We start from the raw sequence: 60,948 nt of genomic DNA on the forward strand, positions 1-60,948 counted from the left end.
AAATAATTGTATAAATATGTTTACAATCATGTAAATTATGTTTTGCCATTCACAGTCTTTGTCTCTACGGGGTTCGCCATTGTTGACTGACGTCGGTCGGTAGTGATGTGCCCTACTGTGCCGAGGCGCCGATGCGTGTGCCGAGTAAACCGGAAACAAATCTGCAAAGCGCGCATCGAGGCATGTGTTGATTACGCTTGTGGCCACGCCCGAAGCCTCGGAACGCGCGTTGCTACGTCCGAAGCCTCGCCAGACGGGCTTCCTACGTCATCGCCAACACATAGTTTCGCGGGTGATTCGAAATAAAATGGCGCACCGAGACGACAATGAGCTCACAGGTGACACTGACACACCCAACTCGCATCTTCAAACCTCAATTCAATCGGATTCGTTTTGCAATGGACGCACCCGCAACGAAAAAGAAGAGAACATCCCCTGTCTGGGATCATTTTGAGCAGATCTATCCTAAAAAGGTACAAATTATAATAACCAGTGTGAATATATATTGTAAATTATTGTGACAACCTCGTTTTAATGTCTTTCTTCTACTTGCTGATATTTCAAAAGGTGAAGTGTAAACTTTGTTCTAAAGAACTTACCAAGAGAACACCCTTTAGCCCCAATAAAGCACAAGAGGCTGAGAGGAGGCTCACAGCTGAATGTGCGACAGTGATCTGGCACAGGGCATCTTCCTCCTCCTCCTCCTCCTCCTCCTCCTCCTCCTCCAACCCATCATCTTCATCAACACAACCGGACACATCAGAAGCTTCCCAGCCTGTGGAGCAAGGTAATATTCGATACATTCTAATGGTGTTAATTAAGCAATAGGAAATGAGCAGCAGTGCATTATTGTGGGATAAGGCATTCTTTTGCTCCCACCGATGGGCAGCCAGAACTGCCTGTTGGCTGTTTGTTGTGTCTTAGGTGACAAACTGTGGCGGCGAGTGGACCACACAGTCATGCAGAGGAGGGCCCAGAGTGAGACCGCAGATGCGACTGTGGAGGTCCACCAACATAAGCAGGATGTCAAACCCCCTGGACTACTGGGAGCTGCACAAACATGTCTACCCAAACCTCTACAAACTAGCAATAACCTTTCTCTGTACCCCGGCCTCATCCGTCCGTCCCTTGCGAAAGACTATTTTCAAAAGCAGGAGAAATCCTATCTAAAATAATAAACCGTTTAAATCCCAAAACTTTGGAAATGCTAGTTTTCCTCAATAAAAATGAATGAAAGGTGTGTCTTGTTTCTTGTTTATATGTCAATGTCTAAAATAAAGCAATCATTCTTTCAATTACCACACGCACATTCATTCACATCACAACTCCCTGCCCTTTTGACCCCATCAAATCCATGGTATCATTTTAATCACTGTCTGTCATGACATTTATTTTCCACATGAAGGCGCAATAGAACAAATGAAGCCTCATGATGCTTCGGCCCAGGAGCGAACCAGTTGGATGGAAGGCCTCATTGCTTCATGATGCTTCAGTTTACCATCACTACCGGTCGGTGAAATTGGAGTCCTTTTTTTTTTCAACTTCGCAACTCGGATTTCCGAGTTCAAAGAGGCATTCCCGTGCATACTTCCTGCTATGAAGTCGGAGAAGTACGACTTATTACTACCTTCCTCGAATGCAGCATCAGGTAGCAATCAATTACAGCTCAGCTTCAGAAAACAGGTGAGCCATGTTTGGTCGTTACTCAGCAACTGTGATGTCATTTTCAGTCGACAGCAAGTGGCAAAATGGCTGCCCACTGAGATGGGTAAAAACGAGTGAATTTTGCTGGATAACTCATATTCCACAAACACAATATTAATCAGGAGATCGTGTTTAGATTAGTGGGGCTGCATAGAAAATTATTGTTAGGAACCACATTCTCATTCACTCACTTCCATGTCACTCAACAAGCCTTCGAAAGGCACACACATTCAACATCATAGATAATACTGCTCTGTAGAAGTCTGCACCTCACATGTACGTACAGTTCTAGTCTGTATGTTAGAATTAGAGTATATGCATGATGCTTTTAAAATATATATATTGAATAAGAATAGATACTCAGTCGCTACTTTGGTGATTTAATTGCAGGGGTGGTCTGGAATGTAACCATCAATCAAATTACCAAATCGGTTTCCTTGACCGATGAAGTTGCAGCTACACTGACTTTGCTTCAGTAATGAAAAGTTGGCAAAACCTTCATTAAAAAAAAAAAAAAAAACTAAATAATTCAGTGACTTAAAGTGATATGATATTGGTTGGCTCAAAGGACCTCAAAACCAGTGAAATATAAAATTAAAAAAAACTTTTTTTCGTGTTCCAATCAAAACAACCAAAGAATACTGTACTTACTGTACATCATTAATGTGCACATTCCTTTAGTGAAGTATGTTCTCTCCTAACAAGAATCTTCAGCACGTTAGGATAATGAGCCTCTTCTTGGTAAAGACACACCCTTGTATGTTTTAGGTGTGCCAAGATAAAGATAGAATAGGTCAACAATGCATGCAATAGATCCTCCATTCATGTGGGTTATGATGTTCGCAAATCTGACTGAGATTGAGACAGTTTACTAACAAAGTGTCAAAACAGTATTACACGTTGACATTTCAGTATTGAGTTTGAGACCTTGCTCACCCATTAGGCAAAATGGGAAAATACTAAGCGCAATGTGGCCACCAGGGAGCGCCACAAACTCACGAAAGAGAAGAATACACTTTCAATAAAGTTATATTTAAACTACCGGAAGTTCTGTTGCCTCGTAGAAAGGCAAATACGGCAAAAAAAATTGTATAGCAGTGTTGTTCTCTGTCATCCATTCTCTAAATGACTCCGATAAGGACAGAAAGTCAGCTCGTCTGCACCACTTAATTGAGAGACATCATTACGGCTCACGGGCCACATTCGGTCGGTCCAGTCTCTGTACCTCAGGCCTATGAAACAGACGTGCTAACCACCATTTCATTGTGGCATTATGACTGTTTTTGTTTGTAAATTTTATTTCCAAGTCGTTACATAAACTATGTCTACACAAGTAGCAAAACAACATAAAATGTCATCTAAATTTCGAAAAACACAATTTTTTGTATGTGATCAACAAAAATAGTTCAAAACACGATAAACTGATGATTTGCTTTAATTTTCAAAAACATGGCATTTAGTTTTATAGATCAACAAACTCACTGATTTGTTACTTGTAACTTGCTCAGCTCAGATTCCTTCAAACAACAGCAATAGCAATGATTCATTGAGGAAAACTTTAGTGAGTGTTCCGCAACTGCGGAGTGCAACATGCCAAATATTTCTCCCTTGAATCAGCTGTGAAATATTTTGGATATTTGAAATTAACCTTGACACATCTGCTGTAATAATTTATTTTGCATACTTAACATTTATTTTACATGACTGGTTTTACTTCCCATTGTTTTTCTGACTCAATACACACATTTCCTAATGGTCTCTCTCTTTTTGACCCTGTAGTTGTTTCTGTTTGTGCCTCATTGTTACAAGTGCTGTCAAAATGCAAAACAGGAACAGGGCGGGGAAGGATATACAGGCACACCACAGCTGGCTCTCCCCGAACGTCTCCACCAATGTATCCTTCCGCTTGACATAGTCCCAGAAGAGAGCCTCCAGTTGAAAAAGTGTGCACAGGGATAAAAACAGGTGAAAAATCTGGTGACCTTGGCCCAGAAAATCACAGCGGCCTGGGAAGAAGCGCTCAGGTATAGGGCAGGAGAAGAAGACAGCGCTCAAAAGGAAAGAAGCGACCTGGAGGGCGTGGAAGGGCAGTGAGGGCTCCTCCACCCAGGCTGCAGTCAAAAGCCGGTGAATCACAGGACTGATGTCCAGCAGATACGCTAGGGTGCAAGGGATCAGCTGACAGATTTTACGACCTACGGGATACGGACGCCGATATCTGGATTTGGCGAAACAGCTGCTTGCACAGGAAAGCCAGCCCAAGAAAGCAGCGCCGGGCAGGAACATAGAGCCAAAACAGCTGTCTCTCCATGCTGGCTCAGACACATAAAAATAATGTCCAAGGGAACATCCATATTGATAAATAGCCACACCCACATAATCCATGAAGAAGAAGAAATAGTGTGCATGCTCAGAGTGAGACTGAAAAAGATGGGCTGCTGCACTAAAGAACAAATACGTAAGTGAAGACACAAAGAAGAGGCATAAAGGCAAAGAGGCTGCCGTAAAGGTGTACCCCATGGCTCCTATTTTAGCCCACCAGCAACGTAGGAGCACAAGAGCCGCCAACAAGTGAGTCCACACGTTGAGGGATTCGTTGTGTCTCTGGAAGAGGCTGAAGAGGTAACAGCGCCACTTCTGATGGACAGGACGATATCCTGACAAGATGTAGGGTTCCCGAAACAAGCTGGGGACTTGAGAGGAAACGACAGTGGGGCTGGGCAGCGGCAGGGAGGAGGACGCCAGGTCGGAAAGTCGGGGGAGTTGGCCGATGTGCTTTGCGCTCGCGATGAAGGTGCTGAGTCGCTGTAGAAAGTCTCCTGACATCGCTGGGTCTTGTGTATGGAAGACACTGAACTGGACAATGTAGATGACACTGAAAAAAAGATATATACAAAATAGACGTCATGCACCTTTTCCACTGTATGATACCTAATCAACCCAGCGTAACTAACTATTGGTGATTTTCTAAAAGATGTAACCAAGATAAGTGTTCTAGAAAATGGATGGCAAAGTAATTCCATGATCATTAGGCTGAAATCACTCACACTTGCTTTCACTTAAGCCCAAAACAATATTAACTAGGATCCATTTTTTGTTTCACAAAGAACTTATTCATGTGATTAAATGGCAAAGAAATGTTGGCCAGCGCTCAGCCCACAGCACGTGACATTCCTAAACCCAGACCAACAAAAACATTTGTTTTCTTATTCCAACAATTACCTAAGGGAGGCACACTCAAGGTGAGTGCAATTTAAGTTAAATTCCTTCACATTTCTCTACTGGAAAAAAAGATAAGCAGTTAAACTTGTGCATATCACGTACTGTATATGTCGGTAGGGCCTGCGCCGAGGAACAGTCAAAACAAACCTACACCCATGTCGGAGAACAACTGCAATTCCCCCTTTAATTGTTGGCTATTCAAACATTTTACATGGATTAGTTTAAACTCTTTATATTTGAATTGAGTTTCATAGTAACAAAAGTTGAGCGGCTGAAAAAGTTAACTATGCAACAAGAAGTGAATATTATTCACTGAATAATATGAAGGTATTCAAAACAAGTTGAAACCCTTGATTTTTGCTAAACAGATGAGCCGAGCGCACCAGTGTGTGTCGATGGAACCCGTTGTCCTCCTGGAGCAGCACGTCCCTGCAATGAAAGGCACAAGCATAAACTATACTTGCTCGCCTCCCACAGAAGCTCCACAGCCTGAGAAGAACATGACGACATGTAGGTTTTATTCGGATAACGACACACTAGCGGACCTGGAAGTTTGTGGGCGGTGTTAAATAGAAACGCCCCAAAGTCATACTACATCCTCTGACAAAACATTATTAGTCTCCGTTCATGTTTTAGTCAAATCCATACCAGTGTTTGTGTCAAATGCATTCTTAATTCTAGTATAGTGACATCTAATGTACTTTTCCGTACAAAACATGAAGATGCCTTCACAGAAACATTAATGCGCTGTTTTGAACACTGCCAGAGAGTTATTCATATTATGCTATTAATGTTTGTCAGTTAAGTTCTACACAACTCCACTCAAAAGACGCAATTATAAACAAATATGTTAGATGATGTGACTGCATAAAATAAACTAATAATTACCAATAAGCCCCGCAAGGGCGAAAGTGCCCTCCAACCATTCATAAAAAAAAAGCCATATAAAGAAGGAACATTTAATTAAGTAAAAAAAAATCTCTCACTGCTTTGGAATGGAGATTAATAGTGATATATCTGAAAAGTGTGTGCATTATTATCTTCGCAAACCTCGTACAGTGACAAGACTTTAATATAACAAACTTGATATGTAGCACCACTTCTCTCACAAAGTATGAAAATGGGGAAAATATGTAGGTCGCCATCTACCGGACAACAGTAAAATGATCTCGTGGAGAGTCTCTTCCTGCTTTCTTTTCGCGGGAGTTCATTTAGGGGTTGGGTCATGTGCACATACAAAGTGCTGTCATTGGACAGCTGTAATGATCACGTGTAAACCGCGGAACTGTATTGGCCAATTGGGTGTTACGTTTTTCTTGCGCAAGGACGCCGTGGCGCGAAAAGTCTTCATTGTGCGGACAGACTACACAAGTCTGCACATCCGTCTGAACTGTGGAACATTCATATTCGTTTTTTTGGCCCTAAATACATACAAACTCTTGCATTATGGCTACCGATGTTGTAGATGACCGCTTGATGAGGGAGGCGCAGAGGGATTATCTGGATTTCCTGGATGATGATGTAAGTACTTTCATTATAACGACGTTAGTTATTGTGTTCCCTAATGAACACATGCGGTGCCGACCCAAAGAAATTACTTTTTGCCGTATTAATGCATCCCTGACACTACCGCACTACACATATTTCGGGACAGTCTAAAGCGCTTAACGTAAGTGTGGAAAACGGTTTAACGTTGCTTAATGTAAAAAAACCTCGATCGTCAACAAAAGTTATGGGGACGTCTCTAAAATATAATATAATATCAATATCAAAACGATCGCTGCAATATCTTGGTTTATGTGGACGTTAAGCATTGTCCACATCACCGTTTTTAGACATTAAACAATGTTAAGCTGTTTTATAGTAAGTATTTAAGACTGTCCTTATATTTCCATATTTAAACTGTCTATTTATAATTTGTGATGAAATTGAAATATGCATATTCTTTGTATTCCAGCAAGACCGGGGCATCTACCAGAGCAAAGTCCGTGACATGATCAGCGAGAATAAGTCTCGTCTCATTGTCAACATTAACGACCTGAGGAGACACAACGATGCACGGGCTGCAAAGTGAGCAAACATGACAAACAACAGCATCACAAAATGTGGCATCACTAAAGCTGTCAGTTGTTGTGTTTCTGACTGATTTATAGGTTGACGTGTGTCACTTACAAACCAGTTGGGATACCATCTTTTCATGTTAGACCCCAGGGGTCAGCAACATTTACTGTCAAAACAGCCATTTTACACCAAATAAATAACCAAAACATTTGAACATTTTGATTAACAAGTTAGTTTAATGTAGTGAAGGCCCAAGAGCTGCTGAAAGCTGCACCAGAACAGAACAATATGCAGCATCCAATAAGTACACGTTCATTTTCTTCTACCTTTCCTCTTCCCTTTTTGGATTTGTTTTTGTAATTTTTCAGACTTTGTTTTTAATACTATTTTAGATTTTTCTGCCTTTCTTTAAAATTTCTGACATTTTTGGACATATTATGGTTATTTTCTGCCTCTCTTACTTTTTTTTGACATTGTACAGCAAATTTTGCCCCCCATACTATCTATTTTCTGACTTTTTGGGGGGCAATTTTGTGGACATTTTATGGTAATTTTTTTAGATTTCTTCTTTTCGACATTTAAAAAAACAAAAACTTTTTGAACATTTTCTTTCTTGCCTTTTCTTAAATCAAATTTCTGACCTTTGGCGTTTTTGTGGACTTTTTATGGTAATTTTCTGATTTTCATCTTCCCTTTTGGACATTTTTAAGTAATTTTAAAAACCTTTTCCTATCCACCTTTTGCCTCTTTCTGATAACTAAAACAAATGGACTCTGACATTTTTTGAATATTTAATTATTACTTTATAAAATCAAAAAAAAAAAATTGTATTAGTTTCTACTGTTTTTTTGTTTTTTTTTTAAGATCCACAGGAGCCAAAGGATAGGGACCAAAGAGCCAAAGGTTGCAGACCCCTGTTTAGACCATGACATTGTTCAATGCGCAATGCCCTGTCAGATGGGATTTAGTCTAGATGCTTCATCTTAGTTCGCATTTATTAAAATGAAATGAATTTGCCTCAGATGTAATTAAAGCGTCCCAATATTTTTGCTCTGATGGCAGCATGCTGAGTGTTTCCCGCTGCCTTCCAGGTTGATGAACAACGCATTTGAAGAGCTGATTGCCTTTCAGCTGGCCCTGAAGGACCTGGTGGCCTCTGTGGACGCCACCTATGCCAAACAGTACGAGGAGTTCAACATCGGCCTGGAAGGAAGCTTTGGCTCCAAGCACATCACCCCCAGGACACTCACATCGAGGCTGCTGGGCAGTATGGTCTGTGTGGAAGGCATCATCACCAAGTGTGGGTTTCTTTGTTATATCTTGTTAGCATTAGGGCCTGACCGATTGATCGGCCGATTATTGGCCTTAAAACATTGGCCAAAACAATCCGCCAAATGGGCCTAATGGCCGATTATTTTCCTCTTAAAACGTTATCGAAGAAAACAGTAGTTTACGACGCTGTGAAAGTACCCCGAATGCACCGTTTTGCCTGCGTAGCATTAGCAACTAGCAAGTGTGTAGCGTATGTTATTCTGTCGTCCCTAAGCGTCCTTTAAGCTGTTTAATGACACCTTAGTTGGACTCAACTGTAAAATTAAACACAAAACGTTAAGAATTACATCCATTGTATATTTAAATACAAAACATGCTTCGTTTTAAAAACATCGCTAGCTTAGCGCTAATGCTAAAAGCGAAGGAAGGCTCCCATTCAAATTCAAACAGGAAGTTAGCATCGACTTCGGGAGTGTTTTTGTTTTAACAAATATCCACACACAAATGCTGTGGGAACACATACCCAAAGGTGAGATAAAACTACACAAAGGAACAAATTCTTCCCAATGTGTAAACTAGTTATTTTTTAATAGAACTCAATAGCAACTTTCTTCTGCACTCACTTTAAGTGTGTACATCATGGATGCATGGCACCACACTGCCCCCAAGAGGCCAAAACGCACAGGAACAGTCAGTATTTGTTCTTATATTTTTTTCCAGTTGCTATTATTTTAGTTTATTCTATTCTTATTTCACTTTCTTATTGTTTTATTTTGTCACTGTCCTTTCAAATTATATTTAAAGTTGATATTGCAAGGATTCAAATACTTTCTTTTCTCAAAATTTAGGGATGCAAACATCCCAAAAATGTATATTGGTCGGGCCCAAGTTGGCATACCACGCAAATAGTTTTTTCTTAGGTTAATGCTGCCTTGCTTTGCCGTAGGTTCTCTTGTGCGCCCCAAAGTGGTTCGCAGCGTCCACTACTGCCCTGCCACCAACAAGACCATGGAGCGCAAGTACACAGATATGACCTCCTTGGATGCGTTCCCTTCTAATGCCGTCTACCCCACCAAGGTATCTAAGCGCATGCTAGCATTAGCGGGACACGCACATACCGATCATCAATCCTTCCTAACAGGACGAGGAGAACAATCCTCTGGAAACAGAGTTCGGTCTGTCCGTCTACAAGGACCACCAGACAATCACGGTGCAGGAGATGCCGGAGAATGCCCCCGCGGGCCAGTTGCCTCGCTCTGTGGACATCATTCTGGACAATGACCTTGTGGACGTGGTCAAACCGGGAGACAGAGTGCAGGTCATCGGAACGTACCGCTGCCTGCCTGGAAAGAAGGGAGGCTTCACTTCAGGAACGTTCAGGTGAAATCTGGCTTCATATTCTTTGCTGTGGACACATTTCTTATTTGAAAACATTTGCATGGACAAAGACGTTTAATTTACACAAATATTTTATTTCTAGGGGTGTCAAAATGAGTGCATTCATATTGAGTTAATTTAAAGTTTCTTTTTTTAACGCCCGATTAAAGTAGCACTAAGTAACTTTTCAACCTTCATAAAATATTTTCATAACTCTTCTGATGAAACATTGACTTCAAACTGGTTGAATTGTACCTTTGCCATGGCCTGAGGGCGTCTGTATCATTTTTACTGGCACGAAGCAACTTTGAGGAGGATGGTAGGATCACTGCCACACAAAAAACTGCAAATGTGCTGACGGTTTTGTGGCATGCGTCAAAAGCTACCCCAGATGAAAGGAAAGTCAAGGATTAACATTGGCCTGGATTTCATTCGCTGGCGTGAGCTAAAGAACAACGCAATGTGCTTGTCCTCATTGGAAATGTGGTTTTCCTTAAGACATAACAATACAGCTTTTGTCCAAATGGCGTCACTATTATCAACGTAAACTGAAAGTTCATTAGTGTTGCTTTAATGTGAAAGCACGAAGCATCATCAGTGTCTTTTTAACTTAAAATTACTTTTATCAAATACTATGAAATTACTTTATCAATGAATCAAACGATACAGCCATATTTGTATTAGGTTAACATGTTTTTTCACTTTTATATTAACAAGAATATGAAAAACAAAGAAAACATTTCGAACAGATATAAAATGTGCAATTAATTTGTGATTAATCATGAGTTAATTATTGAAGTCATGCGATTAACTCATTCATTCCCAGCCATTTTCACTTAAGGCAACCCCCTTCGCTTTTTGACTGATTTTAAAAGGTCCACAGAATATTGTGTTCTATTGCTAGAAAACATGGAACCTACCAAAAGAAAGATTAGAGGCTCTTCTTTCATCAGGAAAAAAGTACATTTGTATCTGTTTTAGGGTGACCAACTGCTAATAAGTCCGAGGGGACAAGGGGTATGTTTCTGAGGGACAATGTGGGACACTCCTCAGCGATTTGGCGGCCCCTCCCCCTGGGCAGACTCTCTGATGGTGGTTTACCCATTTCTAGCACATATGTCAGGGCTAGTGACTAACATTTTTTCTTAGGAGCGCAACAGCCCCTAACTCAAAAATTTAGGAGCACAGGAAGAAAATTTAGGGGTGCACACGTAAATTGACTTGCAAAGTAAATATTCCCATTTTACAGCATTTTCATTATATTACTAATAAATACTACAATGTTTTTGATTCATATTTTTGGTATAAGTGTCCACACATCATACACCATAAATATACATTTACATCTTACTAAAAATGTCAAGTTAATGTTTAGACCAGAAGTGCAAGTATTATCAAAAAAAAATTCACAAGCTGCACATGTTTGTGGGTATCAACAAAATTATTTGCAGTGTTGATTTCACAATAAGCATTTTTATACTGTACAACTGATATGGCTATGATTCATACTAAAATCATTAAAACGAACAGCAATTAGCATTAGAATATAGCTTAAGTTTGATTATTATTCACAAACCTGTTGAAACCACTGGCAAAAAAAGCTTGTTGCAACATGGCCCTGGCTGATTTTATACACCTGCTGGCTGTTTTTTGTAATAACTACCATTGCTTTAAGTGATCTCTTCATGTCAGAAGCTGTAGCAAAGCCTTCTATATAAGACGTTTTTGGCAGTGCAGGACAAAGCGTTAAAAACATTTTGATACCTTTTTGGGTTTGAATGAGTTAATTACGATTTAAAAAAATTACTGACTAACACTAACAGTGTTTTCTCAATTATTTTCGTCCCAGGACCATCATGATCGCCTGTCATGTCAAACAGATGAGCAAGGAAGCATCCGCGGTCTTCACAGCCGATGACATCAGCAAAATTCGAAACTTCTCCCGCAGTCGCTCTATCGTAAGTCTGTCGCTGTCAGGTCTGTCCTGCAGTTCATAATGACTTGATTTGTATTAAGTTTTATAACGTGGTGACGATTTTTCAACAAGCAAAACCATTTCCAATCTTGTGTTGAGATGCTCTTGATAGTGGTCCAATCTTGTTTCTTTCTGCCTTCATCTAGAACGCTTTTGATCAGCTGTCTCGCTCACTGGCCCCCAGCATCCACGGCCACGAGTACATCAAGAAGGCAATTCTCTGCATGTTGCTTGGTGGTGTGGAGAAGGTGCTGGAAAACGGCTCGCGACTCAGAGGAGACATCAACATCCTGCTCATTGGTACGAGAACTAACCTTGCTTAACTGGAGTATAGGCGTACCTTTTTTGTGGGCGGGTCTGGTTTGATTGTTAAACTGGGGAGGAAACCCACCCCCAAATCTCACTACGATGGCCAGCAGATGGCGGCATTTCTTGGATGAGCTCAATGTGTGTCACATGAATGTTTAAGCTCTTAAAACATGATAGACCCCCTTTGAAATATGACTGTTTCTAGCTGCTTGAACAAAGTGTTTGTCACATTAAGTCTAATACATTTAAATTTAGAAGTAGATGCGATGGTGTAATGAACGTACATACACATGCGTGGTACGCAAGCGTACACTACTAAATACAACTGCTGCTATAAATAGCGTGCAGGTAGTTTGTCAAGTGTAAACAAAACAATTGTAATGTTGCTGAATAATATTTTCAACATGATTTCCATCATTGATTGATCAGTGATGTGCTTTGCAAAATTAAGGTGTACTCTATGAATATGACAGATTTAAAAGATATGAGAAGGCATCAATGCGCTTGCTACACATCGACAGCAATGCAGACCTAATCCAATGAGTTCCCCAGAATTATGCCTTGAAAATGATTCCAATTTCTTTCAACTTGAGCTCACTATCATAGTATAGCTATCATGCTTTTTTTTTCGAAACTCATCAGGTTAGATTGTCAACAGGTTATGTCATGGATCTTGATGTGCCGTAGAGCTGTACAGCTGTTGTAAAACCAGCAAAACCGAAAAAGATTTAAAATCCAAAAAGCGTGTAGTATAAAAAGAATAAATTGAACAAAACTGATATTATGTCTTTTAAATCTGCAGATTTTTGCCTATAGTTTTTATTTTTTTTAAAGCGCATGAACACATTCTATCATAAAACAAAGATAATGACATACAAACCCCATCCACACAAAAACTGGCCCATTTTTGCCCATTTTTGACTTTTTCTAAAAGTTAAACAAATACTTAAGTGCTAAGTATTGTAAAACCGTCTAATGTTGTGCCTGTAATTCATATCTTTATTGTGTTAATGACACAAAAATATATTTTATTTAAATTTATTGGACAATTAAATGGTTATGCGAATTGTATTACGTCAATAATCCACATTGTTTAGATCAGTGGTGGGCAAACTCGGTCCTCAAGGGCCGGCGTCCTGCAGGTTTTGGAGGTTTCCCTGCTGCAACACAGCTGATTCCAATCAACAGGATCGTTACCAAGCTTATGCAGAGCTTGCTAATGAGCTGATCATATATCAGCTGTGTTGGAGAAGGGAAACATCCAAGACCTGCAGGACTCCGGCCCTCGAGGACCGAATGTGCCCACCCCTGGTTTAGATGCTAATAATGACAGTAAACAAACAATGCTGTTACATTGGTTTTTTTAGGCTCTCGTTATCATGTTTTTTTCTCAAATTTTGTTTATATTATTTCATTAATTATTGTTAACGATAATAACCTTAGTGTGTGCCCCGCTTTAGTTGTAGAATTTGCTTGATTTTAAAAAGCTCAAAGAAGAACTCAAGTCAAAAATGGAACAAGACTGTACGGGAAGAGCAGACATAAAGGAGCAAGAGAATACTGTGTTTAGGCTAGTGAATATATGATTAGATTTGTTTCCCCCCTTAGTGCGTCTTTAACTCTTTAAAACCCCAAAACTTATAAATTCGTTTTAAAAAGTTTTTTTTTAATGTTTTTTTTATGCTAGTGCATACAGAAGGCTTTGATGCAGCTTCTGACCTGAAGACGTCACTTAAAGCAACAACAAACAAACAAAACGGCCAGCAGGTAGCAGCAGAGTATCTCATTCACTGCCATTGACAGCTATAGACGTAAAAAATTCATTTGAACTATTTCTATTAGTTTAGTTTTTTCTATTTTTTGTTAACAAGTGTATGAAAACCTAGATTTTTTTTGTACATTTAGAACAGATATAAAATTTGTGATTAATTGTGAGTTAACTAGTGAATGCGAATAATTACGATTACAAATTGTAATCGCCTGTTAGCCCAAATTTTTTATTAATCTTTTCTTTTTCTTTTCGTTTTTAAATTTTTAATAATTTTTTTATTTTTTAAAGAAGATTATTAAAAATTAGAGGCGTCAGGCGAGTACTATTTATAATCATAATTAATCGCAGGACTTCACTAGTTAACTCACGATTAATCACAAATTTTATATCTGTTCTAATACAATATTTAAAAAAACCACTAGGTTTTCATACTCTTGTTAACAAAAGTGGTATATATATTTTTTTATAATTGAAATAGTTAAAATGACTTTTTGACGTCTATAACCGTCAAGGGCAGTGAATGAGGTATAAGAGATCAGCCAGATCTGTTTTTCACCAGTGTTTTCAACAGGTTTGTGAATAATAATGAAACTTGGCTATATTCTAATGCTAATTGCTGCAAAACTTTTTCTTTGCTGATGAAAGAAGAGACTCTAATCTTTCTTTTGGTAGGTTCCATGTTTTTTTTGGCAATAGAACACAATATTCTGTAGGCCTTGCAAAATCTGTCAAAATCCAGTAAAACAGCCGGGAGCGAAGGGGGTTGCTTCAGTGAAAATGGCTGGGAGTGAATGAGTTAAGTAGGAGTAAAAGTATTGTTGTGTATTGACCTCTTTCAGGTGACCCTTCGGTTGCCAAGTCTCAGCTTCTGCGTTACGTTCTCCACACCGCACCCAGAGCCATCCCCACCACCGGACGGGGCTCCTCTGGGGTGGGCTTGACCGCCGCCGTCACCACTGACCAGGAAACCGGTAGGAAATAATACATCAGCTGATTTCCTTCTCATCCAATCGGATTGATTAATCTTTCCAATCCGCCTCAAGGGGAGCGGCGTCTGGAGGCCGGCGCCATGGTGCTGGCTGACCGCGGCGTGGTGTGCATCGACGAGTTTGACAAAATGTCCGACATGGACCGCACCGCCATCCACGAGGTGATGGAGCAGGGTCGAGTCACCATCGCCAAAGCCGGCATCCACGCTCGCCTGAACGCCCGCTGCTCGGTTCTGGCAGCCGCCAACCCCGTCTACGGAAGGGTGAGTTTCACAGGTGTGAAACGCGCGTATTGGGAATTGTGCTAACACGTTAAAAAAAAAAAAGTATTACAAAATGCATTTAGTTCACAAAGAATACGACTTTTTCAAAAGTTTTTTCCGGGGAAAAAAATATGACAAAAGTAAGTTTATTTCTAACAAAAACTAGAACGGAATACATTTATTTAGCAAAAAACAACAACTTTTTAATGATTTTTTTTCACTAGAACTAGACAAAGTGGGAATGCTGAAAAGCTGAATGCTAAGATTTGAATGCATGTGCTTATAAAGTAAATTAAACGATAAATTACTAAAGTACTAAAATGTAAGGTTTGAACCCAGGTACTCCGCGGTGGAAGGTAATTGCTCTAACCTCTGAGCCAATGTGACTTGTTTGAAATCATGGCTAATGGTGTCATCTGATGCTGAACGCAAGCATGCATTTAATCATTTCAATGAAATTATAATGCATTTTGTGATATGGTAGTCAGTTGGTATACATGTATATCACTTAGCATAATGGCTATGGATATATTTGCAATGTGCAGTCAAAGGTGGGATTCGAACCCGCAACCTGCTGGTTATTGGACAATGCACTTTACCAACTGCTCCACTGAGCAGTATCAGACAGGTGGTAATGATGATCAGACGATAAATACCCCGGGAGGTGTGAGTTTTTGTTGAAAGTTGAAATTTGAACGGTGTAAATCGGAAATATTATGTGGGAGTTGTTACACGGCAAAAAAGTTTGAAACTTTGAAATTAAAATTGATAGAAAGTTGTTTTTTTTATCTTACATTTTACCTATTATTTTCTGTCTTTTTAAAATGAACAAAAACACCACATTTATTTATTTTTTAAAAATTATTAAAAAACGATTTTCACCCCAAAAATATTTTTAGGTATATGTTGTTTCCCTTCAATACAATTTCGTCATGTTAAGATTAACTTTTTGGGCCGTATAAAAACAATTTACAAGGAGAGTTTTGAGTAACTGATTATTTTCAATTTTTTTTTAAAATAATAATTAAAGCTACGCACGGGTTGAGGAACAAACAGCCACTCTACCACCTGAGCCATGCAGCTCCTGCAGTGTGCCAGTTTATAAATGTTTTTTTAGGCAGAATGCTCGTACCTCCAAGAGACCAGTTTTTGGTCTCATTTAGGATACAATAGTAATGCAGTGTAGTGGCAAACAGCAAGAGTGTCATCAGGTGGTTGAGTGGCTGGCTCTCAGGCTGAATATCATGAGTTTGTTTCTCAATGCTTCAGTTACATTTGAATTGTTTGTTGTTGTTTTTTATTTTAAATTTATCTCGCGTCGCCACCTGATCTCACTGTGCCTCTTTTGCGGTGGTAGTACGACCAGTACAAAACCCCCATGGAGAACATCGGGCTGCAGGACTCTTTGCTGTCACGTTTCGACCTCCTCTTCATCGTGCTGGATCAGATGGACCCGGAGCAGGATCGGGAGATCTCGGACCACGTCCTCCGGATGCACCGCTACCGCGACCCCCGCGAGCAGGAGGGCGTAGGTACTGCAGTTCGCGTTGATGCAGAAGTGGCTTCATTTGAGATGTCGCTTATTTATTTCTGTCCATTTTTTAGCAATGGCTCTAGGTGGCTCCGTAGACGTCCTGGCCACAGACGACCCGGATGTTGTGGCGCAGGAGCACGAAGAGCTGCAGGTCTACGAGAAACACAACAACCTGCTGCATGGAAACAAGAAAAAGAGGTAGACTCATTTGCCATCATATTGATAAAAACAAATAAAGCATTACGGGACTCTTAAGAGCAGTTTTAGTAAGTGGAGCATCAGGCGATTAAAATTTGTAAACGTAATTATTCGCATGACTTAACTAGTTAACTCATGATTAATCACAAATGTTATATCTGTTCTAAATGTACAAAAAAATCTAGGTTTTCATACTCTTGTTAACAAAATTGGAAAAAAATTAACTAATAGGAATAGTTCAAATGAATTCTATAGCTGTCAATGGCTGTGAATGAGTTAATATGCGAATCCGCGGGTGCCAAACTGCAAATATGCAACTTTCATTTTAAGTTGTGATATCACCATTCACCACTAGATGGCAGTTATGTCTTAGTTACCCCTCACACCAGGTCTCCAACGTGAGTAGGCCTAATGTTTTTTGGGGGACAAATTTGAAAAAATATGCAATGCAAAACATAGCACCTCAATAATATTACAATTTTGAGTGAGTTCATTTTTGTAGGTAAAATGCACAAAATGAGTTCTTGCACTTAATGTTGGATTCTTGTTCAGCAGTTTTGTGCCATCCTTGAATTGTATTTTTTTACGAAAGATTCCTTTGCATTAGAAAAATAAAACCACTATGTAGTTATTTTGTTGTTTGCTTCAAACACTTTCTTGTTTGGTTAGCATTAAAACAAAATATTATAACAAAAGGAAGTACCGGTATATTGGCGCACATTTTGTACGTATTTTGGTAAATGGCATTGTTTTGTCATACATCTGGTTAGGAAGTGGGTGGTCCTATGTGGCTCCATAGTAGCACTGATGAAAAATTGTTGCCCGTCCCTGCTCTATCACTTCATTATAATTTTTTTTTTTCTTGTGGAACCCAAGTGTGTTGAACAACATTTACAATACATCACTGAGGTATTAAATCACAAGAAATGGATTAATCAAAGAAGTTGCTCTAAAATAATACCTAAACTGCTCACAGCCCTGCCACCATGCGACCTAAGCCCCAACCATATAAGAGCCCACCACAGATTTTAATTCCTTATTGTTAATAAAACAAACAAACAGATTTAACCTTTTTTTGGCATTAATATTCACATTTGCATCAAGTCCTTGCATAGCTTTATATGACCGATTGTTTCAGGGAGAAGATCGTGAGCAAGGAATTCATGAGGAAGTACATCCACATCGCCAAGGGGGTGACGCCGGTGCTGACGGAGGAGGCGGCCAATCACATCGCAGAAGAGTACTCGAGGCTGAGGAGCCAGGAGCAGCTCGGCACCGCTATTGCCAGGGTGAGCAATTAATTTCAACATTACAATGTGTTAATCTCCACAATAGTTCATGGACGTATTTCGTTTTAGGTTTTGCCTAAAAAAACAAAACGATTCTAATAAAAATCGCTATTCTCATTTAGCACGATTCAGAATCGATTTTAAATGTCCCAAAATCAATTTGATCTAAATTATTTTATACTGTCGTGCCTTTGTGTGTGCCTTTATTGGAGCACTGTTCATGTTGTTCATAATTTGGCCACTTAAGGGCAGTGTGGTTCCGCGTGTTCTAATGCACTGTTAAGTTGTAGCCACATTAGAGAGTAGAAGAAAAAAGTCACAATCAAATTATGCCAATAAAAGTTGTTGTTTTTGCAGCGTAGAAAGAGCACATGTCTGTGAGTAACGTTAAGATGCTTCTCTGTATACATTCCTGAAGCGTTGGCTATGAATAGCCGCTCTTTTGAGTGATAAAAGTGCTGCGAGTAGCGCGCTAATTAGCGTTAGCGAGTCAACGGCACTTTCCATTGTGCATTAGCCTTGAGCTAGCTACATTTGTCACCGCTTTAATCGCCCACTCTGAATGGTCATTGAGAATGGAACAGGGTGAAACGGATACCAGCATTGGACTCTTTTTGAGGGAGTGTTCGCTGTCTGCTAAACTGTAATCAGCTTGCTCAGAGAAGGCAGAATATACTGTAAAAGCGATAAAATTTGTAGCTAGTTACATAGAGTAGCAGTTGTGGTCCACACAGTTTTTGTGGGAAAAAAGCACTTTCCTTACAATTCAAAATTTAACTAGACAAAGTGCAATTTCTGCAGAAATTGCGTGGGAAAGCTGAATGCTAATAGCTGAATGCTAAGCTGAATGCTTATGACGTAAATAAATTTAATAAATGATAAATGAATAAAACAACACTTGCTTACAGCATCCTTCCAATAAATGAAAAAAAGACAGTTTATTGTCTCCATTTGTCATTCTGTCTTGCAAACCAGACTGGAGTAGATCATGATGATTCTTTGGATATCTATAAATTAAAGCAGAAATCATTGTCAATCAAAACATTTTGATTCAGAAATCGATTCTGAACCGAATCGCAGACCCAAAAACCGGAATCGAATCGTGAGACAGTGAAAGATTTCCACCCCTAATGTTAACCGTCCCGTCTGCGTCCGTCCCAGACATCCCCAGTGACGGCCCGAACGCTGGAGACAATGATCCGTCTGTCCACGGCTCACGCCAAGGCCCGCATGAGCAAAGTGGTGGAGATGGAAGACTCGGAGGTTGCGGTTGAGCTCGTCCAGTTCGCCTACTTTAAGAAGGTGAGCGCGCTGAGCAAGTTGGAATGTCTGAGCAGCAGGTGACAAACGTGATCTCATGAAGGTTCTTGAGAAAGAAAAGAAGCGTTCCAAAAAGGGACATGCGTCTGACTCGGATGTGGAGGAAGAGGAGGGATCCACTCAGCAGACACCGAGATCTCAGAGAAAGAGGTGGACGTCGATTCCAGGCTTTTCGCCACACAATCTGTTTGTAGCCCCTAACAATACCGTATGTGTCCTGTAGGGTGCGCCGTGGGTCTCAGGGCAGTGAGCCCTACAGTCCATACGACTTCAGTGAAGAGCAGGATGTTCCTGAAAGTAAGAACTCGATCACAATTGAATGCTTTTGATTCATTAAGTATATTTTCAGTGGTTACTTTATTTTGCTTCTTGTGTGTCTATAACCGTTGCTTCAAAATCACAACAAATTACATAAACAACTGCCAGGGTTTTAATAGGTTTGGATTTGTCATTATAGTTTTTATTCTGTCTGTTTTTTGTTATCAATTAAGTTGGTTTTAATTAGTGTATATAGAGCGGAAGAAAGGCTTTATTTTTGTTTTGATGTTTTTGACAGGTGCAAATCCACCCTGCCACACTTTGGCTTTAGCCCCAGGTGCTAGCTAGCTCCCTAGCTAGCTCCCATGGTGCTTGTTTATATTTTAGGGAGCTAAAGCCAAATTGTGGCAGGGTTTTCTGGACCTGGATTTACCAACTCTGTTTTTTAATATTAGTTTGTTTATATATATGTGTATATTAGGGATGTTCGGGATGTTACCTATACCAAATTCTGATGCTGCTACTACTTTTGTTACATAACATTTCTCAAAAAATTATGACAGATAATTTTATATGTTTCAAAATAAACAGTACATTTTGTAGAGTACATTTTACTCTCGAAAGAGTATTTGGTCTTACTCTAAACAGTGTCAAATTTACACTTGGAAGAGATTAAAATAGTTTGTATACTAGAGAATGTTTTTTTTTTATTATAAACTAATACAATTTACTTAAAACATTTCCTTCTAAAATTTACTTAAAATTTCTGAGTGGAAAAACTTTACTTAGTTTTTGTCATGGGGTAGGCCAATGCTCTTGTACACAGTATAAATCCTTTGAGTAAAATTTACTCTGAATATTTTACTCTCTCCCAAGTGTAAATTTTACTCTGTGTAGGGTGGGACTAAATAGACTCTTTTAGAGTAAAATTTACTCAACAAAATTTGCTGTGATTTGTATATATCCCTATATAGCATTTTTCTTTAAATCCGCTTTGGCCTTGAAATAAGGCCCAGCATGGGCCAGATATGATATTTGGGTAATAGAGTAAATTAAGTCATTGACTCCCAGCCATTTTCACTGAAGCAACCCCCTTTGCTCCCGGCTTGTTTTACTGGATTTTGACTGATTTTGCAGGGCCCACAGAATATTGTGTTCTATTGCTATAAAAACATGGACTACCTACCAAAAGAAAGATTAGAGTCTCTTCTTTCATCAGGAAAAAAAAGTAGATTTCTATCTGTTTCCGTTTTGCAGCAATTAGCATTAGAATGCAATTAATTCTGTTCTTGCTGAATTAGTCTCTTGTATCTGCATGTCAACATTGCAAAACCGACAACATAAACTCAACGCCGGTGATGACATTTTCATCCTTTGCCGTGATTGGCCGAAACAAAAGTTAGGTAGATGATTCTGCTTCGTCCAATCAGCTCGAAGTGTTGTACAGCATGCCCCGCCTTTCCCCAGCAAATCAACGCGGAGCAGTCCCAGACTGATATTGTGGAGAAGCACAAATCAATCTGGCTATTGCCAGGCTACATGTCAGAAGCTTCATCAAAGCCTTCTGTATGCTCTTTCATAAAAAACGTATAAAGACGTTTTGGGAGTGAAGGACAAAGTATTAAAAAACATATTTACACGTTTAACGGCACATCACAAATGAAATTGCCAACTTTCTTCTTCGAACATTAATACCAAAATTAATACATGAAATAAACCGTAAAAGCTCATGTATGAAATTGACAAAGATGACGACAAAGGACGTTCTCTATAATTAACGTTAGTTTTATAAATGTAAAATGTAGTATTAGTAGTTATTTTCTTTTTTCTTTTTTAAACATCCTCTTGTTTTTATTTAATTTATGAAAATAGTTTTCAGTTGTAATTCAAGTTACTTCATTAGTTGAAAATCCTTTAATACCTCTGACGGCGTCAAACCTGAGCTTTTATTATCTCCTCTGATTCATTTGTTAACATACATTTTTATTTAACTACACAGTTTTCTTTCCTTGTAAATCTCTCACTGTCATTGTGCTCTTCAGTTCAGGCCACCTCTGTGAAAAAAACAAAGGCCAAGCAAGTGGAGGAGGAACGAATGGATGCCACCTCACAGGCTGACGCCTCTGAGCTCTCTACTGAAAGGTGAATGCCTTCCACATGTGGGAAAATAACATTTCATTTCAAAAGAATGGGTCATTAAATAACTTTCGCTTTTCTCCCGCTAGGCTGAAGGAGTTCAAATCCTCGCTATTCGCCGTGTTCCAGTCCGCTCACGCTCAGTCGGTGAATATGCAGGCGCTGTTGGACGGCGTCAACAAAGAGCGTCAGGCGCGCTTCACCGAGGCGGAGGTCCGCACCGCTTTGACTCGTATGCAGGACGACAACCAGGTCATGGTGGCGGATGACATCATCTTCCTCATCTGAGAGCAGCCGAATCTGTCAATTCTGTTCTGTGGACTTCAAAAGAATATACGTTTATGGGTTTTCCCCACCTCTTCCTTTCATACTTTCCATTGTAACAAATGGTTGCAATTGTGAAAATGTATGTAATGCATCTAGTAAACTGTTTGGTTAATATTGGTTAGAGTAAACTTTCATACATTATATGCAGTCAAACATACTATTATTCCCCCTTTGATTTCTGTAAATAGTGGAAGCAATTTGAAGACGGGGGGGAAAAAATTGTGAAAAAAATAAAATACTTTAGCACAGCATAATTGTTTTGTTTTGTTTTGCATTGAAATGCCATTCCAATTGTATTTATTGTTCTTCATAAATGTTTGAATATGAATCAAGTTTTTAAACCGCTTAATCAGTTTTCCATATCACTTAATCATCATTAGGGCTGCGAGCTGAAGGCTATCGCAGCCGTCTTCAGGCAAGAGGTAGGTTACAGGGGTGTTCCTGCAGCCTTTACGCAGATCCTTAGTCTTTAAAAGCATTCAATTCATGATTCTGTAAAAGTAGGGACAAGCAAGTACCGATACCAAATATATCTGGCCAATACTTCAAGGTAGCGGTACACACGATAGTAACTGATACCCAGAGATGGGAAATAACGAAGTACAAACACTTTGTTACTGTAACTTTAGTAGTTTTTTTTAAAGTTTTTTTAGTAGTAGTTACTTTTATCCGTTACATTTTAAAAACAGTATCTGTACTTTACTCTATACATTTTCAAGACAGAGGGCCGTTACTCGTTACTTTTGTTTAACGTGCACCACATCGATTAAAAGGCGCAAAAAACTTTATTACATAGGAAAACTTATTGAATTGCTTTCCGTTGTGAAATCAGGCAGTACATCGAGTCCATTAAGTTTTCTCGTAGTCAAAAGGCTATCAAGACCAACAAATTAATGTCAACATTTCAGTATTTTCTGTAAACTTATCCCCCCTGGTTTGTTATTGTTTTCTTTTATGTATAGTCAATTGTTTCAGTCGTTGGTTTGTCATTTTTAAGAATGGCTATTGTAAGTTTTGCAATAAAAAAAAAAAAACAGGTTAATGTTCATAGCTCGGCCAACCATACGAAGCGTTACGCACGCCGTACCCCCCCCCCCCCCATTATACTCATGAAATAGAGGGCTCAAAATGTCTTGTATTTAATGATACGTTTGGCGTTATAGGGTTTTAAGTAGGGAATAAAATACAATAAATGAACTCAAGATAAATTAATACATATAAGTTGGTAAGTAAATAAGTTTATTTAAAAAAAATAATAAATGAACACAAAATACAGCAGGCACATAAAACACTAAAACAATGCTGACTCTTAGCTAGTCAAAAGCTAAAAGTTGTTTTAAAAGTGGATATTTAAAACAATGGAATGGTTTTCATTTATTATTTTATATAATTTATTTCCTATAGTTTTACCCTCTCAAGATAAAAAATAAATAAATCTAACAAGTACTGTATGCTGTGCTCTCCCGTTATCAGTGATTGTTATTCTGATATCAAAATGCATGGTATATTCATCATGTGTTCATTCGTGCGCAACAGTATTAATAGCGTCCAAAAGAGTGTTAGCATATTGACCTTCCTTCACACAACACCTACAAAGTTAGAGCTCGGTTACAACTTACTTGTGGCCCTGATCAATCTGCAAAAGAGAATGTACTTGTTCTCGAGTTTAGAAAGCCACAGATGACTCATATAGTGCAAAAAAAAGAACTTTGCGTGTCAATTTTAGATTACATTTTTACTTTCATCTGAAGTTGAGCAACAACATCAGATAAAAACACACCAGTTTCTTATTTTGTACAACATGCATTTGGGAATGCTGGGAATAATTCATTTACTGATATATTACCGATACATCTCTGTTATTACTCAGGTGTGGTTAATTGTTTAATATTAGTGGGGAACTTAAAGTTTTTGAGAATCTTGTGATTCATAAATAAAATGTACTTCACATTTTCTAGCCTTGCTGAAATATGCCTGTTTTTATGGGATGAGATGGTACGTTTTATGTTTTACTATTAAAAATATAGCTATAGTCTATAGCTGTCAATGGCAGTGAATGAGTTAATTCATATTTCACAAACACGATATTAATCAGAATGTCATGCTTAGACCACATAGAGCATCTCATTACAATTAGATTTGTGGTTGAATTCCCCTTTAGAGATATTTAATATTTTTCTGTCCTCCACTTTGAATGAGGCTTTTCTGGCCATGCAAGGTCCTCGGGCCATTCTTACAACAATGCTGTATAAACAAGTGATCTTGAACTTAGTAAGTCAAACAGTACTTTGGGAAATGAAGGTCATTAAGAATCATTCTCTGGACCCTGTGAACAGCTGCACTTTTAATAAATGGGAACAGAAGAGCAAGGGTGAGGCGTTCTGCGCCATACTGGTACTCTAGTGAAACAGAAACACTGGCTAACAAAAATCTGGTAAAAAGTCACACATTTTTTTTTTTTGACGACATATTTATCGTTATGTGAAAAACGCTTGATCCAAAATCTCACTTCCCTGCATCTGTTACCTTTAACATTTTAATAGTGATGACTCAGCACCTCGATAAAAAGCCTTGCCGCGTGTCACGGTGCAGGTGCTCCATTTTACAGCTTCCTCTGTCCGGAGATGCACACTGATAATATGTCACTTTTTTTTTTGTATTTGAACTAGATTTGCTGATTCATGACCACAACAACCACAACAGTGATGTGATGGAGGAGGAACAAACAAACAAAGTTTAATCTGCTGTTTATCGAGTGGCTTTAAAATGAAAAAAAAGAAACGAGCCAATCAGACCAGAACATTATTGTCGAAGAAACAACAAGAGAGCTTTGCTGTGAAGTTGGACGTCACCATCATGTTTGCGGTGAGTTGAGCTTTTTTGTTTTCTGTTATCTCCTAATATTTTCATCAGTATTGTTATGATGCCTCAACTGAGAAATAAGAGAGTTTATTTATCTTTTTTTTTTTTTAAGTTAAGAGTTGTCTTGTTGCTGGGCCTGGTTACTGCGTTGCACGCCACCAGCGGCAGCCCCATGGACAAAGTCCGGGTGCGCCGTAGAGGTGGACTTAAGAGAAGGACAGTGAGGCTGGTGGTGGAGAATTGGATGCATGGATCAGGCGATCTGATGGTCAGCAGTTCTGTCCCAAATATTGCCAACATGTCTCTGTCACCCTGGACTTACAAGTGAGCAAGACACATTTACTCAATGTAAATAATGAATCAAATGGAAAAGTATGCGAGTGTCATCTGTACTCATACAATGTTATGTACATATTTGAAAAGAAGTGGAAAATACTGTAACCTAAATAGTTGTTTAAAAAAAATAATGAAATAAAAATATATTATTTTAAACTAAAGTAATTCAACCTTCTTCTTCTTAATTTATATTATTAGTATTACTTTGTATATCACTAGCATGTGATGTAACACTGAAAACTTCTAGACAATAATAATTTATATAACTAAATAAAACATTTTTTTCAAAATGTGAACTGTGAAAGGTGTCTATGACTATATAAGTAGTATAATAGAAAATTACAAACATCTTTAATCTAATCACAATTGTCCGTCTGTCTGTCTGTCTATCTATCCATCCATCCATCTATTTATCTTGCTAACTAACTAGCTACTGTAGCTAGCAAGCTAAATCTCTCTCTCTCTCTCTCTCTCTCTCTCTCTCTCTCTCTCTCTCTCTCTCTCTCTCTCTCTCTCTCTCTCTCTCTCTCTCTCTCTCTCTCCATCCATCCATTCATCTATCTATCTTTCTACTAGCTAGCTAGCTAGCAGCTATACTAGCCTCAATACCATGATCTAGCTAGCTAGTGAACTTGAAATGAAAAGGGTGAGCAGCTTCATCTACTGTTATCTGTCAGTATATTGTAATGTCATGTAAATGTAATTTATCCAGTTTACCAGTTGTGCGTCATGGTTATCGAACTGACCACAACCTTTTCTCCAGGGAGTCCTGTGTGGAATCTCGTCTCCCTCGGGTCCTCTCCAGTGCAAACTGCCTGACTTCTGCTTGTCTCAGCCACGAGAGTGGTCAGGTGGATGCGACCTTGGAGGTCAAACCTATCAAGTACCAGGTCCTGGTTCTGCGCAGGTGGGTAACAACTGTATGGGTGCGGTACGGGAGATATTGGCAATTCCAAGGCAGCTTACGTCTCAAGTCAAAAATGATGGTCAACTCGGTGAAAAGAAGCTCTTCGCTTTTTGAGAATCATTGAACTTTCGATCATTGTAATTTGATTTGTGAGGGTTATTTTGTTTTCAAAATGTGATGACGTGTCATTTGACTACGACAACAATCTGCCTGGTTTAGCAATACAATGATTTTCAACGAGCGCAGAGCTTTCCTTTGACCGAGTTCCTTTGACTTGTGGCGTAAGCTCAGAATTGTCAATAGAATTGCACACGCAACTGGACTTGCAAACTGCTATGTAAAACTGCTTATTTGGAGTCTTGCCATACAAAGTAATAGTGATTGCTTTTGGCTCTATCCCATTGTAGAGTCACAAACCAAAAGCCAAATAGCAACTTGAGGACGAAGAAGAAGAGGTTCAGACTGGAAACAGAGACAATCACAGTGGGCTGTACATGCATAAGGCGGACTGTTTGACTTCTCATACAGTAATGCTTGTCACTTTTATTGTTACCGTAGTCATTTTTCTGCGCTTGCTACTTCATGCATGAGTTGTTTTGTGCACTCTTGTGATGCCAAGCCTTTACAATCTTTAGTAATGTTAGAAAATATTACATTTGACCTCTTAAATAGTAAGAAATTACTCTCACCTGGTGCTGTCTATTAAAATATTATGAAATGTAATTCCGTTGTATGTGCCTTTTGTTTCCCCTACAGTTGTACAGTACCAGCAATCGTCATCAAAACGGGCATTTGTCGGTACTTGACTCATTTAAGTGACGATTACTGTGACGGATGAAAAACCACTTCCGTCAATACTTAGTTCGTCATTTTTTTTTTTAATAAAAAAGGGATACTTGACTGAAATACCCATTTGCAGCAATAAAAAGTTAATATTTTGCCTAGAATTAATTTGATAACATCATTATCTTTTCAGTGTACAATTCATACCTTTAAAAGCACATTTTGCCACTTGCTGTCAACTGAAAATGACATCACAGGTGCTCAGAGTTCAGGTAACGATCAATCACGGCTCACCTGTCTTCTGCAAACTGAGCCATGATTGCTTGTGACTGCAAGGGCAGATAACTGGTCACATTAATAGGTATTGGTACTACTTGACGGACGCCGATATCAGTATTAGCTGCCCTCTTGTGGCTGCATTACAATTAGGAACGAGAAATTAGACGAATGGAAGATTGCCCTTAATTTAATGCAATTTCACGTAAAAAATGCTATTTTGGCATACACTGTACAAGTCTTTCTTTAAAATGATCTGTCATTGTTTTGGGGGAAAATTTTATGTATCAAAAGTAGTAGTGGTATCTGTACTTTGTATCTGTGACTACTTAAGAGTAGAGTACTTGTACTGGTATCGGTCTAAACAAAAATACTTGTAATATTACTTATTTTTCTTCAACTTTCTTCATGTATCAGTTGAATATTTTTTCTGGTATAAATCCAATTTTATTTTTCTCATAAAATTATGGCTTTATTCTTAACATTTTTATTAATCCAAAAATATGACAAAATTCTTGTATTTATTTATTTTAGTTTTTTTTTTTATAAAAACTTTATTCTTGGAATATATTCCCCCCCCATAAAAATGCACTGATATTGTTTTAATGTAAAAAATGTTTTACTCTTGTGCAAATATGATTTTATTCTAACATTATTATTAGTATTTTTTTTTGTAAAAAAGAAAAGAAAGACCAACATTTTATTTCTTTTAAAAATAGGACTTGAGCATGTTCATCAATATTGTACATAAAAGGAAATAATGACACCCAAACCATATGAGCATTCAGTCGAGCTGTTTTTTTTATACTGACCATGCCAAATGGATACACTCAAATCAATACATTTTTCCAAATTACTGTGCAAACATTTTCAGCGTTTCAAGAAAAGCCGCACGACTCAACAACTCAAGCAAATGACATCAATCTTTTCTATTCTTTTTTTTTTTTGTATCGTTCACAATCCAACAGAGCACAGTGACACATGCCAAAGATGAATTCCAGCACAAATCTGTCCTTCAAAACACAAACTCTTTTCCTACAAATCATCATATACGTACGTTTCTTTTGCCTGCCATGTATGTATGTGTGCTTCGGAGTTGTGCTTGATAAAATAAGAGTGCAATTCGTGCTGTGAATATAAGAGACTAATTAACAACTACACTACATTGAATGAGCTAAAAGACCCTGAAAATTGCAAAATACAGCAGTTTAAAGTCCCCCGACGCAACTTCTGCTCTAGATGTCCCTAAAGAGTGTGATATATCCCAAATGGAGTCATTTTCACATTTCAATCCCTGGTAAGAATGCTTTTAATGTATATACAGAAGGCGCAAAAGCTGAATGTGTGTGCTCGCTAATTTTATTTACCCTGCTATGCACTAAATAGGCAGTTAGCCTCAAGCATGGGTAATTATTGGAGTTTGCTGTACGAAAAAACGAAATTAAGCGGAGCAGTTATAAAAAGCAAGAACAATTTTAGTAATACTTACTTGTAACTCTTATTCAGTTTTTTTTTAAGTATATTTATTTTTCATAATTTTAAGAAAAGATAGACCCGTAAGATGGCCTTCTCTGGGTCTACTGTAATGTTAGGAAAAAATGCTTTGATGCCTAAAAAACAAAAAAACTTGTGTATCATATTTGATTTCTTAAAAAAAAATGCAAACACAGTTAGTAAAAGTATGAATGTCGCTTCCGTCCTCTATTCAGTGCATGAAATGCCCCATCTAACATTGCCTTGGGAAAAAAAATCATTTGTTCAACATCGAGTTACTGAAGCTTTTTGTACAGCTCGTTCTGACCTACATCAATATGAAAGTCTTCTCTCTTTTTTTGAGTCGCTTTATGAGTCCCCCCCTCCCCCACCCCACCTGGATCGCTTTGCACTCCTGATTTTAAAAATCAAACACAAACCATCTCTATCTGCTCTTTACGGGCCTCTCCCTCCTCTCGACGCTCTCTCTTTCCAGTCGTCTATCGGCAGGCCTCCTCCTTCAGCTCCTTGTTCTTCCTCACCTCCTCCGCATGTTTGTCCTGCCGAGCAAACGGAATTAACATTGGCGGCAGCCGTTTTTTTTTTTTTTTTAACTAATTAGATTTCAGGGCCTTAAGCCCTTTTCACACTGCATTTAGCAGGAAGCAGGATGCCCTTCGTGGAACCCATTCATTGTGTATGTGGTCGGGGCAGAGAACACGGAATGTTGCAGAAGGACTTTTTCTCAAATTGGAAAATGTTCTATTCAAGAGTGGCGGCATTTTATTTAAGTAACGGCGTGATTAAACAATTCAAGTTCCCACCGATTATTTTTTCTCTGCTGCTGGTGTCCTCCTCCTTCTTCTTAAAGTGGACATCAACCTTAAACATTTCTTGACAATAATATGTTATATGTGACCTGACTAGTGTAAACATGACATTCTATTTAATATTACATTTGTGGAAAATAAGTAATAGAGAAAATTCCAGCCGTTGTTATCCATCTCAGGGGGCGGCCATTTTGTCACTTGCTGTCGACCGAAGATAACATCTCAGTTGCTCAGGGCTCAGGCAACAACCAATCACAGCGCACCTGTTTTCTGAAGCTGCGCTGTGAGTGGTTGTCACCTGACCTCAACAAAATGTCACCTGGCAAAATGGCCGACCCCTGAAATTTGGAAAGCTGGATTTTGCTATTTAACTCATAACCCACTAACACAATATTAACCAGAATACCATATTTAGACTAGTGGCGCTGCAGAGAATATATTTTTTGGGGGGGTTGACTTATTAAATTAAGACTTTCTTTTGCAACAATCAAAGCTACATCTTGTCCAGGTGTGGTCTAAAAACCAGTTTTTACTTCCTGGTTCCTGGCTCCTACTTCAGCATTTCCAAATAAGAGTGGCACTGGCAACCGATCATTTCACATTGCTGCACGACTCTTTGTCACTGAGTGAGTGCAGTGTGAAAAGGGCTTTAGAATGATGTGTTGGTATATTCTGTCTTTTGACTGGTTGAGCAAAAAACACTTTTATGGAGAAGGAGGAATGTCGGACATGATCTCCCTGGGCACATTTTAAAAATGTGCTTACTATTAAGGTAAATGTTCTTTACACAAATGTTAAATGTTCAACCAGTGGTGTCATCAGTACCTTCTCCTGCAGCCTCTCCAGCATGGCGGCCAACAAAGCATCCCTGTTCTCCTTGTTTGCCTCCATCTTCTGCTCCAGCTTCTCCTTGGCGTTCTTGATGAAGTTGTTGTTCTCCTCAAAGGCTTTCTGGATCACCTCACGCTCGTGCTCCCTCTTCTCTGCCAGGTGCTTCAGCAGCTCCGCCTCCTGGCCCTGCAGCCACGTAAACAACTATTGAGATGCAGTCAACAGGCCATGTCACAAAATGATTTTTGTCCTGATTCGGCTATAGCCCAGCTGACTTTGGGGCGAGAGCCAATCACAGGGCAGCGGACATAACTTTATAAAGTGCACTAAAAACAATTCACACTACATTTTTGGTGACATTCATGAGGACCATAACACTACCACCAGTGATTGTCAAACTTTTTACACCAAGTACCTCATCCTCAATTTTTTTATTATTTTTATTATTATTATTATTATTATTTTATTTTTTTTAAGCTTAAAATTTCTGCTAGGGATGGGCCAGTACCAAACCGGTATCGGGTTCTTGTGACGCCGGCCCATACTAGTATGATGGGAATGAAGCTGTACAACCACATATTTGATCGGGATTTTTTTGGGGCCACTGAATTATTTGTTTCATTGTATTCCTTTTATTGTGTGTTCTATACAAAATATGTATTTCATGAACACATTAGAAAAAGTAATAGAAACTGCCATTAGTTTCATGCAATTTTTAGGAAAAAAAAATCTATTTTGTAGTTTATGTTGGTATCAGTAAGCACTCAAGAGTTGTGTACTCGAATTGGAATTAGTCTGGAAAAAAGAGCTATCGAAGATCCCTAATTTCGACAATGACACTGCACTTATGAATATAGGAATATAAAATGTACTTAAATAATTATTGGATTACAACCTGCTGCAAATAAAAGTATATTAAAAATGTGTAGTTTATTTGAGAGCTGTCAAAATTAATCGATGAATCGACAGGTCAACGATTATCAAATGAATCGACAACTATTTTAATAATCGAGTAATAGTTTGTAGCCATTTTTTTAACTGTCCAAAACCTCTGATTTCAGCATTTCAACAGTAATTGTTCACTGATTTCTGTAGTCTTTATTGGAAGAAAACTGATTATCTTGTGTGTTTAATCAAAATAAGACATTTGCAAACATATGTTTTACTTTGGAAAACAATGACCAAATTGGTAACATAGTACAACATCAATCCACCTTTAAAAATATATATATATTTTTTAAATCACTATACGAAGTACGAAATAACCACCAATCACTGGTTAATAAATAGTAATCAGGGCAAAAATGCTTTTGTAATACACTTAAATTCAAAATTTAAATGAATCAGATTAGTCGATTAATCCATTGTGTAATCGATAGATTAATCGATTCTAAAAATATTCGATAGTGACAGCACTGGTTTATTTTCAGTCATTCAGAACATTTGTTTCTATTATATAAGGAGGTGGCTGTTGTCATTAATGGGTTGGGGCAGGCACTTGATTTATGGAACTCGTTTCAGTTGATCAAATTTTAGTGTGAGGTTTCTTGATTTAAGTTTGTAATTTTGTGCTCAAGCTTTAAGGATTCTGTTTCACGTCTCTTTCTTTTTTGTTTTGTTTAATACCCTATTGTGTCAAGCAGTGACCCCGTTCCCTTGTGTTTTGCACAGTAGTCTCTTTGGAAATTAATCATCTGTGATATTGTTACTTGCCCTTGTTTTTTTTAATTATTATTATTGTTTTTAGCTCTTGCATTTTGATTAATGTGGAGGGGGGGTTAAATTGTAAGATTATTTATTTGAATGCTGTTGGTGGCTGGTACACTTTGCCTGAGACCAGCTGGATGCTTAGCAAAACAGTACTAAGCAGAAATGAATGTCCCTCCTGCCGTATAAAATAAATAAATAAATGGGACAGACTGTAATTTATCTCACCTCATCTTCCCCTCCCCTTTCCTCCAGGTTCAATTTGCTCATTGAAATGAGCAACCATGTGCACCTGTGTGTGATTGTGTGACTGCCCTTTTTTATGTGTCTTTTCATCATTCCTTTCTCCGCTTTCCTCCCTTTCTTCCCATCCGCCTGAGCAGACCCTCCCTATTTCCTCTTATCTGTTTCCAACCGTTTCCCTTTATAAATCCGTCAACACACAAAGGCTGGTTCAATGCCAAGGTTACACTGTTTGGGTTTGTCCATCTAGCTTTGTTGAAGAGGTCGTCACAGACAAGTTTGTTGTCATATAGCTGTAGACTTCTTTCGCTATTAAGTCATTGGGATTTACTATATTTTTCAAATTATAAAGTGATCTTAAATCAACAGTGCGACCATAAATCCGGTGTGTCTTTTGCAGGCTTGGGGAATCCAGGTCCGTAAAGAACAAACCCTGAAACAGTTCGGCTTTAGCCACAGGCGGAAACATATGGAGTACCAAAACGGCCAAATGACTAAATAAATAAATGACTAAAAGTGAAAAAAATAAATATATATATATATACATACACACACACACACACACGCACGCACGCACACCCCCCCCCACACACACACACACATTTGTATTACATTTTTGAACTAGATTTTTAATATCTGTTTTTGTTTTCACTTTTAGTCATTTATTTATGAATTCATTTATTTAGTCATTTATTTATTTTGAATTTGGGCAGTTTTGGTCCTCCATAGAAACAAGCTTTTTAACCTGCCAGTTAAGTAGAAGCACCTGTTCCTCAATCCTGATTTTATGTATTACCAGTATGTAATTCTAGTTGTGCTTACTGACCTTTAACTGATTTTATGTGGTACACAGTGCTCAAAATTCTCTCAAAATAATTTACATAATATGTATTAAATCTACACAGGGCAAAGACAGGATGCCAACTTTTCAGTTAAATTCTAATTCCTTCCTATTCATTTGTCATTTTATCGCATTTATTTGTTAGCATCCCTATGTTTTTTTCATACAGGAATTATGCTGCATTCGAGGAAAGTGGGAAGTCGGTCTTTTCCTTTTTTTCTTGGTCTTTTCCGACTTCAAACCAGGAAGTGTGTACGGGAACACCGACTTAAAATCGGAAATCACACTTGCAAAGTCGGTCAAAAAAAGGACCTCGACTGACTTCAAGGTGACATCACTCTACAATGGTGACCGCTTTGGAAACACAGACCGTAAATGGTAAAATGGTACAATTTACTCGAGTATAAAACTAGATAGCTTTCTTCATTCATAAGTATTCGACATAACTTCACGTAACACAAGGTACGTGACAGTATGCCGCCATCTCCCTGCATGAAATTATTATTAATTATGAAATGCTTATGAAATAAGATAAATACATAAATGAAGCAAAATTGCAAGAAGGCACGTTTGCTGGAGGTCAAAATGTGTTTTGAGGACCAAAACAAAAAACAATTTATCACTATCCGCCATTTTACTTTCGCCGTGAACGATTTCAGGTCGGAACTGGGAAAAGCCAAATAAGTCAGACTCCCGACCTTCCTCGAATGCAGCATTAGATCTACTTCCTGTTTCTATGAATAATGGGAAAAGTAGTCCTACTAGCGCAAACGTGAGCTTTGCGTTTCTGGCGCCGCGTTTCCACTGTTACAAAGTAGGACAATATCACTGTCATCTGCGGAACCGAGAGGTAAACGACACAGCCAGATTCTAATAGCTGCCGGGCACGGGACCGTGCAAAAAAATGCTTGGACAATAGTAAGTGCTTGTTTACAACTGTTGAACTGTCAATCAAGCTAGCGTTTAGCATTAGCCGATGTAAAAACACAATCACCGACTGGTCAGACTGACTAACGATTACATTTACTCAACAATAATCTAAAGAGCCTGGATTGGTCAGATGGTCATCACCAAAATATATTTGCCGTCATTAATTTTAAGAGCCAACATATCAAATCAGAATTTAAAAACCTAACGGTAGAAATGATAAAAGAAACGAGTGAAAAGCAACCTGAGCTCAGGCCTCCAATTTTCCTTCCCCACCTTTCGTCTGTCCTCGGCGGCCTCTAGCTTCTTCTGGATCTCCTCTAGGGATGGGTCTCTACGTTGCGGCATGGATGTATTGAGGTCCGGTAACCCGTCAAACGATGGCGGCTTCAGGATGACCTCGAAGGCCTGACCCGATGCCCTCTTGTTTAGCTCTTTGACCTCCACGTCCTTAATGGCACTCCATCCCAGATCCACTGCGTCTAAGACGTAGAGATTAATAACGGTTACTTTATGTCATATTTAATTTGAGATGATGTCAAAGAGATTTGTTTTACCTTCTGCCTTATACGTGGCCTTTTCCAAATTCTGTGGCCTAAAGCAGGCGCAAAACAGAGACACCAGGGGGAGCTCTTTCACTTTTTCTTTGTAGGCTGGATAGACAGAAACAAGCGCAGTTTAAAATTACAAGGAGTCCACGAGTTACGTCCCACGCAACCTACGTCATTTCTACCTTACGGCGCCCGTGCCTCGTCCGTAGCACCTTCTTCTTGTTAATTTCCCACAGTAACGCCGTTTTAAAGTTATTTATTTATTTGTGTTGTTGTTGTTACCTCCAGCAACGGACGTCTATCAGCATGTCGGCTCGCCATCAGGCAATCAGCTCTGCCGTCCGTCAGCAATTAATGTCTGTGCTTATAAATTAAATATTTGTTCTGGGTCGAGCAAATATGTTTTTTTTAAATTACCGTATAAAGTATTTTGATGTAAATATCTACTTTAAATGGGGTAATCCAACTTAAGTCGAAATTTGGGTTACATTGCCAGCGTAGGAACTTGAGGACACAGGATGGATGGTAATGATAAAATTACACTTATTTACCTGCGAGAGTCATCTTCCCAATGCTTATGTTGCTCTCCAAGGATGTCGCAGATCCCTTTCAGTCTGCAGAAAAATATATTATGACATTACTAACTAGAGATTAAATTATTATTATATATATTTTTTTAAAGAACAAACAGGAGAGGAATGTTGCAAGTGCCTCAAGTCCCATTAACGGCTTCATCTGAGCAATAAGAGAAAGTGAAAGACAAAGGACAAGTGCAGGGAGAAAAGGGAGATTCTTCAGACGGTTTAATTAAAGACAGAGAGAAGGCAACCGAAGAAGTGACACTGAATAATGAATTGCAAATACACGCGCAGGCACGCAGACTCCTAATTATTGCCTAGCTAGAAAGAGAGATTCCCCCCCCCCTCCCCTCCCCTTTCAGGGAAATGTTGAATAATCAGCATCTGGGTACTTCTCAGAGAATGACGAGAATTTAGATATTTCTATCCTGGCAGTGATACAAACGATGAGCATCTCACAAAAATAAATGATACTTTTGACCTTTTGTATGTAACACAAAATTTAGCAACTTACTACATGCTAAAAAGTCTTTTAAACTTTCTGCAATCAGCACTGGTTTAAAAAATGTTGTAGTTGCTATTTCCTTGAAATACAGTAAATGATACACATACAAGTGTGAAAACAAGTGATTGCAAGTGTCGTAAAAAAAATAAAAAAATGTTTATTTATTTATCTAATAGTGTTGACAATAAGGTAGCACGTTAGTCAAGTGGTTAGCATTCTGTCTCACAGTTCTGAGTCATTTCATGGTGAAATATGCTTTTTTGCCTAAGTGATGATGTGTATTAATATTTTCAATGCGTACAGCTGATTTAATTATATTGCACTGGACATGCATACACATTCGTACCATCTGCTGCTCTGCTACAACCTTCTGTGGTGAACTCCCTTTTTTGCTCTTTGCCATCATTGGCACACTTTTGTGATGCATCACAAAAAAACAACATAAAAAGCCAAAGAAAAAGCAAGACCGAGCTGAATAATAATACACAACATATTCTTTATGCCATACACGATGTCTTAAGTAACATAATTATGAAGTTATAACTCATTATTATTATTAGTGGTATTATTAATTATTATGTAGAAGGGTAACTGTTTTGTGAGTTTGGTCATGTGACGTTCACAGGGTGAGGTGTGATTGGTCATGACCTGAAACCTGAACAAGTGTGATGTTATTTTTAGTCGACAACAAGTGGCAAAATGGCCACCTACTGAGATGGATAAAACGGGTGGAGTTTGCTCCCTTATTAATATTCCACATGCACCATATTTATTAGGATTGGTATTTATTTAAAAAAAAGTATATAAAAAATGTATATATATATATATATATATAAAAAAAAAGGGATTTATTTTTTATTTTTTTACGGATATCGTGGGCAAAAGGCGGGCTACACCCTGGACAATCTAATTGAATACATGTAAAAGGCGAGTTTTGTTTATTTTATTTTATATAACAGTTGGATCCTCTAATAAAATAGACACATCATGTTCTCATATCTTGAGTTAATCATAATACTGTAATGAGGGATTTTCATGCATGGCAAGCAATAACAACTGGAAAAAATAATATTTGTTATGTATTTCAAGATAGTCTTAGAGAGTGGTGTCCAAAATATTGCCCAAGGGCCATTTACGGCACCACCATCCAGTTTTAGCGGCCCGCGGCATATGCTAAAAAATAACATTTGGTATGACCCGCAATGCTATTCTTAATAAATGTTAGTACTACTAGTAAACTATTCTATAATGCAAATATACAAATACATTTACAGCCAATAAAATAGAGGTGTCCAAAACATGGCCCGAGGGCCATCCATTTTTACTGGCCCGCGGCATACGCTAAAAAATTACTTTTGATATGTCCTGCAGTGCTATTTTTTTAAATGGTAGTACTACTATTAAACTATTCTATAATGCAAATATACAAATCAATTTACAGCCAATAAGGCAGGGATGTCCAAAATATGTCCCGGCGGCCATTTACATTTCCTGCCATCCATTTTTACCGGCCTGCGGCATACGCTAAAAAATTACTTTTGATATGTCCTGCAGTGCTATTTTTTTTAATGGTAGTACTACTATTAAACTATTGTATAATGCAAATATACAAATCCATTTACAGCCAATAAGACAGGGATGTCCAAAATATTGCCCGGGGGCCATTTACAGCTCCTGCCATCCATTTTTAGTGGCCCGCGACATATGCAAAAAAATAACTTTTGATATGGCCCACAATGCTATTTAAAAAAAAATGGTAGTACTACTATTAAACTATTCTATAATGCAAATATACAAATACATTTACAGATGCTAAAACATTTCTTTTTATATGGCTCACAATGCTATAAAAAAAAAAGAAATGGCAGTACTACTACTACACTATTATATAATGCAAATATACAAATACATTTACAGCCAAAATAGTAACAGAAGTTCTCTTCATCACACTGTGGAAAATAAAGATAATTTAGTTTCAGAAACAAAAATTGTTTCCTCCACTTTTCCCTAAGTGGCGGGTGCTGATTTGTGAGCAACGTATCACAATAATGTGATCCTCGTTTCTGGTCAGTTTACTACAGATTGCTCTTGTTTCCGTTCTGAATGTGGGGATCAGATTCATCTACTAGCTAAAGATTCTGTTTAATAGGGAACAGTAATTCAATATCGATAAGTTCTCAAGTGCACATAGCCCAATGATGATAAACCTTTATGAAACTACTGCCCATAACACTCAGGGGACAATTTATAGCCAGTGCAGCCTTTTTTTTAATTTATTGCATAATTCATCCGTTGCTATTTAAATATACACCCACCACTGATGATTACATTATTTAAAAGCACAGTAAAATCAGATGAATATGAAGTTTGAACAGCCTTTCCCATACAAACACCCTTTTTGCTGAATACACATTCATCACATAACTCTTTAACCCCCCAAATCAGAAACAAAGCCGCATTCTAACATATGGATTATCAATAATAAATGACACACGTTGTGGGCACACGCTCGTTAGATGGAACAAGAATTCTCCACACCCACACCCCGACTCAATCGCTCTGATAAAATCACACATTTCACTCATTGTATCAAATCTCTTCAATAAACGACCTTAATGGAAATGGGGATGTAATCATTTATGATGTAAGATGTGAGACTCACCCCCCCACTGGTCGACTCTTCTTGCTGATGCTGGAGTAGCGACTTTGGTTAACCCCGTCTGGCAGCACAGATTCAGGCACCGGGCAACAGCATCAGCAACAGCATCACTGCTGCCACCATGACATCACCTTAGAGAAGTCTCATTGGCCAGACACTCTGCCAGCATCCAGGGCTCGCGGCCAATAGAAGCCGGGAATAAGGATGCAGGGGGGAGGGCACTCGGCTCTTTGTGTCGTCATGCATGGTGGGTGGCACAATCAGTGTTTTATCGTCTAGCGCAGGGGTGTGTGCATTTTTTTTTAGGGCTGCATGGATGCAGGAGTCGGAAAATGTCGAGGCATGGATGCGTGTTTGTGCGTGTGTCAGTGAGGAGTCCACGAAAGACACACACAGGATGCTCAATTATTTAACTCGTAACTGTAAACACAGAGGTGAGTTGATGGCGTTTGCAGGGGGAAACACATACTTACTGCTGTATTAAAACAACACAACAAAAGGACAGTGTATTTAAGTTGGGCAGCAATAAAAGTCTAGCTAGTGCAAAAAGAAAAGAAAAACCATACTGTAAACACTGACATTTTGCAGGTTGCAGAAATATTGCACAGTGTAAACATCCAAGTGAACAGCATTACAAAAGAAAAATATTGCAGATGTGGTTGTGGTGCGCTACTCACGGAACTTTTATCACTATAAACAACGGCTATTCATACAAAACGCTTCAGGAATGCATACAGAGAAGCATTTTAACATTACTCACCGGCATATGCTCTTCCTACGCTGAAAAAACAACTTTTATTGGCATAACTGGACCGTGACTTTTTCCTTCTACTATCTTTTTTATTTTTTATTTTACTCTTTCTGGAGAGCTCAGTATTGTTCATTCGGTAATTTTACCGATTTGACATGTCATCATCATTGCTCTCTTTTATTTATTTATTTATTTATTTTTATTTTGTATGTGGGTGAGTATGTGCATGTGCGTGTGTGTGTGTGTGCATGTGTGCGTGCGTGACTGTGTATTCATTAGTTCACCTAAAACCTATTAAAAATCCCATACGGTTCACCTAAACCGAATACTTCAGAATCCAGCTAGAGTCATGAGGTTGTCAGGAGACCTCAGGAAGGATCAAAGAAATGAAAGGAAAGTGAAATCCAGCACCGACCAGACACCACCCACCACCCACCGGGCCACCAACCACAGTCCTTCACCAACCCCAGAAACATCTCAATTCCAACAAATTAGGGAGACCTCAAGAGACCAAAGGAAAGACTGAGGAAAGGAAGGAAGGACAGACGAAGCAGAGTGAGATCCACAAACACAAGCCTCCACCGATTCAACGACCAGAGGAAGAAGCAGATTGCGTCTGAGTTTTGATAGATGCTGGTGTGGTGGATCTGGCATGCATGAAAATCTCCACCAAAGAGGGGAGCCGTCGACCCCTGCCAGGACAGAGCAAGCGCAACACCTCAGGGCCCCCCAGGCCACGGCAGCGCCAAGGGACAATCCCCGGGCCCCGCAGGGGCCACCGGCCGGAGAGCAAACCCAGGAGCCAGGAGCGCCTCCCACCCCAACATGGCCCGCGCCCCCAACCCAACGCAGCAGGACAGGGCACGGCAGGCCCGCCAGGCACCCCCACCGGTCCACAGCCCCCGCTCCCCCCACGACCCCCCCATCCACCCCAACCCAGCCCCAGCCGCCCCCCATTTTGTCCCGTGAAGAAGGACAAGAAAGAAGACATCAAAATGACAGATGTGCTCAATTTTTGTTGTCTATTCGCAGTGGGAAATCACTCTTCCTTGTTCAATTATTACGAGGTCATATTATTTATGTTTCTGATAAAGCTTTCCCAGTCGCCTACACACTGATTCATGATTCATTGAAATACTGCAATATTCCTATTGAATATGAATCAGCTATATGACATCAGGATAGTAATTGTAAAAAAAAAAAAAAAAAAGCAAACAAAAAAATCAATAATGAGGATGCAGGGAAGGAAGCAAGGGGCAGTCACGCCCTTTGATGTTGTATTCAGCTCACAAGCGACATGATGTCACCACACCGTGCGCACACACACACGCACACACACACACACACACGATAAAAGAGGGCGAGAGAGAGAGAGAAAGAGAGAAGCACCAGGTCACATTAGGGCGTGTCCTGTCGTCGCCTCCCTTCTCCCCTCTCCCCCGCTTCCCTTCTTCTCGCCAGTCGCCGCCACTGATGGGAAGTGCACGTGTGACATTGGCCACTGTGCATGTCCGGGAAATGAGCTCACCACCAATAAGACAGAGTGAGAAGGGAGAGTCGGATTGAGGGAGGGAGGAAAGAAGATCAAAAGGATTGTCTCAGAGATTCGTGCTGAGCTGAGATGAGAGAGAAAGGAGGGAACACCCAGAAGACAAAAGATGCTCCGGGGAGAGGAAGCCCTCACAAGTAAAAACATTTTTTTAATAAAATAAAAAGCCCTGCAAGGAGATGAATTGTGAAATGATGAAGAAAAAAAAGCTAAGCTGAAGACTTGAGGAGCAAATTGCTGAAAAATAAAAGTGAATATCTATCTACCCGCACACACTTCTGCTGGCTTTTAAATTTGGAAACACACTTACAATAGCGAAAGTCCTAATCTAAAGTCTGACATCATCTCAAAATGAGATCTCAGGATGAGATCATCCCAGTCAACTATACAAGCGTTACTTCATCTGCGCAGTTAAGTGTGGGCTTGTTTTTCTTGTGCTGTTTGTTGTGTGAATCTGCTTTTGCTCATTTTTAGCACAAGTTTCATGTTAAGGTTATGACAATATAAAACGTTTTAGTAAATGTGATGCACTTTCAAGTTTATACAAGTGTTCATGCTAGCACTGCAGTCAAGTCAGATTATTGGTTAAATGCTGATGTGATCTAATTGAAACGGAAAAAAGCTTTTACCAGAATTGATCTGGGGAGTCAGGTTCTGGTGTCAAGGGGAGACAAGTTCACCAACTTCTACTCAAGTGAACTTTAATCCCTGTTCAACTTGAACTGGATAATGTACCACTTAGCAAAAAAAAAAAAAGAGGAGGGGTTCAAATGGCTAACTGCACGGCTTAGTTGAGATTTATTGAATGTAGCATTTTTTGACACTATCAGGCTAGCATGGTGGCTAGTGGTTAGTCACAGTAAGCAGAGTTGCAAAATCCAGGTCCAGAAAGTAAAAACCCTGTAACAGTTTGGCTTTAGCCTCAGGTGCTAGTTAGCTAGCTCTCTAGCTAGCTCCCATGGCAGCTCATTTACCTGCTAGCGAGCTAGCTAGCTAGCTAGTCCATGGTAAGCCAAACTGTGGCAAGGTTTTTACTTTCTGGACTTAAATTTGCCACCTCTTTTTTTTTTTTACGACAAATATATAAAATGAGCCAAAATTTGGCTCTCTATTGGAAGTGTGATATCTAAGTCATTTCTGAATATTTTTTTTTACTTGCGACCACTCAAAATGTTCAGTGGCATCAGACCTGTCCATACACATTTAGTTTTTATTTATTTATTTGTTTGTGCACATACACTCATCACACTCTCATACGTGTGCACGTCTCTGTTACTCCGTCCACACACGCTTACAGGCCTGAGCTCTTGATCCCAACCGTGCTTTATTGTTATGGTATAAGAATGGGGACATAGGAAGCACATAAATCAGCTCAACAAAAAACAAATTATAATTTGCTTTCTAGCGCCATCTGGTGTTTTATGGCTTTTATGACTCTAAAGTCTTTTTTTTTTTCTACGTTTAGTTGATGCCCCAGTGAAGGGATTTGGTTAATCATGGGAAATGCACTATAACACATCAGGTGTACAGTGCACCAAAAAAAACATGAAAAATTATGATTTATAATGGGAATCAAAGGGGCCAAAATCTGGAAATTTTTACTCATGTGTACTATAAACATTTGTTTCTCACATATAATAATGACAATAATAATTTTGAACAGTGCCATTTTGAACTTCAACATGTTTTGGACAATTGGATGCAATTTCAGCTCACTCAGTGATTTTTTTCATAAGCTTTATATTTGATATTAATATTAATAAAAAGGAAAAAGGCAAAAATCTGACATTTTCCTTATGAGGGTTTTAAATATTTTTCCGCCTTCTTAAATTGTCTAAAGATGCGAATGTAATTATGAATGTGTGTTGGTTTACATGTGCATATGACGATAACACTGCCTGGCTCACTACCCTTGAAAAGAAGACGTTGAGTGAGGTAAGTGTCTTTGAAGGGAGACAGAACGCTAAGTTAATTGAAAAACATTTGTGGTGGAAATTCAGACATAGTTTTAAGACCACGTGAGTCCCCTATTATATACTTTTGTCTTCATTTCATAATGTGTCTTGGCTGTGTAGCTTCCAGTCATTTAGTTGTTGTTTTTTTGTCATCCAATCAGATTTGAACTTCAATAATTTAATTCAGTATGAGTGGAAAATTTACCCTACAGTAGACAAGCTGCATAAAAAAAGGTCTGTTGTATCTCTATCAGCATCTCTGGTCAGTATGATATATTTATTAAATGTTAATATTGATAAATATTGATTTTGAACTGCTATTTTGTAGGCAAGGAAAGGTAGCTTTATTTATATAGAACTTTTAGCTCAATGTGCTTCACATACAATATTCAAAGGGATATAAAAACAATAAAAAGAAATTAAAAAAAAACATCTAAGAAATATTTTAAAAAGTGGTTAACTAAAATTACTAAAGAACGTACAGCACAAGAACAAGATTTGTAAAAAAATATTATAGAAATACTTTAAAAGATCTTAATCATAGGTATGGGATAAAAGCACAGTTTTTAACCTAGATTTAAAAACATTTACACTAGTACAATTTCAGTTCTCTTGGCATCATATTCCATTTACCTGCAGCATAACAGCTACATGCCGATTCACCACATTTGCTTTCAATTGTCAGTACCACTAATTGACCCGAGTCTGCTGACCTCAGAACTCTACTAGATTTATATACAATTAGCATAAAAAAAAAATGTATTGAGAACCTAAGCCATTCAGCGATCGATAAACCAGTAAACATTGTTATGTTCCGTTTCTGTGGGGTTGGGTTTTTGTTTGATTCGGGGGGGGGGGGGGGGGAGGGGTTCTTATCTTTTGTCTGTGGTTAGTGTTTTTGTTACGTGTTCCTTGTTTCTCCCCTTGTCTCATCATGTGTAACCACCTCCACCTGTGTGTGTCTTCCCTTCTCTGTGTGTTGACCAATCAGTGCTCTCAGCAACTTGTGTCTCTCCCAGGTGTGTCTTGTTGAGTCAATCACTATGGGTGTATTATGGCCCCGTCCAGACGGAAGCAAAGCCAGCTTCGTTCCTGAAACAAATCTCGTACACACAGAAGCATTTCAAGACTTGCGTGTGTCTAAAAGAAAACGTTGAGGACGTTTAACGGCTGTAATGTATATGCCAAGTCTGGAGTGGCGCTGTAGCGCAGCCACAGGGAGTTAACGGAAAGCGTAGAAGAAGAATCAACAAAGAAGACAAACACTTTTTTTTCTAACTTTATTGCAATCTACAGAACAAACACGGCTTTGCATGTATCGAAACAGAAAAAGATGAAAAAAGGAGAAGTGACAATGGCGGGATATTTTGTTGCAAAAGCATAAGCAAGCTATGGAAGCTGCGCAAAATGACTACGACACGGCTATCCGCCATTGTTGTTGACAGACTTCCGGTCACGCTAGAATTGGAGCATACGTCATCAAACTGCGACCATTATGTCATCACTGGAGGAGTATCCTGCATATGGTGTCCAGACTCGAGCGTACGGGGTGTGTTTTGAAATCTTTTCACTCTGGAGCCCGGTTTTAAAAGTGATCGCTTTCAAGCTCCGAAACGGCCTCAACGGTAAGAAACTTGTGAGGATACATTAAAACTGGCTTTCGTGTGGATGGGGCCTTAGTCTGCTGTCTTTGTTCAGTCCGTGTGGGTGCATTGTCGTTGGCGGTTGTGTGTTTCGTCTCATGGCCAAGTCAAGCCAAAGTCAAGTCACAGCCACTTTCAGCCAAGGTCAAATCACAGCCACTTCACGCCACTAAATTCAAGCCACTTCACGGCACATAAAGTCAAACCACTTCACGTTAAGTCCAGTTACGCTATGTTAAGTCCAGTCTCGTCTAGTCTGTCACGCCACGTCAAGCTAAGTCTGTTTCCGGTCACGTCTCGTCCAGTCACTCCAAGTCAAGTACAAGTCAAGTCTAGTCAAATGTAAGTCCAGCCACGCCAAGTCAATTCAATTCACATCATATCCAGTCCGGTTCTGTCACGCCAAGTCCAGTCCCATCCGTAAATTCCAGTCCAGTCACGTCGTCTCACAGTTGCCAACTCACCTCTTTGCCTTAATTCAATAAACTCACCACGTTTACATATTCCCTCTGCCTATTCACTGTGCCCTCCTTTCTTTACCAAAAAATCATGACAACTAACTGGGAGAAAGTGTAAAGCCTTTCGGACTGGAATAATACGTTCAGATTTTTTAGTTTTTTGTCAAAACTCAAGTTGCAGCGTTCTGGCTGGAATTAATTTCTGTAGTGAACTGTACTTCTGCACTAATGCATTCAGTTGAGGAGTCCAAAGAAACGTATTGTACCTTTTATAAAGATCAAGCGGTATTTGTATGTTCATATGTTATTAAAGTCAAGTGTCAAGAGTACAACAGCAGTGCTTTTGAGGATGCTGCTGTACCACTTTTAATATACAATATTTCATCCTACGACCCAAAAGCCAAGTTTTATGATGGATCATATAACTATGATTTATTAATTTTTTGGTGTGTGTGTATTTTGTAACTTTTCTACAGATTCTATTTAACGGCTTGAATCCTAATATTGTGCAGATGCCCCCACACATATGTAAAAACACACACGTGTGTGCAGCAGGTGTCAGAGGTCTTTTGCAGTGATGTGACGTTAGGACAGTTACGAGTCTCTGGTGCCAAGAAACAGGATGTACAGGTCAGCGAGGAGGAGGCATTCTTTAAAGACATATATACGGTTTCCTTCCAACATGACAAAGTCTTGCTTGAGACTCCCACTGGGGCCATAATTGATTGTCCTCAATGTGGTTATGTAGAGAGAGGGAGTAAATTTGAGTGCTGTGCTTATATACGAAATGAGGGGATATTTGCTATATTCTTGATTACGCAAGCCAGTGTACCATTAATTTAAAACTTGAAGCAACTACTTCCCTATATTTGATGTCATCGGTCTGAAACTAGTCAAATTGTGCCACAGCTTTGTCGAATAACATGTTGAATAAACTCACTGTTCTTTCTTCATCGCCCTCTGCTGCTTGGAATATGAATGTGCACTTTTTGGCCCTTTCAACATCCTTGTGCAGTGTCAGCCTCCACTGCCAACTAAGCTATGACTATCCAGCTTTGTTTCATCAACTCGTACTCCTAAGCCGCTAAACTGCACTTTGTTACATTCGCAGGAACGCAGTTCTTCTTCCAAGTGCAAAGTAGGAAATACAGAGGGATCAATTCATAACAGATGTCTGAGTCAACAGAAGACTTCGCTGAAAGGTGACTACTTCACTATTCAGTTCCTGTTTATGGCCATGAGTCAAGAATGTATTTGGCTTAATACAAAAAAAAAGGTGTGACTTTAACTTGATTCTGATTTCCTCAATAATTTCGATTCACAAGAGTTCAGTTTGATTCAATTAAAAACAAAAATCAGATTGGATTCGATTCACTTAAAATCAATCCGATATTGATTATTAATGGCACATCAATTCAACTTAATTAATTAACTCCCAGCCATTTTCACTGAAGCAACCCCCTTCGCTCCCGGCGGTTTTACTGGATTTTGACAGATTTTGCAAGGCCCACAGAATATTGTGTTCTATTGCTCTAAAAACATGGAACCTACTAAAAGAAAGATTAGTCTCTTCTTTAATCTGGAAAAAAAGTACATTTCTATCTGTTTCCGTTTTGCAGCAATTAGCATTAGAACATAGCTAATCATCATTATTCACAAATCTGTTTAAAACAGTGGGGGAAAGAGCTTGTTGCAACATGGGCCTAGTTGATCTCTTATACTCTGCTGCCACCTGTTGACCGTGTTTTGTAATAACTACCATTGCTTCAACCGTTCTGTGCATTTAAGAGGCTGCAATATAGCCTTCTGTATGCTTTGGTATTAAAAAAAAACCCATAAAAAAAACTATAAATATGTCTTTGGGACACTTAAAACATTTAAAATAGAACGTATTTATATGTTTTTGGGAGCAAATGGGTTTTAAATGTCAAGGACATGATAACTTCCCAAGTAAAGTTTGCGGAGGCAGTAATTGGTCAAATGATTTAGTTTATGAATGAAAGTAACGTGTTATAATCGCTGAAGGGTTAGGCAAACATTGACATCACCAAGGATGAGAGGAAAACATTTTAATAATCTAATTCAATAATTATAAATATAAATTAAAAATATTCTGAATTGTCTAAAGAGCAATAAGTTATGTCTTTCATAAATAAGAAAATACTTTTAAATTCATGTGAACAGTAAATTTAAAGAACTTTCTTAAGAATTTATGGGGAAAAGAGATATATAAAATAATCAATTCATGGTTTTATGAATCGATATTGGGTTTGAAAAGGAAAATCAATTCGATATCGATTATTTGATTTTTTTTTTAAACCCCAGCCCTACAAAATATCATATTTGGTATGATAAGAGGATAAAAGTGATAACATGACAGCGTGGCCCTGAAAATAATTTATTTATTTTTAATTTTATTTTCATTGTGTTTTTATGTTAATTAAGTTGCTGTTAATTGACAATAATTATTATGATTCATATTAGGTTGGTGGGTGGGTTCACCAGATTTTTTAGGTTCATTTTAATGTTAAAATACAAAGTTTTGATGACATCATGTACTTTATTTTTGTTGCAAAACTTATTCTAAGATGACGCAAACAGCCCGATTGCAACTGATTCAATCCCCTGAGCAAAGATATATCGCAGATTGTACAAAATCCCTCATTAGAATAATAGTGATTTGTGAAAATCTACACATTACTCTTATTCCCATCATGATCACTTAAATAAAACATTCTATTACATATCATTTTTTAGGTTGGAACAGATTTAGAAATCCTATTAATAAGATTTTGAAAGACATGAAATGGTGCATGTGATTTTCTATGTGGGTGTAATTTCCTTTGCTTACTTGACACCAGTCTGGTATGGTGATTGCTTCCCGTCTTGTCCCACCGCTTTGTTGTGATACCTGATTCTCATTAACAGAAAAAACTACAAGTTGGAAATGACTACCACAACAACCACCTCCATTATTATTCCACTATTTTGTTGAGGAGTCAACCTCTGAAAAGGTTATTTAGGAGTGATTAACCATCACAGGGCTCTCCGGTAAAATTCTTCAGTTGAACTCAACCATTTAATCAACTCAAAATGCATTCTTATTTGCATGTGCAGATTTACAGTATCTGAAGAAATAACAACAATTACATTTAAAGCAACTATCTAAGTGCTTCTATCATTCAAAAGCAAATTACAGTCCTAATGCAAATAAACTCAAATATATAAATGTTCACAGGCTGTTTTGGATGAAAATTTACTATATAGTTGGTCTACATTAATCAAGTTACTATCAGCCACACACTAGCACTAGCAGTTAGATATCAACTACTGATAACAAAGTGCAAACATCAGCCAAAAAACGAACATATAAGAGACATTAACACTCATAGTTTCTGACTAAGCACAGATAAGAACGTATCGGCATGAATTTGAATTGCAACGAATCAGAATCACTCCGTCATTTATTACTGCACGCTGCGAGCTGAATGACGAACGGAGGACTGAAAACAGGAAACGGAAACACGGCGCGGCCTTTCAAATCAAAAGTATACGTTTCAAAATAAGACATGAGTAAACGTCGCAAACAAAACAACTTCAACTTTTAAGAAGAATTCTTAAAATGTTTAATGTTTCAATGATTTCACTGAAGGTGTAACAGGTCCATTTGTTGAAAATCAACCTCATCAATTGTGTTGATATTAGTGGCTGCTTTGATATAAAGAAGCAGACTGTAGGTCTTGGCAGAGATTGACGCTCCTTAAGTGCTCTTTTAGTTCACATGGTAACGTAAACAATCCAACCTCTGTTAAATAAACAGCACTCTGCCACAGGTTAGTTTTAGTTCAACAAGTTGTTAACTATATTATTATTAGTCGTACCTCTGGATGGGGAGAAAGAAAAGCAAAATACTAATTTTAAGTTTATGCAAAAAAAAAACAAAGCAATGAAAAAAAAGTGTCTCACACAAAAATGACTTTCTTTCCGCTCACATCTTTGACAAATGGTGCTGTAACAAAGGCATATTTGAGGTTACCATCCAGCATTAAAAACAGATCCAGGTGGTGACCCAATGAACAAGCAGGAGCCGAGGTAGCACTGAACTGACTTTTGACCCCCGCGGCAGAAAAGGTGAACATTTTCTCCAGGGGATGGATGAGTGCTTCCTTTTTTTTCCGGATCAACATTTGTTTGGTGAAACCGTCATGATCCATTTAACAAAATATATCTTCCAATATTAACCTGGTAACCTCTGGTCTAGTCTTTAAGTAATGATAGAGTCAAACTATAACTCCAAAGTAAAGAAAATGCCAGATTTAGCGACAAATGAAGTTAAAGTGGCTTTTACAATGTAATGCTTGGCTTGAAAATGTCAATTTATGCCAATGGACAACATATTTGTTGGACTCACATTTTAGCATTAGCATTCAGTGTTAGCCTCTGATGACTGGCTCACACATCGCTTGGCAAAATGATGGACACACAGTGTAGTGTATAAAGTGATGTCGCCTCGAGTAGAAATATATATATTTTCATTTTATGGGCGCTCACTTTTTCACTTTTTTTGCCTCTCACTCTGGCCACAATAGTTGCTAGGTCAGGCTCCGCCCCCTGTCATCATGGTACAGTATTGAAAGCTGGACTGGATCAACAGTTTTCAGGATACTGTTTCATACTTCAATAAGACCAAGTCAGCCACAAATAAATAAATGAATAAATAAATAAAATTTCAGCAAGAAAATAAATAATGTTTGCAAAGTGCATTATAATTCTTGATACTTGGGGCATTTTGACATAAGCATGCATCTTATACCATGGAAAAGGTTTCAAATAGTGAAAAATCTGCTTAATAATATGTCTCCTTTTAAGGTAGATACATTTATTTTACCATTACAAATGAAAAAGATATCCTTGTTAACTAGTCAAAGTGCAATTTGTGCAGAAATTGCGTGGGAATGCTGGAAGCTGAATGCTAATAGCTGAATGCTAAACTGAATGCTTATGAAAGAAATTATGTGAAAATTAAATTTTTATGATTTTAATTGCAGTTAAATAAAATAAATAAAAAGAACACTTGAACTGCAATCTGGCTAATGTGGGATTTAATCATTTCCGAGAAATTATAATCAATTTCCTGATATGATAGTCAGTTGGTATCGAACCATCGAATGTACTAATATGTGGTCCAAGAAGGGTTTGAACGCGAGTTCTCCGTGGGGGAGGCAATTGTTCTTAGGACTCAGCTAACTTGCCTTGTTCATCTTCATGGCTAATGGCGTATTTATTTTGAAAAGTGTCATCAGCAGAACAGCAGCAGAAAGCTGCGTATTTGGCCGATATTTCCTCTTTTAAAATCTGCAAAAAGCTGCTGATTTTCTTATTGCTTTTTAACATTTTAACACAGAAGACAAATATAATGACACTTAAATCCGCTCCAAAATAAATCATACTTTTTTTTTTTAATCCGCAGATTTTGAGTGTCTTAACATCCTTTAGTCACGAAACATATGCTTTTATTTTAAAGCGGACACCTAGATAAATATCAAACAGAAGTGTTGCAAATTCAGTTGAGCTTAGAAAATAAGAACATATTTCCTGTGCCAGGCACATTTAATATTTTGGCATATTTATACTGAACAGAACAGCAATGAAATCATTAGAGCGTAGTGGAAGTAATTATATACGTCACTGATAACGGTATTATTCCCAATACACCACATATATCAGGTGAAACATTTTGAGGAGAGTATTTTGCATTATTTTGGGCCATTAACAAACACAGATGTGGGCTTGCGGAAAATAGAATTCCACCATCGAATCCTGCCAATTGACCAACACACGCGCACACACACTCACCCGCAGACTCATAAAGTGAAACCAGACCTCCAGCACACCTTTGATCAGCGTACACCTTGAAAGAGTGCTTGCCATGAATCACCGCTTTAAAGAGGCGCTCACTGAACGCATGATGCGCAACATTCCTCACACGTGCCATATAAAGTTGGGACACATGGATGGACATTTGTGATCATTATTTGCTTAAGATAATGTTCTACATGTTCAGGATCTGGCTCGTACAGATGGTAATTGTTTTCTCATGGTGGCTACAATCGGCGCTGTGGTTGCAGCGGAGGAACAATTGCTAAGTCAGAGTTTCGATGTGCTATTGAGAAATTAACTCATTCACTGCCAAAAATTCATTTGAACTTTTTCTATTAGTTTAACGTTTTTTTTTCTACTTTTGTTAACAAGAGAAGGAAAACCAAGATTTTTTTTTTTATTGTACATTTAGAATAGATATAAAATTTGTGATTAATCGTGAGTTAACTAGTGAAGTCATGTGATTAATTACAATTAAAAAAATTTAATCACCTGACGCCCATAATTTTTAATCATCTTTTATTCTTAAAAAAAAGATTAAAGAAAAAAAAAGATGATTAAAAATTAGGGGCCTAATTAATCGCATGACTTCACTAGTTAGCTGTTCGAAATGTAATTTTTTTTTTTCTAGGTTTTCATACTCTAATAGAAATAGTTAAAATTATTTTTTTTATGTCTTTAGCCGTCAATGGCAGTGAATGAGTTAATTGCATAACAAAGCACTTTAAATGTTAATAATTTGGACAAAATATTGAAAAGTAACAATGTTTACTTCAAATAATATCTTTGAAACACTGTCATTTGAATGATACATCGGCTTGTATGGAGAATACAGGGTTAATATATTTGATACAAAGACATTATTCACCTGATATAAATTATTTCTTAATTAAAATAAAATACATTTATAAAATGGGAATTTTCTTCTTCAGGGGAAATTTCATGGAGGTGCCCTGTGTTCAGTCACACACACATTTTTTTTATTTTTTTTATTTCATTCATTTATTTAAGTAAGGGGTCTACAACCTTTTCTGTCAAAAGAGCCATTTTTGGCCCAAAAAATAACTAAAAATCTGTCTGGAGCCACAAAACATTTGAAGATTGTGATGAAGGAAACAGTGTGTTGGTGTTAGTCTAATGTACTGAGGGCCCAAGAGATAATTAGGGATGCACCATAACACAAAAATATGCAGCATCCAATACTTTGACATTCATTTTCTTCTAACTTTCAGCTTCCGTGTTTTTTTTTATGTAAAAAAAATTAATAAATGTTGTTTTTTTCCTTCATACTTTAGACTTCAGACTTTTCTGTATTTCTGGCAAATTTCTCACATTTTTTTTTGTAAAGTCATGGACATCATTTTATGCATCTTTACTTCCTTTTTTTGTGACATTTTGCGTTTATTTTTGAACATTTTCTTCCCTGCCTTTTCTTAAATACATTTTCTGCCTTTTTTTTTGTGGTCACTTTTAAAAGGTGTTATTTTCTGCCCCTTTAAACCAAAATTTCTGCTTTTTGGGAGGGGTCAATTTAGTGTAAATTATATGGTAATTTTCGTGATTTTTTAATTTATTTTTTAAACATTTTATAGTTACTTTCCGACTGCCTTTTTAAAATCAATTTTCTTTTTTCTTTTTTTTGTGCAATTCCAAAGACATTTTATGGTAATTATCTACCTTATATTCAACATTTTCTTTTCTGCCTTTTTATTAAATTCTCTTATAGGCAATTTTATAGACATTTTACGGTACAGTTTTTCTTTTCCTCTTCCTTTTTGGACATTTTCAGGTAATTTAAAACACTTTTTTTCATCTACGTTACGTCTCATTTTCTGACTACTTAAAAATGTGGACTCTGACATTTTAAATATTTAATTCTTCTTTTAAAAAAAATAAATCATGAATTACTAATAATAACATTTTTTCAGAATTTTCAGAATAATTTTTTTTGGAGTGCATTCCAAAGACATTTTATGGTAATTTTCTACCTTATATTCAACGTTTTCTTTTCTACCCTTTTATTAAATTCTCTTTTAGGCAATTTTATGGACATTTGACGGTAGATTTAGGCTTTTCCTCTTCCTTTTTGGATATTTTCAGGTAATTGTTAACACTTTTTTTCATCTCCGTTTCATCTCATTTTCTGGCTACTTAAAAATTTGGGCTCTGACAATATTTAATTATTCTTTAAAAAAAATCATGAATTCATTTGAAGAATATTTTATCAAAAAAAACAAAACAACAACCTAAAAATAAATATGTAAAAAAATAAATAAATATTTCTACTATAAAAAAAAAAGATCCACAGGGAGCCACAGGAGAGGGACTAAATAGCCACATGTGGCTCCAGAGCCGAATTACTATTATTGATTTAGTTTATGTATTCCACATTTCACAAACTATGACGGAGAGGGTGATATGGGCTCAACATAATATCAATCTTTCAAAAACATATATAGTTGTTTTTTAACCACAATTTAAAAAAATAAATACAATTTAAAAAAAGAGTCCATAAAGTGTCATTATTTATGTTGAATGGTTTACTGTCATCTAATATTCATCCGAGAATTTTGTTTGTTTATCAAGCATCATTCATTGCACAGAAATCGGAAGGTTTTGATTTATAATATAATATAATATAATATAATATAGTATAATATAATATAATTTACGTTACAAAGGCACTTAGTCACAGTGCAGGAATGTGCTAGCCCAGTAATATTACAAATGTTTCACAGCTGCTATAAATGCTCATGTGAGACCATTTGTGAATTTTATTAGACCAGCACAGTTTTTCATTTTTTTTATGTGCTGGTTTGACTTTTGCAACTGGATTTACACCATCTCACCTTTTAATGTTGAGTTACATGAAGGTGAATGGTGAATATATTCACTTCAATAGCCACAAAAATACTCACCGCTATGTTTACCAACACGTTGCTAAATTTGTCCTTCTGCAATTTAAAGCTCAGCAGGTAATGCATTGTAGGCTTTTTATTGCTTTTAGTTAAAACCGCCGCCAACAGCAAACTCAGACAATGTTGTGGGCCCCTAAACCCAAACAATGGGTTAAAACACAATAAAATGCATCAGTGAGCTGAGAATGACTACTATGTGATCTTCAAATTGACCTAACGGTACCTTTTTTGTTTTCCGCTGTTGATATAAAAAGTTACTGCAATGCAGATTTAAAGATAAATTGTGAACAAATCAGAAGGGTAGAACCTTGACCATGAGCAGTAAAAAATGTTTCCCTTTGTATCATAGATTTTACCTTTCCAGGTCCCTGGTGTTTTCCCAGCGGTGCCATTTAAAAGGCAGGAATAACTGAGGCCTTCGTCTTGCCCTTGCCTCCTTCTCCTTCTCCTCTGGCGCTACATCACAGCAGCCAGATCTGCAGGGGGGCAGCGGGGGAGATGAAATATTGCATCAGTGACAGAGTTGCTCTGTGAAAACACACAGATAAATTGATTGATGCATGATGTGGAGACGTACAGCCTTTACCGAACGTCCACCCCCGCACGGGCTGGGGGGAAAAGGGCAAAAGTGAGGTCTGCACACGTTCCAAATGTGTTCCATGAAATATATTTCCAGACGTATGAAGTCTGTCTGCTGTTATGTGGGCATAAAGGTCACATCATGGATGATGTGACAACAAAGAGTTGTAATGGCACAACTACTTTCAGTCCGGTGAAAGCCGCAAATATGTTTTATAAGGCAGATTAATGGTAAGTTAAAAAAAAAAAAGGGGGGGGGGAGGTTGTGCTTAAAAAAAAAAAAAAATGAAAAAAGGTGAATCTGCGGATGCAGAACTGCGAGTACTCAGCCTCAGCCAAGTGAGAGGAATGGCTCAGTCCAAATTATTTCAGATTTGACCTCAGTTCCTTGGCCACCCGGTGTGCGATATTATTGAAAAACAACATTTGTCTTGCTGTGAGAAATAAAGTTTGCAGGCCTTCTCCTGAAATCTGTCTGCAAGAGAGTAGTAACTTTGTATCCCTTTATGAAGAGCTGTTCTATATAAACGCATAGCTTTTCAAAATCAATCGAAGTGAAAGGCAGACGTTTCCCTCAGACACTGTGCTACTTTATCACCTTCATTAGAAAACCAAAGTTAACAATTTAAGTGCTCAGACGTAAGTTTGGTTAGTACCGTTTCCAGTTACCGGGCACATACGACAAAGTACGTATTTTTTAACAGTTTAAAGCAGTTCTCAGGTGTCTTGCTTGTGAAATGTCCTATATTAGAATAGCACAAGAATCAACAATTATAGCACACTTTACACACCCTACTTTTGTCTTGCTGAAATTAGCCGATTATGAAGCCCAATGTCCTGCAAGTTAGATAGTCCTCACTCCATCCTTCATGCTGTAGAGCAGTCCGATCCGCCCAGAAACTACCAAAGCAAATCCTTCGGACTATACCTTTAAAAACAATGCTAATAACAGAGAAATAGAGCAACCTTGGCTATCAGCGACAGGTAGTTAATAAATCTTAAAAATTCTTGCCTTGATTGTTGACTGTAAATTCTGGAAGATCAAACTGCACTTGGCAGACCACTATTGACCTTGATTGGATCTTAGATCAGCGGTTCTCAACCTTTTTTCAGTGACGTACCCACTGTGAAATTTTTTTTTCAGAAAAGTACCCCTAACCAGCGTAAAGCATTTCTGATTGGGGGGAGACATCATTGACTCTATTTATATTTATGTGGTCTCTTGAACTATTTCGAAATAAAAAGATATAACGTTAAGAAAATAAATATATAATTAATTTATAAATAAAGATTTGTGCACATGCAAATGATTATCAACATTAAGTGTCCTCCTTTGGATCATATAAAGCTCAGTTCTCAAGAAGAAATAATTAACTGAATTTTAAATAAAGTTTTCAAGTGATGGACATGTGATTCTAGGTGGCATAAGACAAGTTGGGTTGAACCATTCTGGTATGGGGGAGATGCCAGGTTTTTAGGATACTGAAATTGAATAGCCTACTGAACATAAAATGAATTTTATGAACTTAAATTACGCGGCACAACACATTGATTAAACTTCTTGCTGTCATTTGAGGACATTGATAAATATAGCTCTGTGTCATCTGCATAGTATTTGACCCAAAGGCAACAACATATACCGACTGAACAAAAGGGGTCCAAGGACTGACCCTTGAAGGACCCCACATGTCTTGTTAAATCAATCTGATTTAGTGTTCAGTCTTAATCTTTAGTACTTTAATGAGTATTGTTTCTGTGCTGTGATGAGGTCATAAACCTGATGGAAATTAATCAAAAAGTCAGTTTGAGTTCAAGAATTTACTGAGTTGATTAAAAAACACTTGCTCCACAATCTTGGTGATGAGATGGTCTATAATCTATTAACAAGGACTCATGCAGGGGTTTCTTTTTTTTTTCTTAGAAGTGGTCTGAGGGTGGCTACTTTCAAGGGTTTAGGAAGGTCTACTCTACCCCCTAAGTCATATGAGTAATGACCGCTTTAATTCTTTTCCATGATCTCACGTTACACAGGGCACATGCTAGCAAAAAACATTGAGGTCGTGAAATATATACTATGGACGATAACAGATTTTTTTTTTTACTTCACAGAGCCCATAAATATTATGTGATTGTTTCTCAAAGTGTCATTTAGTGATTTAGTCATCAATATTTCATTTTCCATATGGAGAGGTCAAGGGTAGACAAGTTTGAAATGTGTTAAAGAGTGTGTTGAGGTTTGAAGAGTGTATCAAAATGTGTATGTGTCTAATGTTTATTTTCTGTCTGTATTCATTTCGAGTCAAGTATCCAGCTAAACATACGTGACAACACCACAGTGTCGCTGCTGACCCTCTGCGGTGAAGAGGCTCTAAGCGCTCTGTCCCCAGATCAGCAGGGTCCCTCACTTGTGCACAGCAGGGGAAGCTCGCCAGGTCGCGGTCACAAAGTTTAATGACCAGCGTGAAGAGGTCCTGCTCAGCTGTCGCTCCACATCCTCAAGTCAATTGTTAACTTGCCGAGTTTCACACTGTGATCTACGACTGCTGGTCACCCCGAGTAACACGAGCACAGAATTGTTCAGTCTTGTAAATAACCTCGACGACTTAAGTCAAGTCGGTCATTCTCACAAGTATGTGCTCAGAAATGTTATCTATTTCATTTGTAGAATATGAATTAAGCAGCAAAATAAACTTACAGTATCTACCAATATATTTATCTATTTTAGAAGGCGGCCATTTTGCCACTTACTGTCGACTGAAAATGACATCACTGCTGCTCACACCTCAGGTAATGACCAATCACGGCACACTGAGTTTGATCATGTGACGTTCGCAGGCCTAGCGCTGTGTTGTCATTTTCAGCCAACAGCAGGTGGCAAAATGGCCGCCTGTTTGAGATGGATAAAAACGGGTGGATTTTGCTGCTTAAATCATCTTCCACAAACGCAATCTTAATCAGAATTCCACATTTAGACCAGTGAAGCCACATAGAATATATTGTAAAGAATATTTTTGGATTTTACTTTTGATTGTGTTTTGGTTGGGTGACTGGATCACTGGGTCATAGGTGACTGTTTTGGGTTGGGTCATGAGGTTATTGTGTTATGATGTTGGGGTATTATGATTATGCAGTTATTATGCTCATGCAGTTACTATAACCCTTATGATGATATGCTCTTAAAGCCCGTATCCCGCTGAGAGGTGACCAATGTTGAATTTGCAGCATTTCCTAAACATTTGCTAAACAGTCTTAATGGTTCCTTAAGGTTCTCCAAACAGTCTTAATGGTTTTTCTTGTTGCAATAATTTTTTCTTTTTTCTTTTACAAAAAAAGACCATTAAGAGTTTCAAGAACGTTTCGGAAACGTTGCACCCTTAAAAGGAACCCAGACTTTTTGCTCTATATTATTTACATTTTGTAGAAACTTTATTTGGACGTACGCCACCATTGTTATTTACGTCACAACACATTCAGTTCTTAGTGACGTAGAATGGCGGCTGGCTATCTGGCTCTCTCCGTAGCGTAGATGCATTCAAGAGTTTTGATCGTCCCTTTTGGAGCGCTGACATTAAATCAACATTTTTTTCACTTTTCAGTGGGATATTGGCTTTATGATGATAATATGATAATGTGGTCCACGCCATGCAGTTGCTATGCGCCTATATGAGTTTGTCCAATCACTCTTATTTTATTCTAGAGGCCTTTACTCTGCCATATAAAATTGTACCTTGTCCTTTGTCAGTAAGTCGAGGTCTCAAAATTAGTCAGATCAAGATTTAGTAGTCATATAAAGGTTTATTAGTGAAGGGTTCTCCGTCAAGTGTTTTCATTGAGGCCGCCTGAATGCAGCCCTGCTCTTTGTGATGGAGGGGTGAATGTTGTATTTGCAAATGTCACAATTTAAACTCTCATATGTGCTATCAGAGGGCACTGTATGCTGACATTTTCAACTACTACCTGTTATTACACAGTGTCCAGTCAATTTACTTAAAAGTACGTATCCAAGTTCAGATTGTGTAAGTGGTATGGAAAATGAATGAAATCTTCAAATGAAAGCACAAAGAGAAAAAAAACATGCCCATATAACTTAGTTGTTGTTGAGACACCTAAAAACAAATGTTTGTATTGACTTCCAGTCAATTCAAGTGGCCCAAATTTATTTCAACCTATTGATGTTATGAAACATTGTGCATTATATATTTAAATTGGGATAGAACCCTCAAGAAGCCTTCCCTCACTACGGAGTCTCTAAACAAGCAGTTTTTCTGAACATACCCAATTTAGGAGCAGTGGAATTTTATAAAGATAAAATTGGAGTCTGCAGTATTCAGAGCAACAAAGAGAGAATAATCAAAGACAATCTGAAAAGAAGGACGCGAATGAAAGCAATACAGATGCTTAACAATGAGACGTCCGAATCGGAAGATCTTCGTAAAACTTCACACAGCTGCTGCATTTATTAGAAAGCAAGGGGAAGACATAACAGTGAGCGAGAAAAAAAAAAATGCATGTGGTGATCCAAGTGATGTCTGGCTTGCCAGAGGTGCCTTCGTATCTTAACTTCAAATATTTCATTCAAAGCAAGAGAGGTCATGACCTTCATGAATAGACAGGCGTAACTGGAAATGTAAATCCATGATTGTGCACGACATTATGACCATTTGCACATTAGAATGAGAAGCAATATAAGAGCTGCAACAAATATTTGGCCTGTACAATAAGCAGCTAAAAAAAGATTGCTATAGAGTATATGCACACCACATGTACCACTTAAGCAATTGCAGGCATATTTTATGAATAGTGAACCCTCAGGTCATAGTAACCAATCTAAAATGTGAAAACAATAAAACTGTACCTCGGCATTGAAAATCAGTGATGTTTGCTCTTTAATGCCTCGAATGTGAGTTTGCATACATTACATACATTTTTTGTGTGTATACCTTTTCTCAGGTTCTTCCGATGAAATACAATAAAAGCCCCACAAAATTATTTTGACTTTTAAGTGAGAATTCTGATTTTAATCTCAGAATTCTGATTTTAAAGAGAGAATCCTCACTTTAAATTCTGAGATTAAAGTGAGAATTCTCTCTTTAAAGTCAGAATTTTGACTTAAAGTCAGAATTATGAGAATAAAGTCAGAATTATGAGAATAAAGTCAGAATTCTGACTTTAAGGTGAGAATTCTGAGAATAAAGTGAGACTCCTGAACCCCGCCCCCCCACCCCCCAAAAAAATCACTCTTCACTGGCCCTAATCTTCTTCCATATTATTAATACTTCAAACATTAGCTTTGTTCTTTTTTAATCAATGACATCAGAGCTGAGTTATCATCCACCCACACTTGATCACAGTAGCAGGACCTACTCACAATAGAGCAGCTACAGTGTCAAATCGAATGTGTGCTTTTAAATTATGTTTGACCTGTGAAAGGACGAGCTAATAAATGATATATTGTCATTTTTTTTTTTTTACAAAACCTGCAAAGCAGTAAGCTAAATAAAGATAAATGAATGATGTATGGAGTGACTTAAAAGGGGAAAGTCACATTTCATTTCAAGATTTTAAATGAAGCATTGATAAATTCACTCGCAGCAGGCAGATTTATTTGAACTGGCGTTTGATGATTCAGACAGAGGCGATGATGTCATCAAATAAGCGCTGCTTGTGATAAGTCCGCCAGTTCTCAGGGATAAAAGAAAGTCCACCTACTGTATCTGAGTCTTGTTGCTCCAGTCAATGATGACTGCTCTTCCCACACAGTTGGCACCCATCAAGCTCACCACTCGCCAATGTTCCCGGCATGTTCACTCATGGAAAATCCCATCATCATGACTCAAGAAGTCTTATTTTGCCTGTGCGATCAACAGAAACAGTGAGAGTAGAGACTTTTTAACGTTATTTGCTCCCATGAGCCCTCTAGAATTGCGTAATTTATTTTTTTAAGCTAAATATGAAGCATGTAAAATTATTATCTAGTCCTACCCTGTGTTCCTTGTGTATTTTGACTATTTAATCTGTAAATAATACCTTTTATTACTTAAACTCTGAATGACTGATGCAGACGGTGATGTTCGTTCTTTTGAGAGGCCCCCGTTACTTCTTATAGAGATCCTGGTGTAAATCACGCATTGATAATAATGTTTTCAATGAAAACCGCATTGAAGTTGTCAGTAAAAGTGGCGACGTAAGATAGCCGCCCTCTAGCTTCACCTGTTCACCAATTGATGGTCCATTCATATGTAAGTCTGTGTACATACCATCAGTGTGAAAGCTTCTTCTTATTCATCATCAGTTATTTGACTGTTAATCACTTTTTAAAACACAGCACTGACACCCGCAGGAGAAAAAAGGGAAGCACAGTTTACAACAGATTACTATGTTTTCAAATCAGACAACTATTTTACCTTTTTATTATCTGCGTCTAGAATAATATGAGCAGGAACACTGTGGAATTTGCACTGACTATATGTATATACACGTTTGTCACTTGTATTATGCACTCATGGTGAGTACTGTAGTGATCGTTTCGCTTCTTTGGACCCATTCAGGGGCTAAAATTGCGAACACTGGCACGTTGTCTGCCTTTTAGATGCTAAAAAATGTCTAGGTGTGTTCGGAGCACTGTTCATTCAGGACTTATGTTTCCTTTCCATGAAATATCAGTCCTACGTCGCGCTCCGTCATGTCGGCTGCTGCTCTCCATGCAGTCAGGACCCGAGGATGAATGCTGGGCTTTGTGCGCTGGCATGTGTGGGACACCATCACCTCCAGTCTTACCGGTTGAAGGAAAGTACGTGCAGCAAAAGCACATGGAATTCCTAAAATTTCCATTTTAAGGTTTTGTCAAGCTCACATCCAAGAATCTGTTGGAAACTTCCTGTAATACAATACACCGCCGTAT

General features: G+C 38.1%; 4 protein-coding genes, 1 long non-coding RNA gene and 1 pseudogene across 5 annotated transcripts; 4 read left to right on the forward strand and 2 right to left on the reverse strand.

Moving 5' to 3' along the window:
- Positions 1-1,234, forward strand: part of LOC147158336 (uncharacterized) — a 2,561-nt pseudogene extending 1,327 nt beyond the window's left edge.
- Positions 1,235-3,361: 2,127 nt separating this feature from the next.
- Positions 3,362-5,441, reverse strand: paqr8 (progestin and adipoQ receptor family member VIII). Its single transcript, XM_086061314.1, has 2 exons — positions 5,310-5,441; positions 3,362-4,579 (listed from the first exon to the last, which is right to left on the reverse strand). The coding sequence occupies exons 1-2, from the start codon at positions 5,375-5,377 to the stop codon at positions 3,454-3,456; spliced, it is 1,194 nt and encodes a 397-aa protein (XP_085917440.1). The 5' UTR covers positions 5,378-5,441; the 3' UTR covers positions 3,362-3,453.
- An 847-nt stretch (positions 5,442-6,288) lies between these two features.
- mcm3 (minichromosome maintenance complex component 3) lies at positions 6,289-22,259 on the forward strand. The gene is made up of 17 exons (XM_086061002.1): positions 6,289-6,447; positions 6,884-6,996; positions 8,079-8,287; positions 9,206-9,336; positions 9,401-9,639; positions 11,486-11,594; positions 11,758-11,911; positions 14,531-14,662; positions 14,735-14,943; positions 16,301-16,475; positions 16,549-16,675; positions 17,814-17,964; positions 19,126-19,266; positions 19,328-19,434; positions 19,508-19,581; positions 21,585-21,684; positions 21,768-22,259. The coding sequence occupies exons 1-17, from the start codon at positions 6,373-6,375 to the stop codon at positions 21,964-21,966; spliced, it is 2,445 nt and encodes an 814-aa protein (XP_085917128.1). The 5' UTR covers positions 6,289-6,372; the 3' UTR covers positions 21,967-22,259.
- A 2,041-nt stretch (positions 22,260-24,300) lies between these two features.
- il17a/f3 (interleukin 17a/f3) lies at positions 24,301-26,806 on the forward strand. The gene is made up of 5 exons (XM_086061767.1): positions 24,301-24,399; positions 24,820-24,870; positions 24,980-25,191; positions 25,967-26,110; positions 26,518-26,806. The coding sequence occupies exons 1-5, from the start codon at positions 24,301-24,303 to the stop codon at positions 26,624-26,626; spliced, it is 615 nt and encodes a 204-aa protein (XP_085917893.1). The 3' UTR covers positions 26,627-26,806.
- Positions 26,807-27,952: 1,146 nt separating this feature from the next.
- Positions 27,953-38,447, reverse strand: stmn4 (stathmin-like 4). The gene is made up of 6 exons (XM_086061377.1): positions 38,318-38,447; positions 35,124-35,186; positions 34,579-34,674; positions 34,298-34,503; positions 30,298-30,489; positions 27,953-29,202 (listed from the first exon to the last, which is right to left on the reverse strand). The coding sequence occupies exons 2-6, from the start codon at positions 35,134-35,136 to the stop codon at positions 29,143-29,145; spliced, it is 567 nt and encodes a 188-aa protein (XP_085917503.1). The 5' UTR covers positions 35,137-35,186; positions 38,318-38,447; the 3' UTR covers positions 27,953-29,142.
- Positions 38,448-40,541: 2,094 nt separating this feature from the next.
- Positions 40,542-55,128, forward strand: LOC147158341 (uncharacterized). Its single transcript, XR_015090870.1, has 3 exons — positions 40,542-40,751; positions 45,782-45,872; positions 53,833-55,128. It is a non-coding gene; the product is annotated as an uncharacterized LOC147158341 (long non-coding RNA).
- Positions 55,129-60,948: the final 5,820 nt, after the last annotated feature.

This window comes from Leptonotus elevatus, chromosome 18 (assembly GCF_054856555.1).
Source record: "Leptonotus elevatus isolate MCC_2025b chromosome 18, RoL_Lele_1.0, whole genome shotgun sequence".
NCBI classification, from domain to species: Eukaryota; Metazoa; Chordata; class Actinopteri; order Syngnathiformes; family Syngnathidae; genus Leptonotus; species Leptonotus elevatus.

Excerpts from the sequence above, each read along its gene's own strand:
- paqr8 (XM_086061314.1), bottom strand. The coding sequence starts at position 5,377 with ATGCTTGTGCCTTTCATTGCAGGGACGTGCTGCTCCAGGAGGACAACG. Across the intron at positions 4,580-5,309 it reads GGTTCCATCGACACACACTG|TGTCATCTACATTGTCCAGT; the intron begins GTGCGCTCGGCT and ends TCTTTTTTTCAG.
- mcm3 (XM_086061002.1), top strand. The coding sequence starts at position 6,373 with ATGGCTACCGATGTTGTAGATGACCGCTTGATGAGGGAGGCGCAGAGG. Across the intron at positions 16,476-16,548 it reads CCGCGAGCAGGAGGGCGTAG|CAATGGCTCTAGGTGGCTCC; the intron begins GTACTGCAGTTC and ends TCCATTTTTTAG. Across the intron at positions 19,435-19,507 it reads CCGAGATCTCAGAGAAAGAG|GGTGCGCCGTGGGTCTCAGG; the intron begins GTGGACGTCGAT and ends TGTGTCCTGTAG.
- il17a/f3 (XM_086061767.1), top strand. The coding sequence starts at position 24,301 with ATGAAGGTCATTAAGAATCATTCTCTGGACCCTGTGAACAGCTGCACT. Across the intron at positions 24,400-24,819 it reads AGGCGTTCTGCGCCATACTG|AAACAACAAGAGAGCTTTGC; the intron begins GTACTCTAGTGA and ends TTATTGTCGAAG. Across the intron at positions 24,871-24,979 it reads ACGTCACCATCATGTTTGCG|TTAAGAGTTGTCTTGTTGCT; the intron begins GTGAGTTGAGCT and ends TTTTTTTTTAAG.
- stmn4 (XM_086061377.1), bottom strand. Across the intron at positions 34,504-34,578 it reads GGCCACGTATAAGGCAGAAG|ACGCAGTGGATCTGGGATGG; the intron begins GTAAAACAAATC and ends TCTACGTCTTAG. Across the intron at positions 29,203-30,297 it reads TGGAGAGGCTGCAGGAGAAG|GACAAACATGCGGAGGAGGT; the intron begins GTACTGATGACA and ends TTTGCTCGGCAG.